The sequence below is a fragment of the Olea europaea genome, chromosome 13, assembly GCF_002742605.1.
Source record: "Olea europaea var. sylvestris chromosome 13, O_europaea_v1, whole genome shotgun sequence".
Classification (NCBI taxonomy): Eukaryota; Viridiplantae; Streptophyta; class Magnoliopsida; order Lamiales; family Oleaceae; genus Olea; species Olea europaea.
This window is the reverse complement of record NC_036249.1, coordinates 3631433-3701976: the sequence shown is the minus strand read 5'-3', so window position 1 is coordinate 3701976 and position 70544 is coordinate 3631433. Positions and strand designations below refer to the sequence as shown.

The 70544-nt window shown below is 37.0% G+C and overlaps 3 protein-coding genes across 3 annotated transcripts; 1 reads left to right on the top strand and 2 right to left on the bottom strand.

Annotated features, from left to right (window-relative positions):
- Window positions 1–35940: 35940 nt before the first annotated feature.
- LOC111407303 (protein argonaute 18-like) lies at window positions 35941–38144 on the bottom strand. The gene is made up of 2 exons (XM_023036714.1): window positions 37639–38144; window positions 35941–36452 (listed from the first exon to the last, which is right to left on the bottom strand). Exons 1-2 carry the CDS (start codon window positions 38033–38035, stop codon window positions 36292–36294), a joined length of 558 nt encoding a protein of 185 aa, XP_022892482.1. The 5' UTR covers window positions 38036–38144; the 3' UTR covers window positions 35941–36291.
- Window positions 38145–53610: 15466 nt separating this feature from the next.
- Window positions 53611–55106, bottom strand: LOC111408318 (O-acyltransferase WSD1-like). The gene is made up of 2 exons (XM_023038090.1): window positions 54524–55106; window positions 53611–53778 (listed from the first exon to the last, which is right to left on the bottom strand). The coding sequence occupies exons 1-2, from the start codon at window positions 55049–55051 to the stop codon at window positions 53611–53613; spliced, it is 696 nt and encodes a 231-aa protein (XP_022893858.1). The 5' UTR covers window positions 55052–55106.
- Window positions 55107–57147: 2041 nt separating this feature from the next.
- Window positions 57148–59732, top strand: LOC111408317. The gene is made up of 6 exons (XM_023038088.1): window positions 57148–57390; window positions 57475–58103; window positions 58182–58388; window positions 58541–58755; window positions 58853–59322; window positions 59661–59732. The coding sequence occupies exons 1-6, from the start codon at window positions 57148–57150 to the stop codon at window positions 59730–59732; spliced, it is 1836 nt and encodes a 611-aa protein (XP_022893856.1).
- The last annotated feature ends 10812 nt before the right edge of the window (window positions 59733–70544 follow it).

Below are 70544 nucleotides of genomic sequence, written 5' to 3'. Positions count from 1 at the left end.
CTAATGATAGGTGATAAGTGCATTTTTATACACTTATTTGGCTGCAAAATATGACTAATTGTTGATCAAAGCGTTTGAATTATGACTTAATTCCATGAGATTATGTTTTGTAGGACTATATTGATGAATGTGGTGGAATTCACCAAAAAAAGGGGGAAAATTCAAAGTATGAGGACTAAATTGCAACATTTCAATAATTGATTCGGACCACAAAATAAAGATTACAGGTGTTACGGGTTCAATTGGATGCAATTAAAAATCAAAGGGCTGAAAATGCAAGAGAAAGGACTTGAAAAAATCAAGAATCGACTTCGAGGGTTAAAATGCAACATTCGGGAGTTTTTTATAACTAAGCGACAGCCAGTTATTTTGAGTGGGCGATTGCCCGATGTCAAAAATTAATTACTAAGAAGAAAAAGTTAGCCTAGGCGACTGCTCGGGTTTTGCCTGAGCGAAAGCCCAGGCCAATCGTGGTGAAAAATTTCTGATTTCCTATTTTAATTGAAATTCTTATGGAAGCAAATCTTTGGAGGTATTTTACAACCATATGGCTGTCCCTAAATATACACCACGCATTATAACACATTCATAAGGATTTTTGGAGAGGAGAACAAGGTAAGATAGGAAGATTGACATCAAGAAGCAATGATTCAATTTAAGGTTTAAAGAGGTGATGTATTTTCTTTATTATTTTGTTTGTTTTCTTCTTCCCATCATGCTAGACTAGATTTTTATGTGCTAGGAGATCAATGAATCTGGTAATGTGATTCTTAATTCCTTGTTTCATATTTTTCACATTAAAACACGTTTGATTATTTTGAATGATTTATACGCATTTAATTTCTTCCGCAATTAAGGGCCCGTAATTGTGTAAGTTAGGGTGACTTATTTCTTGCATTCGAGAGAAGGAAAATAGCTTCGACGAGATATAAATTATCATGGACTCCGATAGGAGATAGAGATATACAGCTATGCTATACGTGAATTTTTAAGTGCTCACAAAACTATATGCATTCTTATATATTTGCACCCGTCATAGAAATATATGCTGGTGGTATATGAGAGTAGGTTTAACATTGCTCAAGAGAGAATGTTAAATAGATTTAGGAGCATTGATTTTTCAAAATTTCATCGCGTCTTCAATTTGTGAAATTAAGGTTAAATTGAACATTATTTGGGAATTTGTTATTCTAGTGCGCTATACAATCACTGAATACATTAAATTGCATTTTCAACATTTAATAGTATTTTAGTTCATTTAAACATCAATTTGCATTTTGTTTATTGCGTGCATAATTAGTTCAGGTTAGGGAGTAATTAAGTTATTGAATCACTTGTTAAAATTTAGTTTCGGTTAATGTCTAGATAAATAACATTGAACTAAATCAATCTTTATGAGACGATATTCGGACTCAAATTCTCTACTTTATTACTTGTTAACGAACCGTACACTTGCGGTGATTTAAATCGAAAGAATAATTTCGTGAACAAGTTTTTGGCGTCGTTATCAGGAATTGAGTTTAGTTTAATTTCATTTTTCTAGACACTAATATGAACATTAAATTTTTATTTTTATTATTTTTTATTTATTTTCTTTTAGGTTATTTTATTTTATTTTTATTATAGTTCTTCAAATCGTTTGAATCTGAGTGCTACTACTAGTTTTCTTGCAGAGTTGCATGCCAAGATCGCCTAGAGGAGCATTACTTCCAACTGATCCTGAAATTGAGCGTACTTTTCATCGACTGCAAATAAAAACTAGAGAAGCACCGTTGCAAATGGCTAACGAACCGAACAACCCTATTATCCCAGCCAATGAAGGAGAGGCAGTGGACGAAGGAAACAAGATTTTGGGAGATTTCTTGACTTCTCAAGTAATTCAAAGCAAGTCCAGCATAGTGTATCCACCGTTTGGGCAGCCTAATTTCCAATTGAAGACCAATGTGATACAGCTGTTCCAGAATGGACACCAATTTTATAGCAGAGCTGAAGAAAATCCACATACACACATATCTCGATTATTGGATATATGTCAACACTTTCAGGTATCAAGGAATTTCGGACGATGCTATTAGGCTAAGGTTGTTTCCACATACACTACGGGATAAGGCACTTGAATGATTGAATTCACTTCCTATTGCAAGCATCACAACTTGGAACAGCTGGCTCATAAAGTCTGCACGAAGTTCTTCTCACCAGCCAAGATAGCGAAATTGAGACATGAGATATCGATATTCAGTCAAGGAGAATCTGAATCATTTGACGAAGCCTGGAATGGATTTAAAAACATGCTCCGAAAGTGCCCTCAACATGGGTTCCACAAAAGACCCAAATCTGATTCTTCTATACTGGGTTACTCCCCTACTTCAAAAGCATCATGGACTCATCATCAGATCGCTCAATATCCACACGAACAATCAATTGAGCACTGGAGTTGTTTGAGAGAATGGCTACCACTTCGGCTATGTGGTCCTATGAGCGGGTGATTCAGAAGAAGCCTCTGGGTGTCCATGAGGTATATACATATTCAGCCTTATCAGCAAAGATTGACTCACTATTTCACAAGATGGAAAACATATCACAATCAACACAAGCTAAGAAGATCAGTTGTGAGGAGTGTAGAGCTGAGCATATAATAACAGAGTGACCAATTTTAATGCAAAGAATTGAGTAGGAAGACTTTGCACAATGGGGACAATGCCAACAGAACAATCTGTATGGGGAAACATACAATCCCAGTTGGAAGAAGCATCCTAACTTCTCTTGGAGCAACTAGAATCAGAATAGGCCACAAGGATAGTTTCAACAGTAAGAGAATAAGACTCAATTGGAAGAGATGTTAGGAAAATTCATGGAGAATGACGAAGCCACTCTTCAGAACAAAAATCCTGCCATAAAAAAATTGAAAACTCAGATGGGATAGATAGCCATTGCGTTGACTGGTAGAGCACCGAGTAATTTGCCAAGTAACACAGAAATCAACCCCAAGGAACACGCTAAGGCTATTATAACTCGAAGTGGGGTACAGCTACCTGAAATACATGTTAAGAGGTCGGGTGTGAATGGAGAGACAGCACCTCTTGCAGAGGAAGAAATTGTGGAGCAGGATGAACAACCAAAGGATTTAACTCCAAAGGAAAGTTCAGAGAAATCACGAGATAAGGCCACAGCTACAGTCAACCCATACGAGCCTCAAATTCCATTCTCTCAGAGATTGAAGAAATATAAGTTGGAGTAGCAATATAAGAAATTCCTCGAAGTCTTCAAAAAGCTCCACATAAACATTCTACTCGTCGATACACTATTCCAGATACCCAGTTATGCCAAGTTCCCGAAAGATATCTTAACGAATAAACGTAAGCTAGAAGAACATGAGATGGTGATGTTAACTGAAGAGTGCAGTGCCAGGATCCAGAAAATGCTCCCACCAAAACTGAAATATCCTAGGAGTTTCACCGTCCCTTACACAATTGGTGATTTTTATTTTAATAAAGCATTGTGTGATCTCGGTGCGAGTATTAACTTGATGCAACTCTCTATATTAAGGAAACTAGGATTATGAGAACCTAAGGCAACTACAGTAACATTACAGCTAGCTGATCGATCATTTACATATCCACGAGGGATTATTATATTGGTCAAAGTGGATAGACTAATATTCCCAGCCGACTTCTTGATTTTGGACATGGAAGAAGATAAGGACGTGCCTATCATATTGGGACGATCATTTTTTGCTATTGCAAGAGCCCTCACAGATGTGCAGCAAGGACAACTAACTCTGAGGTTGGGGGAGGAGCAAGTTTCTTTTAATGTTTTCGAGGCAACGAAATACCCTACCGAGCCTGAAGGCTGTTTCCATATTGAAGTGGTTGACATAGGAATCCCCTATAATTTTGAGTTGAAGAAACAATCAGACGTTCATGATGCCTGTATAGTGCACTCTCCATCTACTCTCACTGATTCAAAGGAGATTAAGGATTCGATGTGGGATTTCATACGGATGAAGAGAGAAACTCACCACTTGGAGAAGGATAGGGATGAAATTTGGAAGATAACTACATTGCAGAACAATACCATATTGAGCAAACTACGTAGGACCTCCCAAGCTATATTTAAAGTGCCATAAAACACATGTGCCAAAAGTCGAGCTATTGACTATAAACTAGCGCTAGGTGGGAGGCAATTTATTATATCCTTTTAAGTTATTTTACTTTTTGCATTAGTTTAGGAATCTTTAAATTTTGTGTTTGCATTGTTTATAGTTTAGGTCATCGTTCGTCCATGCAAATCAATAAATAGCCAAAGCACAATCCACACGAGTCCCTATGCATTGAGCACGAGTCATAAGGTTGAAGTCCTATTTTAGTCAGTCATGGGTCAAATTGAATAAAGTGTATATTTAAGAGCTAAGTTTCGTTGGTGATTCAAATTTTTGTGATATGAACTCTATATTAAGGCATAATTTATGCACATTGCACTCCAATAATATACACATGCACCTTGAAGCAAGTTTGAAGGATTTGATGCTGCCAAAAAGAATGTCACAAAGAAAGGAGAAGCACTGCGGGTCCTAATTTTCATTCACCACCTCCATATAGATCAGGAGAGTACTCGTATCCCATCTTGCGCTTTTAATTTATTATTGTCTTTCAATTATATCTGTTTAAACTTTTATTTCATTTCCACACTGAGGGAAATTTTATCAATAAGTTTGGGGGTGGCATAATTTTGGTTTCCATTTTTTCGTCAGATTGTTTATATTCATTAATAACTGTGTTTAATTTTTGTTTTTTGTGTGATTTTCGAGTGAAAAAAAATGAAAATGAGTGGAAAATTGGCATGTTTTGTCTATTTCTTTTATGAATTTGTGTGGGCTTGATAGTCTTGTCATCTATGATGTGACTATTGGAATAATATAATTAGAAACTATGGATATGGTACAGAAGTTAATTAACCTGTATTTGTTGATGTGATACTTGACAATTCTATGCGTACGCTATTCATGCCTCATATGTTAGGTTAGTGATTGAGTTTTTGAACAAAGTAGGAGAAATCAGGAAACCTCTATTGTATGACCCATAAGCCATTTTTTAAATAGTTTGAAGATGGTTGAACAATTATAGAGGAACTTTGAGATGAATGGGGGCTCCATGTATGAATTTTGATTGTGTGGATAGTGAGATAAAGATTAGGTGAAAGCCTTAAGTTGGGATGATTTTGGAAGCTAAATGTCTAGAAAAATAAAGAAGAGAAAAAAATTATATATATATATATATAACCTGTGTTAAAAACACTTCTCTTAAAGTCTTTATGACTCGAGCAAGTAAGCCAGCAAGGGTTTAAAATCTGGTACCCTAAAACCAACTGATTTGGAAGTCACCGACGCAAAGCTCGCTAAAGGGGTCATATAGAAAGCAAGAAGGGGAAAAGTTAATAAAAAGTCATTTGATTGAGCCCCTGTTTGGTACTCATTTTTGGAGCCAAAAATGCATTTTTTCCGTCACATCAGCACACAATTTTTGATTTCTACACTCTAATGGGGGACCCGCGATATGATGTTTAAAATGCATTTTCATCTAAAAAATGTGCACCAAACAGACTCTGAGTTTTTATAACTCGAGGGAATAAGCCTGCAAAAGTTTAAAACCTGGTGCCCTAAAGCTAACTGATTTGGAAGTCATCGATCCAAAGCTCATTACAAGGGTTATATAAAAAGCAAATGAGAAAATGGCATATAAAAACAAAACACAATAACATGAAGAAAGCCCTTGAACATTTGGTTGATGAAACTACATCTTTAATGTGAGGTTTGTAACTTAGTCCAATCTTAAGGGTCGAAGCAATCAAAACTAGGAGAGCCTTTACTTGTTGACATGTGAACATGTAGTAGTGAGATCTATCCAAATTAAGAGAGGGTAAGAACTACAGTTACCTAAACTCCTAACTTTAGGACACATCTCGAGATAAATGAGTGAAAATAATAAGTTTGGGAGGTGTATCTCTCGAGCGAAGAAATGATATATTTGACCACTATGGGCCGGGTGTAAACCAATCATGAGCTTGACATGTTGACATGAGTTCACACACACGTCGAGTTATGCATTTACAAGTGAGTGTTGATTTTATTTTTGCACTGTTGAAACTTATGTTGATTACTAAATTCCAATCCTGAGACACAGCAGGTTGTCAAGCCATGTTTTGTGTAGAATTAAGTCATTATCTTGTTTGAAGACAAACAATAGTTCAAGTTTGGGGATTTGATAAGTGCGCTTTTACACACTTATTTGGCCACAAAATATGACTAATTGTTGATTAAAGCGTTTGAATTATGACTTAATTCTATGTAATTATGTTTTGTAGGACTATATTGATGAATGTGGTGAAATTCAAGAGAAAATAAACGAAAAATGACCAAAAAGGGGGAAATTCAAAGTATGAGGACTAAATTGTAACGTTTCAATAATTGACTCGAACCACAAAATGAAGATTAAAGGTGTTAAGGGTTCAATTGGACTTTGAGGGGTGAAAATGCAAGAGAAAGGACTTGAAAAAATCAAGAATCGACTTCGGGGACTAAAATGCAACATTCGGAAGTTTTTTTATAACTGAGCGACAACCCAGTTATTTTGAGTAGGCGACTGCCCAATGTCAAAAATTAATTACCAAGAAGAAAAAATAGGCCTGGGTGACTGCCGGGTTTTGCTTGAGCGACAGCCTGGGCCAATCATGACGAAAAATTTCTAGTTTCCTATTTTGACTGAAATTCTTATGGAAACAAATCTTTGAAAGTATTTTACAACCCTAGGGCCGTCCCTAAACATACACCACACATTATAACACATTCATAAGGATTTTTAGAGAGGAGAACAAGGCAAGAACGGAAGATTAACATCAAGAAGCAAGGATTCAATTCAAGATTTAAAGAGGTGATGTCTTTTCTTTATTATTTAGTTTGCTTTCTTCTTCCCATCATGCTAGACTAGATTTTTATGTGCTAGGAGATCAATGAACCTTGTAATGTGATTCTTAATTCCTTGTTTCATAATTTTAATATTAAAACACGTTCGATTATTTTGAATGGTTTATATGCATTTAATTTCTTCCGCAATTAAGGGCCCGTAATTGTGTGAGTTTGGGTGACTTATTTCTTGTATTCGAGAGAAGGGAAATAGCTTTGACGATGTATAAATCATCGTAGAGTCCGTTATGGAATACATATATACTACTATGCTTTGTGTAAATCTTTAAGTGGTCACAAAACTACATGCATTTTTATATATTTGCACCCGTCATAAAAATATAGGCTAGTGGTATATGAGAGTAGATTTAACATTACTCGAGAGAGAATGTTAGATAAATTTAAGAGCATTGATTTTTCAAAATTTCATCGCGTTGTCAATTTGTAAAATTTATGTTAAATTGAACAGTACTTGGGAATTCGTGATCTTAGTGCGCTATACAATCACTGAATACATTAAATTGCATTTTCAACATTTAATAGCATTTTAATTCATTTAATCATCAATTTGCATTTTGTTTATTGTGTGCATAATTAGTTTAGGTTGGAGTAATTAGGTTATTGAATCACTTGTTAAAATTTAGTTTCGATTAATGTCTGGATAAATAACATTGAACTAAATCAATCTCTGTGAAATGATATTCAGACTCAAATTGTCTAGTTTATTACTTGTTAACGAACCATACACTTGCGATGGTTTAAATCGAAAGAATAATTTCGTGAACAATACGTAATGTAGTAAGTCCTCTCTAAGTTGTACTATTCACAATTAACTTAATATTTGTAGTCTGAAATTTCCATATAATCGTGAAGAATATAAGTGTTCTGATTGCCTTTACTTGATTTTGTAGTGTGGCATTAGGTAATACAAATATGGTTATGTCTCTTGCTAGAGTAAGGCTGATTTATTGATTGATTTATTTATTTATTATTATTATTATTATTATTATTATTATTTTTTTTTTTTTTAATGATGGGGAGTCCGCAACCACGACCATTTGGGTGTGTACTGGGTAAACCTTCAAGCTAGCGCAATAGCCTGCAAATCACGCCAACTAGGTAAACCGCACTAGGCAAGCCCGATGCGACATGCTCGACCAAGAAAGTATCGTTAGAAGGAATCAAACTCGTAACCAAAGGTCTCCGCGCTCATCTACTCGACCAACTCGACCACCCCATGAGGGACGAATAAGGCTAATTTGCTAGATGCAAGAAAGGTGGCAAAGGAGGCAAGTATACCCTATTTTCTTCTAGAAGCCGGATTTTTGTTTGATGCTATGTATTCACATTCATTTTTCATCTGGAAAAATCAATCTAAGAAAAGCAATCTCTGAGCATATTCCATATTTGATTGGTAAACAAATAGAAGTTGGAATGATTAGTATGTGTTCTTGGAGAATGCATTTCATCCACTCAGATCATTGATTTTCTTGGATATCATGTTCAAAACACCTTTTACTACTGACACACACTCTTTCTTTTTCTTTTTTTACTCAGAAAGCACAAGCATACGCACAGGAGAGCGGCCCTTTCTTCATGGAGACATCTGCAAAGACTACTACCAATATCAATGAATTATTTTATGAAACCTGTAGAGTTTTGCATGAAAAATATTCTGATACGTATTTTCTGGGCATGAACCAAATCGAAAATCAGTCATTCAGATGTCCCTTAAGAGCCCACAGAATTCTGCACAAAAATGAGGAGACTACAAATGTTCAGATATTGACTATTTGTATCTTTATAGATTTTTTCTCTTTGTACTAGGGCATCATTCATCAATCTTCAGTTGGGAAATGACAAAGGGCTTAATTTTAATACAGATATTACTACTTAAGACCATCTAACCCAAGGTTTATCCGGCCATATAAATAGAAACAAATATGTTAACCCAATAGCTCTCATTTTTGTGATTTTTCTCTCTTCTTTCTAATAAATGTGCAGATCCATCTGCAGCTAGGAGACTACCTGTTACACAGCCAGTTCCGAACCCGTCAGGCATGGTTCACCAAAGAATAGCGTACGTTTCAAGTTAAATGACGTCACATTAACTTGAGCATCTATTTTGTGTACCATTGTTTAAAATTGTACAGAAGAGTCCACAAATGTTCCATCTTCAAAAGTTTTAAGATTTGTGCATTGGGTTCTCATCTTATAGAAGATGAGCGGAAGATCTTATTTCCTCGTTTTGACGAGTGATATGAAGTTTTTAATCAATGGAAAAAAAATATTACAGTCGTAATTTGTTTGATCTACTGTTTTAGATTGCCTTTCATATAATCGTGCATCTTTTCTGCGAGATTTTTGCAGTGTTACATGATTAGAAAGAAAGGTATATTTTTGTTTAATATTTTGTTCATCTATGTCTGTCAATGATGCGAACTATCATACATGAAAGCCAATCCAAACTTAAAAAAATAAAATAAAAAATGAAAGCCAAAATAAGCTTAAAAAAACAAAAAATAAAATAAAATAATTCCTCTTCTTCTCATACAATAAGCAAAACTAAAACCAAAAATTCTCAAACTGCATGCTAATGCCTTGTACGCAACAATAATTACTTGGCAGTTTTAAGTTTTGTATAATTACATGCAACTGCTAAGCCCAAAATACGCAGCACAACATTGTTACCTATTGTTAAACTCCAAATTTAGCAAGACACATAGTCAACAGAATCTCGATCATCTCTTCAACCACCTAGACATCAACTTTACAATGAAATATATTGTTAGGGCTTAAAGGTCACCGATCAAGAAAAATATCCAATGACCATTTGTACACCGGTTGTCAAGTCAATAATTGAACAAAAGAGAATGAGTACAAAAGAAGTGAGGGAATTTAGAAAATATATTTTTCACTAAATCTATATAGGCCAAGTGGGGCTAACGACTCAAGCTCAAGCCCAAGCCCAAGATGATGTCACTTGATCCTATCGACTCAATCCAATGTGGGCTCTGCCATGCAACTAAAATCACTAAAATACACAGATAACAAAAATGTGCAAGGAATCGTTAGGAAAACGTGTGATGCTCAACCGATGAATGTAAAGTAAGAAAATGAGTGAGAGATGGCTGTATTACGTATTTGGTTATGTTGGTTATCATGTAACAAAGCATTGGCTTATCCATGGAGAGTTCAATTGGCAAATATTTTGTCCACGAAACGAAAATTAAAATTTAAGCACAGCATATTCACTGAATTGTTATTTAATTTCAATCATGTTAAGAATCAAGAATCACCATATAATAAATTAATAAAACGAATTCACACCTGCGGAAGCCATTATTTGTATGAATGATAGTTGTAATAGCAGTCAAGATCTTCCACTCCTTACTCCTCACAAAGTATTAGCTATTAATGGGGCAAGCTAATAAAACATATGGAGAGGAGAGGGGACCTAGCCTTTATATATAGGAAATAATTTGAGCCGTCCCATTACGACTAGAATTCTAATTAGGGTTTTATTTTCAGCCCACATACTTAAAATTACCATATCATATTAATTACAATCCGTAAGGTGTAAAAGGCTCAATTGATCACTTAATAAATTTAGTCCAATCACAAATATCATTATGAGTCATACATCTAACACGTAAAATTTGCAATCGAATGTGAAGCCCACATATAGAATTATTCCAATATTCTCCCACTTGGGGAAACATTTGACTGCTATAATAAAATTTTAACACTCGGGTTAGATTACATAGGTGGCCACAAAAGTATAACTCCAATGATAACACCTTACGTAACATGATTTGGTCCAACAAGAATATTAACATCGAACATGAAAGTCATTATATCAATTAAGCGATGTAAGACCATTCCACAGCTACAAATGTCAGCATCCTTATCGACATGGATCCCCATCCTCCAACCAATGTGATAGTATGTGGCATGAACTTGGCATAAAAAAACTGTGTTAATTCATATCGGTCCTCATAATGCTTTTGATCAAAATGAAGCCACATATTTTCAAAAGAGACTCATCTTATGTCTTTATATGTCATATCACAATAATATTATAATAAAAAGACATAAGTCAAATGCATGTTCAAAATAGTCCATAGATAGGGAAAAATATGTTATTTTATTGTCAGAAGGGCTGTATCCGAAAACATATGGGTTATCTATGTATCCCGTAAAGGAATCAAGCCCAAAACATAGTTCTCTTACATAAATAACTCCCACTAACCAAAAACATCAAATGTTTTCACAATGCCCATATTAGTTACATGTGTCTTAAAGACTTTTGGAGCGAGTCCCTTAGTCAAGGGATCTGCAATCATTGCCTCTGTATTGATATGCTCTATTTTCATTTGTCCTTCCTTCACTCTGTCTCTTACCTTCAAATATTTTATTTCAATATGTTTTGACCCACCAGAACTTTTATTAATTTTTGAAAAGAATACTGTTGCACTGTTATCACAGTAGATGGTGATCGATTTTGAGATTAAATCAACAACTTTCAAGCCAAAAATGAAATTTTTTAACCAAATGGCTTGGACTGTAGCCCCATAACATGCCACAAATTCAGCTTGCATAGTAGAAGATGCCACTAGAGTCTGTTTAGAACTTTTCCAAGAAATAGCACCACCAGCTAATGTAAAAATATAACCTGAGGTTGATTTCAAATCATCTTAACATCCAGCAAAATCAGAATCTGAATATCCTACCACCTCAAGATGATTTGAACGCTGCAATGTAAGCATACAGCTTTCAGTTTTCTTTAAGTGTCTCAAAACTTTCTTAGCTGCTTTCCAATGCTCTTGTCCTGGATTAGATTGAAATCTGCTAAGAACACTTACCGCGTAGGCTATGTCCGGTCTAGTGCAAACTTGAGCATACATTAAGCTCCCCACAACACTCGCATATGGGATCATCTTCATAGACTTCCTTTCCAACTCATTCCTTGGACATTGAATTTTGTTAAACTTATCTCCTTTTATGATAGGTACATTACCAGGTGTACAGTTCTGCATATTAAACCTTTCTAGAACACGCCGTATATATGATTTCTAAGAAAGTCCCAATAAGCCACGATTTCTATCACGATATATTTCAATACCAAGTACATAGGAAGCTTCTCCAAGATCTTTCATCTCAAAATTAGCAGATAACATTTTCTTTGTTTCATGAAACAGCCCTAAGTTACTGCTAGCAAGCAAAATGTCATAACATACAGTACAAGAAAAATAAAATTTCTTCTACTACTTTTGAGATAAATGCATTGATCGATAGTATTTTCAACAAAACCAAGAGAGGTCACAACCTCATCAAATTTCTAGTACCACTGTCGAGATGCTTGCTTGAGACCATATAAGGATTTATTTAACTTAGATATCAAGTTTTCTTTTCCTTCCATAACAAAACCTTCAGGTTGTTTCATATAAACCATTTCAGAAATATCTCCTAACTTGTGGCTCAAAAATCGCTTCAATCATTGTTTGAGGAATTGAAGGTTACTCAGTTCTTCATTAACAACTTCAATTGGTTGAGAACCAACTTTTTCCTGTATAATAGGAACTGAAACAACAACTTGATTAGGTTCAACAAGAATTTCTCTCAACGTTGAACTCCTACCATCTCCAAAATCATTCTCCAAAAACTTAGCAGCAATGAACTCCACAATTCTAGTGCCGCAATTTGGACAATAAAACTTATATCCTTTTGATCTATTCGGATACCCAATAAAGTAGCCACAAGTTGATTTAGGGTCAAATTTATTTTCAAATGGATTATAAATCCTAACCTCAGCTGAACATCCCCAAACTTTAAAGTGAACCAAACTTGGCTTACGTCATGTCCATAATTCAAAAGGTGTCTTTACAACAACTTTACTTGGAACTCTGTTCAAAATATACATAGTAGTTTTCAAAGCTTCACCCCACAAATATTCAGGCAAATTTGTTCTACTCATCATACTTCTAACCATATCTTTTAGGATTCCATTACGTCTTTCAGAAACATCATTCTGCTCAGGTGTCCCTAGCATGGTGTATTGGGATATTATTCCACACTCTTGTAAAAACTTTACAAAATCACCCATGTTTTGACCAGACTCATCATATTTGCCATAGTAATTACCACCACGGTCAGATCTTACAACCTTAATATCTTTTCTACATTGTTTCTCTACTTCTTGTTTGAAAATTTTGAATTTTTCAAGTGCATGTGATTTATCGTTAATCAAGTAAACATATTTATATCGTGAGAAATCAACAATAAAAGTTATGAAGTATTTGTTCCCACATATAGTGAAAGGCAAAGGTCCACTGATATCAATGTGCATCAAGTCCAAAATATCATTACTCCTAGTTGAACATTTCCTTATAGACTTCGTTAATTTTCTTCTTATACAATCCTCACAAGTGTTAAAGTCAGAAAAGTCTAGAGGGGAAAGTATCTAAGTTCTTACCAATCTTTCTATTCTATCCCTTGAAATGTGACCAACCATTTATGCCACAATGTAGATGACGATTCATGAATTAGAGTCATTTTCTTTGATACATTGGTAACACAAGAGACTTTACCTAAAGGAGCCGAAGACAATTTATATAAATCATCACATAAAAGTCCATTCCCAATCAAATGAGAATCGTAAAATAACTCAACATTTCCATTACCAAAGCGAAAAGAAAAACCATAAGCATCTAGTTTCGATATAGAAATTAAATTCCGTCTTATTTGCGGTACAAAAATTGAATTTTCCAAAACAAGATAAAAAGCAGACTCTAAAGTCAACTTCACTACTCATATAAACTCAACCTTCATTTGAACTCCATTTGCAACGCTCAACCTCATTTCATTCTCACTTGGCCTCCGTTTGTTTGTGAACCCCTGTAATGAATTTGCAATATGAATTCTAGTTCCCGAGTCTAACCACCAAGAATTCAAAGGCACATCTACTAAAGAAGACTCAAAACAAACTAAGGCCGAGGGAATTTTAAGAGCCTTTAGCTCAGATGATATATTTATAATGTGGTCTATAACACCACTTGTACGATCACATCTCATATTCATCAATTTATCCATCAAATCCCCAGTTTCGACTTTATCAGACTCAATAAATTTCTCTCCTGTGACATCCATAAAACTTTTAGCATTTTCCTTATCGGGGATGGCACATAAAATGGAACCAGATATCGAATGTTTAATGATTTTCAAACAGAGCTTGTTAACCCTTTCCCACTTTTCATACTCGGCTACATATTCAATAGTACTCTTATATGTGGGTTTCTCGAACTTTTTCTCCATTGAAAAATCCAAGCCCAAAAGACCAAATACTATTTCTACGTCACGTTTCCATCTCACATAGTTATTCCCAGTCAAAGTTTCAATAGCAGACAATTGATTCGAAAGAGATGAGGCATTATAAATTATGGAAACATAAAATATCACGCTTAATATCATCCAAACATAATGCATGCAATCAAATGGATAATGAAATATCTAACTAATTAACATGAATTATTAATTAGATAATCCGTAATTTAAATCAAAACTATATGAATTTTATTACAGTAAGAGCCTAGATGCATCATTATAAAGTCACCTTTGGGCCGACAATATAACATGATATAAGGTACTCTTAAAACACATCATAACTAGTTAACAAAATCATATTGGTTTTCAAAATACTAACACCTTTGGGCAGAAAGAAATTTTTTTAAACCAAAGTAAACTCGTTAACTGTTTTATGCCTTTTCCAAAACATCACATATAATAACACCTTTGGATAAGATATTATATGTAATAAATTAAAATTGTTGCGAAAAAGTGTGTTTTTGTGTGTGTGTCTATATATATATATATATATATATATATATATAAAGGAAAAAAAAATTCAATTCTAAATTTCTTCTACAACAGTACTTCTATTATAACAAGTAGGAATTGACTCGTGACTTGTTTAGTTTTATTATACGTCGGTGAAATTATAAGGTAATAAAAATGAGACGTAAATGAGTTAATAATAATTGTGAATTTTATGAAATGTGAATAAAATAAATTCCGACTTTAACATTTTAATTATAAAGAAATAATAATTGAGGGCAAAAAACTCAAATTTGATTTACAACCACATATTTGACACCACTACGAAATTGTTTATAAAATTATATTTTAATTAAAGAAAATTAATTGGGTCAAAATTAAAATTTTAGGGTCAAAGCTTTAAAAATTCAAATTAAAAGCCCCTTTTGAAAATCACATCTAAACCCTAAATTTAAAATTAAAACTAGGTTCTTCAATATTTAAAATTGCATGACAGATCCTTATTTTAAAAAAAATTACAATGTGACCCAATTTCTAATTGCACACAGGAGCCTCTCATCTCACAAATTACGTGAGAGGCCCCCGTCTCCAAAATAAAATGCACGGTTAAATTAGGGAAAAAATAAAACCCTCAAAATCCACCATCTATTTCTCCTACCACTGGCACCACAACCGGCCGAACAAAACACCCCACACCATGACCAGTTTCAACCAACACCCTCAAACCAGATTGGAAGTCAAAAATACAGAAATCAGCCACAACTTCTCTACATTCCGGTAATTGTCGCAGACACCAAATTAGTTCCAGCAACCCAGAAGATCAATTATCATTGTTGCGGATTGAGTGAGTGGCTTCTGTTGGATATTAAATTTCAAATAATATGGGTGATTTTGTAGGGGTTTTTTTTTATTCGGCGGTGACTTCCATGACAGATTATGGTTTCTTCAAAATAACATATTATGGGTTTCAAATGGCAAATTTTGGGTTTTACATGGCATTCAGATTATGGGTTTTGTTTTTATGGTTTTAATTTTATGGATTATCCAAGATGCTATTTACAGCCCAAGAAGGAATTGATGTGCAAGTGCATACAGTGTATATGCTTCTATGCGTGTATCCAGAATGAAGGCAATGGTGAGGAAGATAAGAACTCTGCTTTCTCAATTGTCAGAAAAAGAAATAACAATATAAAAAGCCACCCTTTTTATTATTCAGGCAGAAAAACGAGAAAACATATTGTTTTTATGGGGAATTATCAAAAATGACACTTTTTTGAAAATTGCTATAAAACTTTTGAGGTGCACTAAATTTTATAAAAAATGTCAATGTTTTGGTGGAAAATGTCCAAATTACCCTTAATCTCCCCTTTTTAGGAGTATTAAATGCTCATTAATCGTAGTCTCAAATCCAATCAATTGTAATGATTTCATTATTTAATTTGTATATTATAATGATTTGGTAAATGTATATTATATTATATAATATGAAATTACTAAAAAAAAAAGAGAGAAAAGACGTAAAAAATTCTCGGAAGCAAAAAAAAAAGATAAAAGAAGCAAAATAATCCTAGTTCACATCAAATACATCCCTTCTTCAAGAAACCCTCCATTTTCTTTCATCTTCTTTATTCCTTCATTAACAATATATTGCTACTAAATTCATCATCCATTTGGAGAGGTTAGTTATTATAAATTATTTATATTTTTATGTAATAGCTTATTATTTTTCACATATTAAAAGCAACATGATCATCAAAGTGATGAAAGCATTTAAAACCACTATTAATGATGATGATATTGTTTTTTCTTTTTCAAATCATTTTAAAGGGAAAATATACCAAAAATATTTTGGCAAATGTCAACTATTCCATATTTAATGAATCAGTCATTTGTTTATGGAGATCTGTAGAGCAATGGAATAATTGTTGTAGTTGAGAATTGATTATAACCATTAATATTTTGGAGAAAGTAACAAAAAAGAAGGCCTTAAACTTGTCGGCAGTCTCGACAGTTTATCTATCGATCTCGACGGTTATAAATGTCGATCTCGACATTTAGAAACTGTCAAGATCAACAAATAAACTGTCGGGATAGAGTTTTAAACTGTCAAAATCAACAGTTGAAAACTGTTGACACCCTTCATTTCACATTCTCCTATTGCATCGGTTTAAATATTCGAAAGTGCCACTTCGATACTACTACATATCGACATATTAACTGTTTATCATTCTTATTGTTGTAAACCCTTTATTTTAGGTATGAACACCCATTTGAGATTCATCGTGTCACATGGGGGAATGTTTATTCACGCGGATGACGAATGGAAGTGGACAGGGGACAAAACCACATCTATTTTAGTGCCGAGAAATATTACCCTAGTCGGACTTCTGTTACGGTTGAATGACAAACATGGCATTATTGATCCTCACACCGAAATGGAATTGAAGTTCAAAGTCCCGAACATGAATATACCGTCAGCTGAAATACGTGAAGATGAAGACCTCATGTGGTACATATCTGTTCATATAGAAACTGCTCTATGCGTTACTATTTTGGAAACAAATATGCGAACTGTTGACATGGGGAGGGATACGAATTTGCGTGACCATTTGTTTGCCGCAACAGATGTTCACCAGAACTTAGAACATGATGACATTAAACGGCGAATTTGGATGATGGGGCTGCACCTGTAGATGATATGTTGGACGACCCATTCAATGGTATAGATGCTGCTAGTATTGCAGACGTTGACGCCCAAATGTCACCACAACATATTCGTTCGGGTACAAACCAATGGATTACAACTGTGGATACATCCGATCTTGTTGAACGGCAAATATTCTTGAGCAAGAAAGAGCTGTACTCGAAAATTCGGGTACTTGCTTTGCAAGACAAGTTCGAATTTCATGTCAGCAGGTCAAGCAGCAAAATGTTAACAGTTGCATGCGTGGACCGTAATTGCAAGTGGATGTTACGTGCTTAGAGTGTGAAACAGACTTCTATATTCATGATCCGAAAATTCAACAATGTGCACACATGTTCGGTAGATATCCGTCGTAACGCACATCGACATGCCACTACTTCTGTAATTGCCGAGCACATTTTGGAAAAATTGGATAATCCATACCGGTCGTACGATCCTACCGCTATTGCACATGACATAGAACGCGAGTTTGATGTCAAAATAAGTTACCAAAAAACACATAAGGGGAAGGTGGCTGCTTTAAATATGCTACATAGTACACCGGGGGATAGTTTTCAAAAATTACCTTCCTATTGTCACGTTATAGGAGAGCGTAACCCGGGGACAGTAACCCACATCGAAGTTGATTCCCGTAACAGGTTTCATTACTTCTTCCTAGCTTTCGGTGCAAGCATTCGTGGCTACATGCGCTACTTGAGGCCCGTTCTTTGTGTTGACGGTAGTCAATTGAAAGGTCCATACAAAGGTACACTTTTGCTGGCAACCGGCCAAGATGCCAACAAACATATATATCTCTTGGCATGGGGGATCATTGATGTTGAAACAAATAGATCGTGGATATGGTTTATGTCCAACTTGAAAGAGCTTATAGGCAACTCTGCTGAATTGGTTTTTGTTTTCAACCGGAAGAATATCATTTCCAATGCCATTGCTCACCTATTTCCTCAGTCCCGTCATGGGTGCTGTATCTGGAATCTAGAAAAGAACTTAGTCCAGCGGTACAACAATGTAAGTGTAATATTTCTATTCAAACAAGCTGCACGAACTTCTCAGGTCGAAGAGTTTAAAAAACTTATGGGACAGATCCGTAGGGTAAGTGCAACAACCGTAGGGTAAGTGCAACAACGTACGAGTACTTAGAGCGAGCATGTTTCTCGTTTTGGTCACGAGCACTGTTTGTTGGTCAAAGGTACAACATTTTGACAAATAACAATGCCGAATCTTTGAACTCAATGTTGAGACATGCCCGTTCATTATCGATCACGTGCTTGGTCGAACACATTCGACAAACTATGCAGAAGTTGTTTTACGAACATCGAACCAGTGCAACCACATGTACTGGCATGCTGTCGTTGAGGATGGAGAACGAGTTACGGACAACGTTTGAAGCAGGTACAAGGCTTTGAGCTCATGGCTTGACAGAACAGTTAACACAGGTTGGAATATCCAATGACACGGACATCGTCGACTTGTTTGATAACAGCTGCACTTGTCGTGAGTTTCAAATTAATCATATGCCATGCGTTCATGCCACTTGAGCTACGTGCTTGTGAGGTATGTCATTGTACGACTTATGCTCACCGTATTACACATCGAAATACTGGAGAGGTGTCTATAGCGAAGCTATATATCCCGTTATGCGTGAAGTGGACTGGATAGTCCCAAACGAAATTACAGGTACTCCTATTAGGCCACCCAATGTACGTCGTCCTCCAGGTAGACCACCCACAAGACGTCAGCGATCCAGATTCGAGTCCGCCATACGACTCAGGAAATGTACTCGCTGTGGTTGACTAGGTCATAATCGGAGCACATGTTCTAACCCCATTGTACCACCGATCGTTTAAATAGGCGTTTGTAATAAATAGGCTTTTTTTCGAAAGTGGTTGAAGTTGTATGTGAACTGGCACCCCCATGTCGTTTGTAATGAAAGAATGTAAATGTTCTCATTTTCTTATCATTGTTGTTTATTTGCTGACATTAGTGTTTCTTATGATCGCAACTAGCTACAAGATATTGTAGTTGATATCCCTTCGGAAGATCTCGACAGTTAAACTGTCAGTCCCGATAGATGGTTACAGAGTATCTAATATGACTTGTCCAAAATATTTATGGCTGATGACTACACTGTTACCCATTAAACTCTCTACTTACACAGTTATTTTGAAGCATAACATTTTGATTACATTCCATTCTCGTTTCTTAACAGCGGACATCGTCTTCTAATTTAGCAACAAAAAAGATGGTATGTTTCAAGGACAATTTAGGGCTGACCTAATTAGTACTTTTTCCTTACAGACTGATTCATAAGACACCACGTACATATAGACACCTAACTCCACCTACAAGGAATTTTAAAAATAACTTATTTTTCGATGCTTCCAAGTTCATGTGTTAAGCTCGAACTAAATAACCCCGACCAACCTACATTGTCAATAAAGTGAACTTGTTCATTCCAGGGTATGTAAATTTTCAGTAAGAAAGGGAGAAATACAGGGGAACACAAGTTTCATACGTACACAAATGAACCTATGCTCTTACATCCCGACAATTAATCTATCGTTCCCGACAGTATACATGCCGTTTCCGACAAATTGTTTCTGTCCTTGTCCATAGCAGGTCCAATACCAAAATCTACCAAAATATGAAGAAAATAGTACGTAGACAATAGAGGTGCTCTTGGTCACCATTGCCGAACTATGTTACCAGATCCACCCCTGACAAAATACGAACTATACATTATTTCATACGCACCACATACCCATATTAGCCACTTCATTGATTGTCCACACTCGAACCATCTTGTTCCGAGTCATCGGAGCTGATCATAATGATCTCAGGAGATGGAACATGAGCTAACCATGCGTCATCGTCAGACTCAACTTCCTCTGGAACCATCAGTGGGACAACCTAATCAAGCACGGTCTTCGGACTCTAGGAAGCTTCACTTGCAACATCGTCGAGGTTCGAAAAAGGAACAACGGATGTGGCTCTAGTACCATGTTCAGAACTCGCTTCGTCATCGTCCGAAGCAATGATGATAGGATATAGTGGGGATGAACCGGGTGTTGGTAGTGGCTCCTCATGCTTCAATGATTCATTGCTCCCAGTCGACGACGCCATTGTTTTGATATGAAAATATTTACTGAACCTGTGGAGGACTAAACGTATAGACTGCAACATGAATTTTCAAGTGTGAATATTTCAGGTGTCAATGATAATGTGGACTTACCATGCTATATATAGTAGAGTTTTTGGAGAGATGCATTGAAGCTCATTTAGTGCCCCAACCACCAAGCCCCATACAATTAAGATTTGATAGACAACTGTGTGATGGATAATGGTCTAATTATACTTAAATCCCTAGGATATGTCCTTAAATGGTGGCTGGGGTTGGAAGATTAGTACTCATGTGAGTTATGATAGACATTCAAGTGAACGTTGATAAGTGTGTTTTTACGCACTTATTTAGCTCACAAACATGACTTAAACATGGACAAAGTAGTTTAATTATGACTTAATCTTGTTAAATTCATGCTATGTAGGTGTTTCTATGGAAAAGATGGAATTCAGAAGAAAAGAGCCGAAAAAGGACCAAAACGGAACAAAGCGATAGTTCGAGGACCAAGTTGCAAATAATCCATAGATAAGACGGGAAATGGAATGAAGATTCAAGAGTGTTAAAGATCAATCGGATGAGGAAAGGAGTCAAGAGGTGAAATATGGTCGAAGTATTATCAAGTATCAACTTTCAGGCGAAAAAGTTATGCTCATGATTTTGAGTCTCCACTTGAGATCCATTTTTGGCATAGTAAACATCAGAGTTTGAGAAAGCCTATTTCTATCAAAAGTGTATATATTTGAGTTTTCTTCCCAATGCACTTTGAATCACTTCAATCGGAGATCGAGAGAGAAAGTTATGACCAAAATACTGAAAGCTGTCCGAAGAAAATTTTTTATAACCATGCGGCCGCATGGTTATAATTCCTTACGGCCGCACAAGGTCTAGCAGGGTTTCAATTGAGCTGAAAAATTGAACCATGTGGTCGCATGGTTTAACACCATGCGGCCGCATGGCTTTAAATTCGATAAAAAAATCTGAACTTCCGTTTTTAATTGAAACTCTTTCGGGGCTCCGTGAGGACATGATATAAAAGTCAAAATTCATCAGAAGTAGGGCAGAACGTCCAGGGAGAAGAAGAATATAACTTTTGGAGGCAAGGAACACGAACTTGAAGCGGATTTCACAAGGATTCAAAGGGGTTTTCAAGGTTTTGTTCAAGATTTCAGATTTCAAGAACTTTCATACGGGTGTTATTCTTTCTATTCATTAATTTCGTTTTGTTTTCTGTAATTATGAATCTTCTAGACTAGGTTTTTAATTACTAGGTGATCGATGAACCGTTGTTTGTTATTTTAATTCTATATTTCATGAACTTGATATAAAGATTCCTTGGATAATTTGATTGATTTACATGCATTAATTTTCTTCCGCAATTAGTGGCCAATGATTATGTGAGTATTGATGACTTGTTTCTTGCATTCGAGAGAAGTGGAATAGGTTCAATAAGGTGTAAATTAACATAGGGTCCGATAGGGGATAGAGATATACCCCTATGCTTTATGTAATTCTTAAATTGTTTACAAAACTACATGCATTCTTGTACGTTTGCATCATCCATAGAGATATAGGCTGGTGGTGTGCAAGAATAGGTCTAACATATATCGAGAGAGTATATTGGATAGAATTAGGAACATTGAATTGGCAAATTTTCATCGAATCATTAATTTTATGAAATTAGGGTTTTTATAACTTCAATTGGGGATTCGTGATCCTAGTGACTTTAGTTTGATCCATTTTAATAAATTAGCCTTTAAACTTGCTTAATAACATTTACTTGAGTGTTTAAATCGTTTAATTAGAGAAATTTCGAAATTAGGGTTTCTAATTGAGAAATTAGGGTTTTCAATTGAAATTAGGATTTTTAGTTGAAATTAGGGTTTTTAATTGAAATTAGGGCTTTTTGCACTTAGATCACATTTTCACTCAATTAGATTCGGTTAAGGCTAGATTAAATAGAATTGAACTACTCAATCTCTGAAGAACGATATTCGGACTTTTAAAAATCCACTTTGTTACTTGTTACGAACCGTACACTTGCGGTAGTTTTAAATCGAAAGAATTATTTCGTGAACAAGTTTTTGGCGCCGTTGCCGGGGATTGAGAATTCGTTTAATTTTATTCAATTTAGCACTAATTCGAACTTTTTATTTTTAATTTATTTCAGTTCATTTTATTTTATTGTTATTTAGTTTTATTACATAAGTGCATATTTTAGTTAATTAAGTCTTTAAATTGAATCCTATTGCAGAAGTGCATGCCAAGATCTGCTAAAAGAGATCTACTCCCAGCCGACCCAGAGATCGAATGAAGCTTTAGAAGAAGGCAGAGAGAAAACAGAGCAGCGAGAAATCAGATGGAAAACGTACAACACAATCCTGTTGTACAAGCCAATGAAAGAGGGGAAGAAGACGAAAGAAACATGCTCGTTGGAGAGTTCATGACCCCTCAAATCATTCAAAACCAGTCCAGCATTGTGTATCCACCGTTCGGGCAGCCAAATTTCCAGTTGAAGACAAATGTGATACAACTGTTCCAGAACGGACATCAATTTTATGGAAGAGTTGAAGAGAACCAGCACACGCATTTCTCGCGCTTTTTAGAGATGTGCCAGCACTTCAGATATCAAGGAATCTCTGACGATGCCATAAGATTAAGACCGTTTCCACATATTTTGCGGGACAAGGCGATTGAATGGCTTGATTCTCAGCCGATAGCTAGCATTACTACCTAGAATGACCTAGCTCAGAAGTTCTGTACTAAGTTCTTCCCACCGGCCAAGATTGCAAAGCTAAAGCACGACATATCTATCTTCAGGCAAGGTGAATCTGAAAATTTTGATGAGGCATGGAACAGATTCAAAAATCTACTAAGGAAGTGTCCGCACCACGGGATTAGCAAGGGACTTCAGGTCCAATATTTCTATGTAGGGCTACTTCCAGCTTTCAAGAGCATGGTCGACTCTTCAACTAATGGGTTATTGTCCACAAAAACAATTGATGAAGCATTGAAGTTATATGAGACAATGGCTACAACCTCAGCAATGTGGACCATGGAACGAGCAGTACCAAAGAAAACACCAGGAGTTTATGAAGTGGATGTGTATTTAGCGTTATCTGCCAAGATTGACTCCTTATTTCACAAAGTGGAAAATATTAACCAGTCAACTAATGCAGCGCAGACAAAGAAGGCAAATTGTGAAGAATGTGGAGCTGAGCATGTGACAACAGAATGTCCAATTTTGACACAAGGAAAAGAGCAAGCAGATTTTGCTCAATGGGGACAACGTCAGCAGAATAATGTGTATGGAGAGACCTTCAACCCAAGCTGGAAAAAGCACCCCAACTTTTCTTGGAGCAACCAAAATCAGAACAGGCCACAAGGGCAATACCAACAGTAAGAGAAGAAGCCTCAATTGGAAGAAATGTTCGGCAAATTCATGGAATAGACCAACCAATATATGGAGGCGAACAACCAATTCATGAAGAAGACAGAAGCCACTCTTCAAGACCAGAATGCAGCCATTAAGAATTTGGAAACTCAGATGGGACAGATGGCAGTTGCATTAACGGGTAGAGCACCAGGCAGCCTGCCAAGTAACACAGAAGTTAATCCGAAAGAGCATGCAAAAGCTATAACAACGAGAAGTGGAGTGGAATTGCCTGAGAGAAGTGAATAATCCCATGGCAAACAGAGAAGAGGTGTCTCCTGAAGTAGAAGAGAATTTAGAACAAGAAGAATAGACAGAAGAGCCAACACCGAGAGCAAATAAAGGAAACTCAAGGGATAAAGAAACTGTAGCTATGAACCCCTATAAGCCACCCATACCGTTCCCACAGAGGCTGAAGAAGCAAAAGATGGAACAACAATACAAGAAGTTTCTCGAGGTCTTCAAAAAGCTCCATATCAACATCCCATTCGCTGAAGCACTAGTTCAGATGCCTAACTATGCAAAATTCCTGAAAGACATTCTATCAAACAAAAGGAAGCTAGGAGATCATGAGACAGTTATGCTAACAGAGGAGTGCAGTGCCAGGATTCAGAGAAAGTTCCCACCAAAATTGAAAGATCCAGGGAGTTTCATTGTCCCTTGTACCATTGGTAAATTTTATTTTAATAAAGTCTTATGTGATCTTGGTGCAAGTATTAACTTAATGTCATTGTCTGTTTTCAGGAAATTAGGATTGGGAGAAGCTAAAGCTACCACGGTGACCTTACAGCTGGCTGACAGATCATTAACACATCCACGAGGAATAATTGAAGACGTGTTGGTTAAAGTGGAGAAGTTTATATTCCCAGCAGACTTTCTGATTCTGGATATGGAAGAAGATAAAGATGTTCCTTTAATACTGGGCAGACCATTCTTAGCCACAGGCAGAGCTTTGATCGACGTTCAGAATGGGCAGTTGATACTGAGATTGGGAGAAGAACAGGTTTCATTCAATGTCTTCAAGGTCATGAAACTGCCAATAGAGACTGACAGATGTTTCGGGGTTGACATGATTGATAAAATGATTGAAGGATCATTTACACTGCAAAACCCATCAGATGCATTGGAGGCCTACATTGCATATTTTAAATCCACGAATTCTGATTCTGAAGACATAGAAATGTGTGCAAGATTTTTGGAGTCCAACCCACCTTACACGTGGAAACGATACTTTGAGGAGCTTGGGACAGGGCCAGAGAAATCACAGCCATCTATTCTGAAGCCACCAAAGTTGGAACTTAAGCAGCTACACTTCCAGTTATAATTTCAAACATGGTTAGTGAAGTGGAGGAGGAAAAACTTCTTAGGGTGCTTCGTGACAACAAGCAAGCAATTGGGTGGACCATAGCTGATATCAAAGGGATTAGCCCTTTCTTATGTATGCATAAAATTCTCATGGAGGAGAATTTTCGACCAACAGTTGAAAGTCAAAGAAGGCTAAACCCAAATCTGATACAAATTTGTGGATGGGAGAAGATTATAGAAAAGCCACACCTAGTTTATGAAAGTTTAGTCCGTGAATTTTATGCAAACTTCAATAGTGAAATTGAGACTCCGGATTCTGAACACTTACACCAAACATGGGTGCGAGGTAAGTGGATAATGTTCTCCCCAGCCGTCATTCATGACTTCTACAATCTTAATTTGGACAATGTGGTCCCGATTCCCGCTCAATTCAACTGGAATGAAGTGGCGGAGGTTCTCTTGGGAAGAGAGAATGCTTGGCCCCTACCCACTGCAGAGTGGCATCAAATTGAGCTTACTCCTTCCATAGCCATCCTTTGGGTCTTCATGTGCCATAACATCGAACCCACATCACATCGGACAACTTTCACGGATCAAACTGCTGGGTTCATATATCATTTAGTCTGAGGATGCAAAGTTGATTTGGCGACTCTTATTTTTTACCAGATACACAATTTGGGAACCTGGGGAGATAGGCGATCTTCGATGATTTTCCCTAATCTGATTAGCGGGATATGTCTTGCTGCCGGTGTTACAGTTGAGGCAGGGGAGATGCCTGAGAAATCAAGCCCATTGATAAAGCTCACAACATTTGAAGCTCAGGAACAAGCTAGGGTAAGGAAGAGAGAACAAGAAAGACTTTACCAGCAAAGACAAAATGCGCAAAAAGAAGGACAAGCTACTGAAGATTTACACTTACCACAAGCCCCGCCACAACCAGTTGAGATGGATTCGCAGCTACTTCGACAGATATTTGCCATAGCCACTGGAACTAGCAGAGACATACAAAACCTCCAGCAGAGGTTCGAGACAATGACCACCACTGTTGAAAAAGTGCAGAGAGACCTCTACTCCTCCCGAGACTACACAAGAGGTGCTTTGAAAACTGCGAGGAGGGAAGTAGAGACTATGAATGGTAGGTTGAACATGTACGCTGGGAGAATGGATGGCATACAGTGGCGTGGATGGCATACAGTGGCGTGTGAACGAGACTTGGGATCGCTTGGGAAATATGGAAAGTAGTCTTCAAGCCATTCAGGCCGAGCAAGCACAGCAGTCCGAGCTATTAAGACAAGTCCTATCTCGCCTCCCACCTCCTCCTGAAGATGATGCTGCGAGTCCCAGCTTCACACCACAGCCACCGAATTGATCAGGGGAGTTTTGTTAATCTCTTATTGCCAACTTGTGTCCATGTTTTAAATTCTGCCATTTCAACTTTACATTTTACATTGAGGACAATGTATTGTATAAGTTTGGGGGATGGTAGCATAATTTCAAACAAATATTCGGCATGTAATTATTTTGCATATTCACAATCCATCGTTAAGTTTGACAAGTTTTTGCATGATGCATGCTTGATGAGTGAATCTTTATGAACGCTTGCATGCTTGTGTGGGTTTGGTAGTCGTGCCGGCTATGATATGATTATTGGACATGTATAAGCTAGAAACTGTGGATTTAGTGCAGAATGTAATTTGCTAATACTTGTTGATGCATTGCTTGACACTCTTTTGCACGCCACTCATGTCACGTGTTAAGTTGTTGATTGGAATTTTAGAATAAATTAGGAGAAACCTAGAATAACCCTCTATAACATTAACATGTAATATCACTTTAAGATAGTTTGGAGACAGTTGAGCCATTGTAGGAAAACATGGAGATAAGTGGGGGCTCCGTGCATGAAATTATAATGTGTAGATTGTTTAAACCCGGAAGGTGAGAAATATGTTAAAACTTTAAGTGATGATGGTTTTAGAAGTCAAATGTCTAGAAAAATAAAGAAAGGGCATAAAGTAAAAACTGGAAAATTATCACTTCTCTCAAAAAGCCTTTATGACTTGAGCAAGTAAGTCTGTAAGGGTTTAAAACCTGATGGATTAACGCCAACTGGTTTGGGAGTCATCGGCCTAAAACTCATTATATGGGTCATATAGAAAGCAAGAAAAAAGGAGAGTTGATAAAAAATCATCTTGTCGAGCCTTTATAACTCGAGTGAATAAGACTGCAAGGGTTTAAAATCCGCTGCCCTAAAACCAACTGGTTTGGGAGTCATCGCCTAAAACTCGTTAAATGGGTTATATAGAAAGCAAATGAGAAGATGACACACAAAAAAATAAATTAATTAAAAAATTAAAAATAAAAGCCCTCGTTGGACATTTGATTGATAGAACTACAACCTCAATGCGAAGCAAGTAGCTTAGTTTAATCCTAAAGGTTGAAGCAATCAAAAATAAGGAGAGTCTCTACTTGTTGATATGTGAACTAGTAATGGTAAAATCTATCCAAACTAAGAGAGGGTAAGGATTAGAATTGTTTAAACTCCTAACCTTAGAATACACCCCGGAGAAATTGTGTGAAAAGAATACATTTGGGGATTGTGTATCTCTCGAATGACGTAAGGATAAATTTGACCACTATGGGTCTGGGATAAACTAATCATAAACTTGATATGTTGGCATGAGTTCACACACACACGTTGAGTATTGCATTTGATGAGTAAAGGATGATTCAATTCTCGCACTCTTGATATTGTTTCTATTATTATTACTAAGTTCAATCCTGAGACACGGCAAGCTATTAAGCCATGTTTGTTTAGCATTAAGTCACTACATTGTTTGAGGACAAACAATAGTTTAAGTTTGGGGGATTTGATAAATGTGTTTTTAAACACTTATTTAGCTCACAAACATGACTTAAACATGGACAAAGTAGTTTAATCATGACTTAATCTTGTTAAATTCATGCTATGTAGGTGTTTCTATGGAAAAGATGGAATTCAGAAGAAAAGAGCCGAAAAAGGACCAAAACGGAACAAAGCGATAGTTCGAGGACCAAGTTGCAAATAATCCATAGATGAGACGGGAAATGGAATGAAGATTCAAGAGTGCTAAAGGTCAATCGGATGAGGAAAGGAGTCAAGAGGTGAAATATGGTCGAAGTATTATCAAGTATCAACTTTTAGGCGAAAAAGTTATGCTCGTAATTTTGAGTCATTGAGATCCAGTTTTGGCATGGTAAACATCAGAATTTGAGGAAGCCTATTTCTATCAAAAGTGTATATCTTTGAGTTTTCTTCCCAATGCACTTTGAATCATTTCAATCAGAGATCGGGAGAAAAAGTTATGACCAAAATACTGAAAGCTACCCGAAGGAAAATTTTTATAACCATGCGGCCGCATGGTTATAATTCCTTGTGGCCGCATAGGGTCTAGCAGGGTTTCAATTGAGCTGAAAAATTGAATCATGCGGCCGCATGGCTTTAATTTCTATAAAAATTCTGAACTTTCGTTTTTAATTGAAACTTTCGGGGCTCCGTGAAGACATGATATAAAAGTCAAAATTCATCAGAAGTAGGACAGAACTTCCAGGGAGAAAAAGAATATAACTTTTGGAGGCAAGGAACACGAACTTGAAGCGGATTTCACAAGGATTCAAAGGAGTTTTCAAGGTTTTGTTCAAAATTTCAGATTTCAAGAACTTTCATACGGGTGTTATTCTTTCTATTCATTAATTTCGTTTTGTTTTCTGTAATTATGAATCTTCTAGGCTAGGTTTTTAATTACTAGGTGATCGATGAACCGTTGTTTGTTATTTTAATTCTATATTTCATGAACTTGATATAAAGATTCCTTGGATAATTTGATTGATTTACATACATTAATTTTCTTCCGCAATTAGTGGCCAATGATTGTGTGAGTATTGATGACTTGTTTCTTACATTTGAGAGAAGTGGAATATGTTCGATAAGGTGTAAATTAACATAGGGTCCGATAGGGGGATAGAGATATACCCCTATACTTTATGTAATTCTTAAATTGTTCACAAAACTACATGCATTCTTGTACGTTTACATCATCCATAGAGATATAGGCTGGTGGTGTGCAAGAATAAGTCTAATATATATCGAGAGAGTATATTGGATAGAATTAGGAACATTGATTTGGCAAATTTTCATCGAATCATTAATTTTATGAAATTAGGATTTTTATAACTTCAATTGGGAATTCGTGATCCTAGTGACTTTAGTTTGATCCATTTTAATAAATTAGCTTTTAAACTTGCTTAATTTCATTTACTTGAGTGTTTAAGTCGTTTAATTAGAGAAATTTCGAAATTAGGGTTTCTAATTGAGAAATTAGGGTTTTCAATTGAAATTAGGATTTTTAGTTGAAATTAGGGTTTTTAATTGAAATTAGGGCTTTTTGCACTTAGATCACATTTTCATTCAATTAAATTCGGTTAAGGCTAGATTAAATAGAATTGAGCTACTCAATCTCTGAGGGACGATATTCGGACTTTTAAAAATCCACTTTATTACTTGTTACGAACCGTACACTTGCGGTAGTTTTAAATCAAAAGAATTATTTCGTGAACAAACGTGACAAAATTCAACAATAATATCTTTGAGTTGCATGTGATATGAACATTATGGAGAATATTCGTATACTATTCGACATGCTCTTTTAGAATAACATAAACGTACGACTACGCATACACGAAGTCCACACAAACTTGCAATCATGTAAATGTTTCGCCAAAAATACCTTATTTCTTCACTCTCTTCGCCCTCCCCCTAGTGTACGGAGTCTTTGTAGATACAGCAGGGCGTCGGACGCGTGTTGATCGTCGCCTCTTTGTCGTGGGTGGGTAATTGCATTGCATGGGTATGCTGGCTTCCCCCGGCATGTTCGTCGCATCGCCTACAAAACAATTCGACAATAATTAGCACTTCATCCATTTGCATCACGAATTTGGGTTAGGGTGACATCATCAGTTCTCCACCGCAATCTACTTACCATCCACCTCCGCTACGCCACTAGCGGACGCAATAGGTTTGTCCAGGCGGTTCCCCGAACCACTAAAAGGTACTTCATCATCGTGACTATTCTTTTCTGGTTCGGAATCCATGCCGCATCCACCTAGTATGAAATTAACATGCGACGAAATATTAGTAACATTGTATACTTCAAACAGTCGAGAATACATACTTGTGCATGAGGTCATACGTAAGTAAACGATCCAAGTATTACGCATTACTGTACGCAGTGAAATGAAAGTATTCCACCGTAGTGTACTTACCGTCCACCTCCGCTACGCCAGTAGGGGACGCAACACACTAGTCCTCACGTTTCCCCGAACCACTGGAAGCTACGTCGTCGTCGTCATCGTCACCGTTCAATGCTGGTTCGGATACCATGCCGGCTCCACCTAGGCATGAGTACCAACATACCCAATATTAGAAACCGCGTCGTTTAGGGATTACAGTATACACACTTCAAAATGAGGTGAGACCTAAGTACAAAATCAAATATTATGCGTTACTTAACACACGTACTGTTCCGCTCTTGCATTTCCTTGTCCATATCTTCGTCATGATCGACCAGCAACAGGGAGAAGCCTCTTCTATGCACTACAAAACAACATTTGCAAAGACGTAAGGGGGTTAATTATTTGCTAGTATCAAATATTAAAGATGACATGAAAATGAATCCATCGTAATTGATGCACATACCTTGCGGTTCCGCACATTTCGAGACAGGGTCGGTCCCGCCTCCATTTCCATCTAAGTCACAAATCCCATGTGTACTCAATGTCAGCAAACATAAGTAACATATAGTAGATCAAAAATTAAATGTAGTACACATACCATGCAGTGAAGTACCAAAAACTGTGGGCTCGTTTGCCGCCTGAGCCGTAGGTGGAGTACTTCTAAAGGGAGCTGGGGGGGCGAGGGTAGACATGAAGTGCCTGACCTTCACAAATTCATCGGTCACGTGCTGCATGATCTCAAGCTTGACTGTGCGGAGGCGAATTTCGATGAGCGTTCTTTGATCCAGCAATAGTTCCTCCATCTCAGCTCTCGTGAGGCTCGCTCCAGAGGTTTGATCTTATCGTACATAAGATCTGGAGGGTGCATGAAGGGGAGAAGTACGTCTGTGCATGGGGGGAGTGGAATATGTCCCAGTATGCAGTGTACAAGTGTGCCCATCCTCACTGTCCTCCTCGTCCGAGGCCTCTCCATTGCTGTCTCCACTCTTATCACCTCCAATCTCCTCACCGACTCCCTCGTCGTCACTGTTGCCCGATTCATCATCATCCTCGGAGCCTCCTCCACTGGAAACCAATGCGCACTCCCCCCTCGAGTTTCCAACATTTCCCCCACTGGCCAAAGGCTCTGGGCGAAGCTGTGAAGGGATAATGTCCTTTGCAACGTCGTCCAACGCAAGTACACTACGGTCTTCAAACAGCAGGAGGGTGGAGATATATGGTTGCCCAAGCTCGGCTTCGGTGGGACTAAGCGTCGCGGACACATGCAGCTGCAATATAAAGGAACTGTGTGTCACCACAAATCTAACGACTAACGACACATGCAGATCGCATGCATGAAATGCAATCCAATACCTTAATGTTCTTGAAGAATGCATCATATGTCCGTTGCTACGGCTGTTTGGTACACGTCCAACTCAAAAGCCGTGGGGATTGATGTCCCAATCGCCGAGCAAACCGATCCCCAATGTCTGGGATTGCCTCAAATGCCCAAATCTGTTACAGCAGATAGTAAGTGTGGGTTGAACATTAAAGGAACCAATGACAATACATTTCTGATGAAATAATGAATACGTTGTACAAAATTTGTGTGTAGTACCTGCATGGCAATGGGAAAGCCGTGAACTGTCTAAGTAACCGCCTTCTCCTTCTTATTTGTGGCATTTACAAATTTTCATCCCAGACTGCGTCGGAAGCCCCTTATTAGACGAATGTACGATACTCTACCCCAAGCGTAGGAATAGAACATGTCCAGATCGTCCACGATCGACAGCATGGGAAGTTCAATACCGGCATGGCTATTCGGAGCATTGAACACTCCTTCGATGATTAGAGCAAGCCCGAGCTTGTACCGATCTGCCCGGGGCGTCGACGGTCGAAGAAATGCCTTCTCAAGTTCGCCACATGAAATCCTATCCGTTGATTTGAAGTATTTATCCTTCAATCTCCTCTTTCGCAGAACTCAGTCCATCGCGGCGTCGTCTGGAAGAGGACTACACATTAAACCCGTGACGAGAGCATACTCTTGCAGGCCAAACCTGGCTAAGTGGCCTTGCACTTTGAACCATATTTCGCAGGCCTTTTCAGTTCGTATGCAGCGGAAAACGAGCTGCTGGATTAGTTGGACTGAGAATTGGAGATCTCGAACCTCGGATAAGAACCCTAGGCATGAGTTACGGAAGTCCGTACGCTGCCGGTCATCGAAATGCTCGAGGACTGTCTTCACGTACCGTAGATTGCTTCGCCGTGAGATGTGGGCCCTCAGCCACGCATTCTTTGGAACTAGTTATTCAAAATCCATGCACCCTCCTGTAGTTTAACATAAATTTAATACATCATATCGTAGCATTTGAAGACACACGACACGTCGGGATGGAAAAAATTGAACCACATTTGAACAAACAAGGTGCAATGACGAATCAATCAACAAATGTCCGGATCATAGCATTGCAATGATGTTAATGCAAAAGCACACATGCAATGTTGGAACCAATAAACAAATCGTGAAATCATACATTTCAGTAATAGTAATGGGAAACACACGTACGATGTTGCAACGACGGATCAATGAACAAAACCATGACATCATAGCAGAACAGTATTTTTAATGCGCAACATACGTGCAATGTCGGAACCAAATTTCAACTTACAAAACTATAGAACAAAGGAACTACCATTCCCGACAGTTCATCGGTGGACAGGCTCATTTGTCGAGAATTACTGAGGCTAACTGTCGGGATCGATAGTTCATCTGTCGAGATTTTCTGTTGCGAACTGTCATGAACGACACTTCCGTAGTAAGTGATTTAAGAGGAAATGCAGGTAGGAAAGTTAACACTTCATGTCGAAGGACAGATATGGAGAGTGATAATGGAAGAAGCTTGAACGTAAATGCAAATATGAGAGGTTACAAAAAGGTTGAAACCATAAATGGGAAGAAGCTGAATGGGATTCATGTTGACGAGAAGCCATTTTTATGCCAAACGAACACTTACAAAATTAAAGACAGCAGCATAGAAGAGCCAAATCATGAATACCTTGTTGGCTTTATCATACCGACATGGTTTAGTTTTTAGCAGATTTCCCAATATAAGATCCCCAGTTCCTTCTAAAATAAACATGTTTTTTGTCTTTCTATAATTGTATCTAGTTTTCCTGATTCATGAATGCTTCGAAGAGCATCATCTCTCCTACTAAATATAATATTACTTCAGAAACCAAAAGTTACTAAAAATAAGTTGTTGCTAATTAATTTGAGCACAAGCTTCTTTCATTTATGAAGTTACAAATTTTACATTAATGAACGTACAAGTCGGCCAGTTCCATAAACGATACTGCAAGAAAGAACAAAGTTTTACAAAAACCAAAAACATTAAGAACGATTTTAGACATCGATACATGAAATTAGAACAACTAAGTTCGACATCCCCTTCTTCTAAAAGGACTTCTAGGAGGACAAAAATAATTTCAATTAGCTTATTAAATTTCATTGTATACGGACATTAGAGTGTAGATGAATGTACTATTAGAAGAAACAAATAATAATCTACCTTTGTGTCATCTGCAACAATCTATTGTCGTTGTAGGGGTGAAGTATTATCTACACTAAATTCAAGCATAACCCAAGAGCTTGGGACACCGTTTGGTAATTTTCCCTTTTCTCAAAGAGACTTTCGAAACCCAATAACTGGAGGATTTTCTATTCTACTTAATCAACACATAAAATTATTTCTCCAAAGATATGCAAGAGAACAAGCAAACATAGCGAAAACTAAAAGTTTAAATTATTTCTCCAAAGATGCATCAGCATTTATTTGCAAAATAGAAAGAGCCTTCTTTTATTTACCCATAATTTTATACACCCATGGAACTCTTTACAACCAAAAATCAAAAGTTTAAAATCAGTAACAGTGCCCCAGAAACGAAAAGGGGCTCATATAGATTTCAGATACACAACAATGAGGGTGTTGACTAGCTTGAAATTACAGTCAAAGATCCAAACCTAAATGAACAATAACAATACGTAGACCAAAAACACACACATCTACCCATACTACATATATACATACCGTATTTACGAAGGCGGCTGGAGATGGTCTTTTTGTGGATGGCGAAGAGAGGGTTCTTCTTCGGGTCGACAAGCCGATGATGCAGTTGGTTTCATTCCCTCCCCTACAGAAATCTGTAGTAGATACCTCAAATCTCTGAAAAATAATCGTCGGCGGTGGACGTCACGGTGGTCGTCGCCGGGTGGGAGGGGGGCAATTCTAGTGAGAGAGGAGAGTGCGTGAGAGAAAAGGAGTGCGTGAGAGTCGGTTTATTTCTTCTCGTTTCACCTCCTCCTTTTTTTCATTTTATGTTTTCAACATTGAATAAACCCCAAACCCTTACATGTCACAGGTTTTTCTACAATTTTTAATGGACTAGTCATATCACATTTAATGAAGGATATATAAAGTATTAAAATTATTCAAAGGGGCAAAACAGTCCGAATATGACATTTTTGATATGGTTTTAAAAAGGTGACATTTTTGATAATGCAAAGTGAAATTTTGACACCCAATGTAATTTCCTCTTGTTTTATTAGGGATTTTAATCTCAATAGGAAGGCTCTGATACCAATTGTGAATATTTAATTTCAATCATACTAAAAATCAAGAATCACCATATAATAAATTAAAAAAACGAATCCATACTTGCAGAAGCCATTACTGGTACGAATGATAGTTGTAATAGCAGCCAAAATCTTCCCCCTCCTTACTCCTCAAAAAATATTAGCTATCAATGAGATAAGCTAATAAAACATATGGAATGGAGAGAGAACCTAACGTTTATATATAAGAAATAATTTAAACCGTCCCATTACAACTAGAATTCTAATTAGGGTTTTATTTACGATCCACATACTTAAAATTACCACATCATATTAATTACAACTCGTAAAATGTAAAAGGCACAATTGATCACTTAATAAATTTGACTCAATCACAAATATCATTATGAGTCATACATCCAACCCGTAAAATTTGCAATCAAATGTGAAGCCCACATATGAAATTATTTCTACACAAACATCAAGGATCGACGGTAAAAGAGAGTGATGAAATGATCGTAGAGACTGATTTGTTTTTAAATTTCTAGTTTTAAGACGCTGAGCTTTCTTATTTAGAATGTTCATTCTTGTATACCTTGAAAAAAAAAAGGTAGAGAACAAAGTACTCATGTAAACAGCTCAATGAATCACAGTAGAAGGATCTACTTATTAATCATGACAATAACCCGACATAAACCATATTACAATTGCATAACAGGAACTTGAGAAATTAATGAACACCGGAAACTAATATATATGATAAATATTATCAAGAAACAAGTTCAATCATCATCACTATTCGAAGATAAACTTTTTATTACAAACAACAACTGCAACACACATAAAACGTACTTAAATCTCTCAAAGAAACACACATAAAATCAAGACACGATGCACCACAAGAAGCTATATCACACATAGGACTATCGTAATAAAAGAAGTGGCTGTTCCATGAGCCAATGCACATAGCTCGAAAGGAACAAACACGTGGGTGAGTGAAGACCCATTAGATTCACGCACAAACTCCTTTGCTACTAGTTTAGCAGAGGAGATAGGACATGATAAGCAGGCATTTCTGCACTTACTTCCGTATCCCAGCTAAGCTTAGTAGCCACGAAATAAACTCTGTTAGGAGATTGCTTAACGAGGAGATTAAAATGGACTGGACAGCATGTGTCACAATGCTTCTTTTCTCCTCACTCTCTGGCGGAGATGCAGGTTGTTCTGAAATTTCAAGATCGTCTGCAAGGGGGAAAAAAAATTATAATAATAATGATAGATTGAAGAGTTTCCTGCTCTTATAACCCTACCATGTAATAGGTAAATGGACACAATCAAATACCAAAAAGCTGTCCTTATCAACAAGAACATATTAACTAACCCCTTAAGAGTCCAATCAGCCAGGAAAATTTTGGAGAAGGGGAATAGAACTGAGATAAAATTGGAAAAATGGGTTAAGAGTTCGGAACCTTCTGCAAATTGGAATGAGAACCAAGTGAAGTCTTAGGTCGACGCAACTTCAATATGGCATGGAAGACTAGGTAAAAAGTATTATTGGTGGATTGATTGAAAAATCGAATCCGTGCCTGGTTGTCATGTTGATCCTTGACTTGGTCCTGGTCTTGGTCTTGGTCTTGGTCATAAAGAGAGGATGCAACAAAATTTGATACAACAATCATTCGGTACTTGAGCTATTAGCTTCATTAAAGAATTACCAACTCAACAAGACAATAAACAGCCCAAAATTCAAATGGTTAAAGTGAAGAGTGAAAAGCAAATCCCAAATCCGTTTTGGCCATTTTCCTCTCACACCCTTTAATCAACGAAGAACAGTCAAACAAAGAAGAAAATAAACTATGCCATAAGTCTTTGTTCATTACTCTAAAATGGTACAATCTACATCGTAACATTGCCATTTTATTGGTGTTGATTGTCCACTTGTTAATTATTGGTTCGTGATTTTTTTTGTTCTGGAACAGTAAGTTTTTGTTGGACACAAAAACTGATAAGCGATTACAGCCAATTTATATTACATTAAGTTCGAGATGCAGTTTTAGGCTTTGCTTGAACTTTTATTAATCACGACATGTAAAAACATAAACAAATATTTAAATGTCATTTTTGCAATGAAATAATAAATATATTTTTTAATAACATGAACGGCACACCATTTTAAAATATCGCAAAGGTCACACAAAATCTGGCACCGTCCACGGACCGATTTGAAGGTGGCAATTGCACAAGATTTTAGAATGGAAGCTCTACCTTCCTACTAAAGAATAAGAGATCCAGCCCATGATACTTCAGAAACTGAGGAATATACTGACATCCCAAAGTAATAAATTCATGCAGTCTCCTTCAAGTAGCGAGTGGAAAGTGACCAAAAACGATAGAAATACTACACAAAGTAAGAGAAAAAAATTAATACCAGTAGATTGAGCTCGTTGAGACGGAACAGAAAGTGGAAGACGCGTTGGACCCCATGGTCTCAGGTTCCCTATTCCTCCCCTTCCACTTGAGGGCCCTGCTTCTTCCTGTTTAGGACCATAACTCTGTCCCTGAACTGAAAGCTGGAAACCATAACTCTTTCCCTGAACTGAAAGCTGGAAACCACGAACAGCACCGAAATTTCCCTGAAACGGTGGCCAAGTCCTCCGTTGCTGATGTTGGGGAAGACCCGAGTGACTCCCAGCTCTCACTCTCCCTCTTCCACCGCCTCGACCCGGACCCTGTTGTTGATTTTGATAATTACCACCTCCACCGCGACTGCGACCACCGTCACGGTCACGGCTATCGATGTTTTTGCCACTATCCCGTGTATCCATTCTCTCAGTAATGCACTCGAACTCTCAACTTGACTTCAGTAGACCAACCAGAGAAAATGAGTCAATATGTCTTTATAGAAAAGTTTGTAAGGTTTTTACGAGATGACGAAATTAACCTAGGGCAACTCTAGAAGGATCGGCTAAAGCAGGGAAAGTGGGAGCGGGAGTGGGTCCTCCAATGGAGAAAATTATGGCAAAACTTGCCGTCTAAGTTTGCTTTTTGGGAGATATTTTATGGATTAAAGCTGATGTACAGGAGGGGGTTGTCTAGAATGCTCACATGGCGGTGGATTCCAAGTAATTAAAATAGAGAGAATTATTAAAATAGTTAATTTTTGACTTTATTTTTGTAAAAATGTCACTTTTTTTTTTATATTATAAGAATGTCAATTTTAGACATATTTGATCTTAAAGTTAATTTCAAATACTCTACATATCCTAATTAAATAAGATTTGACCAATCAAACAAATTGTACAAAATTCTACAAGATCGTCGGTGGAAATTGAATTATTCAAGAAAAAATGCAGAGGAAAAACGAAAATGTATGCTCCAATCCCTCATTCGAAGAACAAAAATGCCATGAAGGAAAGGAAGAGAAAATGAAATCCCTAAAACTCAATCTTCTCTGTGATGAAATCGACCACCGTCGGCGAACCCAAAATGCTGTGAAGGAAAGGAAGAGAAAACTAAATCCCTAAAACTCACCCCTCTTTGTGACGAAATTGACCACCGTCGGCGAACTCTCCCTCACCTAAAACGAAATCCCGAAAACTCTAAAACACACTCCTCAAACGACGTCACAAGTACAAAGCGCGATCTTCACACTGATCTGGTCTCTAGGTGTCGGCCGCCCACTGCCCAACACTATCCCTATGTACGTTAATCTGATTTCTGTGGTTGCGTTTGTTGTTTTTGCCTTTTGTGAAAAGGATTTATGGGGTTTTCTTTTTGGTGTTTATTTGTGTGTGTTTTTAGATGTGTTTGTTTATGGGTGTATTGTTTTTTGTGGATTGTAGGTGGAGATAAAAATTGAAATTGATTGCAATCGACGTCCATCGTCAATCACTCCACTGCCAAGCAAGACTGTCAGTAATATGTTCAGGTTAATGTTTTCTTTGTCTTTTGCATATTGTTTTTTGGAAAAAAGAGGAAGTTCTTCTACATTGTTGAGTTAGGAACGTAAATTGATGTTTTCGGAAGAAACATGGCTATTGAGACTGATTTTTTACCTATGTTCACTGCCGTAGAAGGTGATTATAACAGTGATGATAATATGGCTGCTGCTAAGAAAGATGGTATACATGAGTTGAGTAAATCCTCGAATGGTAAACCTGCAACAAATATATGTGTTGTACGGCATCACAAGCGCTACAACACTAGTCTCACCATTTGATTTGGTAAGTGAACTATGTTCATCAATGAAGCTTCAATCTTGTATGGTTCTATTAATCAAGTTTGAAGTTGCCGGTTTACTAGTATGTAGTTTTTTTATTATTGTTATGTAATTGTCGTTCCAGTTCTTATTTTAGTACGATGTGTGAGTTCCAATACTTGATTTTAAATTATGAAGTGAATCAATTGAAATTATAACATTTAGTTGCAAAGATAGATGAAGGACGTTTTTTTAAATTTGTATTCCACTTGTGAATGCTAAAAGAATATGCTACAATGATGAATGAATTAATTGCAGATCTGGGTGAATATTCATGTGATTGTGCATGTGTTCGTAACTTCTATGATCCTCCATTCTGGAAATTATCCTCTTATACAAAAGCAAAGCTTTCCTTTTAGCAATAGCTACTTTAGTTGCATATTTTATAATTACGGATGCCAGCTGTTTATGTATATTGTTAAAGACTTAATCACCCACTGGACTTTATCGTGTTGTATTTGGGTTTCTTGCAATGTTGACATGTTCTATTTGAGTTCTTGTTGAATCTATTTTAAATGCACCACGATTGACTATCAACCACAAAATATAGAGCATGTTTACAATTCAGTTTACATGCTAAGTTTGACTGTTGTCAAAAGAAGAAGAAAAAGAATATACGTACAACATATATTAATTCTCTACAAAAGTTAATTTTTTTAACTTACAATATTTATATATGCCTACTTTCGATAAAGTTCCACGTATGATGTTAAAAACTTACCTAATGAAGTCAACTGCTTATTTTTTAATACATTATTAACTTATTAAAGTTAAAGTTCAAGAGAAATGAATATGATTGATACCCAATTCTAAACCTATTGCCATGACTAAATAATATGATTAATGACATCAGCAATTTAAAATTGTTTAATAAAATAAATTTGAAATATGTTTTTGTTCCTTAATCTATACGGCAAAAAGACTTCCACTCCACAAAGTTATTAAGAAGATTAATGGTAATCCGTGTGATCACAAAGTGGACGGTTAATTCTAGTATGTACACAATTGTCGCGTCTAGACCAAAACAATAATTCTACTTTTCTTCATTGTATTTTCATTTTGGAGATGTCCGACTTACCCCAGTAGATTTAAATTGAGTGGTTTTAAATCCATTACACGTAATTTAATTATAACTAGAGAAGACTAAATCGTTTTCAAACGAGCTTACAATCTTTATCTACAAATTTCTAGGTGAACTTTGGGATAATAAGGATATTTGGACCTTTTCTATGTGTAGTAGTGTTATTCGTTAGAGGTATTATAGCACTAAAGAAAACCAAAAAAAAAAATGAAAGAAAAATTAAAATTACAAGTAGATCGATTCTAACATTTTTAAGGAGTAAGAGATTTGAACGCACTTCCTGTAATAGAACATTCCAACCACAAAATGCACCAAGATTGTTTGAGTTCTTATTAAGTGTGTTTTACATGCACCACGACTCGCTATCAACCACGTTTAAGAGGATAGCTATCTTCGAAATTGTCTGAGCATTCGAACTTCAAAAGTTCATGAGAAATCAAGTGCTCTCTATGTTAATCTTGTTTTCGAATTCTAGTATGGAATTAGAGTTTATATACACTACTCATGTCCTAGCTAATGTTTCTGTACATATTGGCTAGGATTATCATCTTGGGGTAATAGAAATCAAATGTAATTGTATGCCATTTGCGTTTGTTAGTCACTAATACATTTAGTTATTGTACGTAACTTGATTATTTTCTGTATCACTGTTCAATCTCTTCTGTCTTCATTTGCTTGCATCAAGCAAGAAGAGAAAGTAAAACAATATTAACAGTGGGATAATTCTAATTATTTTGTTGTAGGTTTTGAAAATGATATAACTTTCACTTCATATGACACGTCTATTTGCAGTTGCACTTATTTTATGGCTCCTTTCGAATGCCAAGCTTAAATATTGTCATGGTGCTATTTCGTCAGCTATGGTTGAATTTTAGTTTGATTTATTAGAAAAAAATTGGGGATTGAACAGGATAAGGGATTTAACCATTATAAATTAGCTTTAATATTACTTTTGGTTATACTTGATATACACTTTCAGTTTATAATGCTTAGTAATTAAAATATTTGGAGATTGGTATTGAAGAAATGTGGCAATTTGAACGTATGCTCCTCTTCAATACGTTTTTTATGCGCAACATTTCTTTCTCTTGTTGCAGAACCAAACTTTGCAGAGTGTCGAGGAAGAAAAGAGACTTATCTGTCCATAGCACTTTGCAAATCTACAACTAGACGTGGTGAAAGTACTTTCTTTTCTCTTGTTTTTGTGATGTACAAATATGTATTGAACTTAGCACGCAAAAGAAATTGACAAAACAACTTGCTGCTTTGCATATCTCTTAGATTGCTCGGTAAGCAGTCGCATCATTTGATGTTTTCGATGTAGTTATAAAGGGAAAACTATTCTTGTTTGCTTGCCTTCTACGCTAACGGTCATTTTTTACTCGGTTGTTTCGATGCGTTTACATTTGTACTTTTTTGCTCGGCGATACTGATGACATTGTAGAATTAACATCTACGTTTTCACCGTCATTGTGATTTTTGGGATGACTGGATTTTGGCATATTCTACATTTTGATATAGGGCACCATGCATATGTAACACATATTTATGATCACATTGTAGCATTAACATCTAAATTTTCAAGTGTTTTGTGATTTTTTGGAAGACTAGTTTTCGGCTGTTATGTACCAAGTTTGTGTGTTGGGGTATCATGCATACGTATCACATGTTTCTGTTGAAAACTGTCGTTCCCGACATTTGACTGCAGTATTTCTCGACAGTTGCGTGAATCCTGACAGATGAACTGTCGTTCCCGATAGTTAGCTGCAGGAATTCTCGACGGATGACAGATGCCACTATCCTGCCAGACGAGTGCAGTCATCTGTCGACACAGGTTTCGGTGACAGTGTCTCAACACATAACTGTGGACACTGACGACATTGCACGTGCGTTTAGAAATAACATGTCTGTCCAACATTCATATCTCATTAAAGCACGTATTTTCGCACATTCAAAATATTTTTAGTAACAATTTTTTTGAGTTGAAGATTGCATGCACAATTCGCCAAAACATGTTTGTACAGTTTAGGTAGATGGTCTGTTCTTATATGTTTCTCGTATTACTTGTTCCGATTAAAGTGGTTGTATGCTCTTCGAAAGTCCGCTTGTTCTTTGAAATATTCATTTGCTGTTGATTTATGGTATGACCATTATCGTTTCATCTGCAGAATAGATGGAATTTCAATTTTGGTTGCCCGAGAATGTACGGTTGTCCGGGCGCATCTCGCAACGGAGCAACCTAAAGTACATTAAAACAGTGATCGATCACTTGGACGACAGACTGCAAGCTGACTTTCGCAACTCCTGCCTTGGGTTTCTTGTTGACGTTCCGAAAATCTAGTTTTCATCTCAACTAATCCAGGCACTTGTGTGTCAAGTGATCCGTTGCGATAAGTCCCACGAGTTATGGTTCAACGTCCAAGGCCACCTTACTCGATTTAGACTGCAAGAGTATGCTATCGTCACTGGACTGCATGCTGACTCGTTTCCGGAGGGCGATCGGTACACAAAAGCATTGGAGAAGAGAAGGATGAAGGAAAAGTATTTCAAATCGCTGGAGAAGATTTCATGTGCCCAGTTGGAGAAGACCTTCGTCTGCGCGTTGACACCCTGGGCAAATAGATACAAGCTCAGGCTTGCTCTGATTGTGGAAGGAGTTATCACTGCTCCGGATAATAATGTCGGCATTGATGAGGACACGCTTTCCCTCGTCGACGACTTGTAGCTGATTTTTTCCTACCCCTAGGCCAAAGTGGGGTATAGGTGTTTGTTGAAGGGGTTCTGGGGTACTTGGGCACGTAAAATAAGCGAAGCAAAGATGAAGAACGAGAAGGACGTCAATTACACAATTTACGAATTTTCGATCGCCATGTAAGTAAGAACAGCATTATGTTTATTTTTTTTGTTCTTAAGTATTCGAACAGTTTTCTTCATTTTTTGGATGGATATTTATGTGACAAATTTTTTCTTTCTGTCCAGACAGATTTGGGCATATGAGGCCATGCCCGAACTCAGCAAATGCTTCGGTCAGCGGGTGGATGAAAGATCGTAGCAGCTTCTGTGCTAGACCTCTACTAAACAACTGTAGCAGCGTACGTACGATGTGTTCTTCAGGGACGTACAGGTCATGGACATTTTTAATTTGGCTTTCAATTATTTTATTTTTTTGGGAATACTATGCAATATATTTTAACTACTCGTTCTCCCCTATTTCTACAGCTGCACGTGCATGCCACACTGCATCCCACGGAGGCCGAGCGTGATCTCCCATAAATCACCAATTTGGTGTCGTTCCCTAACCGTCCGGTGTAATTTTTGGATGACCTCGCTAGGAGTGTTGTCGGGCCACAGTTCCATGAGGGGGCACCGGCTAGTGGAGGACATGACGGTGGCGCTGTGGGTGACGGCCATGACGATGAGTCCGGTGCAGGGGTCGAGGACGACAAAACATTCACAAGCGATGATCGTCAGACACGAGAAGGCAGCGACGATGACGGGTCTAAGGCTGATGAGAGTGGAGATAGCAGTCGCGACATTTTTTTGCGAGACCGGTGCTGGTGACACGGAGGACGACTAGGATACCTCAAGACGGCATTCGGGTGCATTACTCACTCCAATGGGTGCCCCATCCACATCTGAGCTGTAAGGTACGCTTGGTGGACCGACTGTCACGAGGGAAGACGACAATCATGCAGAGGAGGGTGAAATGCATGAGGTGAACGGTACGTGCATAATTTTTGTCAACTTCTATGATTTGGGTTCTATTACTAATCACTTCCCCCATTAAGCAAATGATAATTCATATGTTGTGTTCGTCCATTTTACCTAATTTTCTTTCAACTGGACCCAGGACAGATTGTCACCACGCTCCCCAGTGACGACAACGAGGAAATCCCATCGACCCATGACGTCACAGAGGTGGACGGTACGTGCCTATTTTAAACGGGTCCATCTTATTCCACGACTATGTGGCCTCCTTTACACATAACTGTTTCAATAAAATTCTGCAATTTTTTATATAGGTGCTGCCACAGAGTTGTCGGCACAGCTTACCGTACCAAAAAAAGGAGGCAATGTGGACAACACAAATAGGCCGCGATTGACTCGTGTTCGACGTCCTACACTACCTACCCGGACTCTATACAGGAGGAGAAGGGCAAAGAGAGTAAAGAAATAAGTGAGTTCAAGTAGTGCGGTAAGGTGTGTTGTAGTACTCGATACGTTGTTCGTAACAATGACATGCTTTTTATTTGGTTAGTTTTATGGACGGATAGGTTTGCTCTGCCATATGCTACACGTTAAACTGTCTTATGTAGAGTACATATCGTTTCGCGATAATAAATGTTTAGTGGAAGTATGTGATGGTATTGCCGATAAATTTTGTGTGTATACGTTAACAAAATAATGCATGTATTGTTCATGATATGTGAAAGGGTTGATCAACATTAGAACTAAAATGAATATATCATCATTCTTACACATCCTAGTCATATGATTTTCCAAGACAAAGTTATGGTTTTTCTAGTCAGAGTCTTCACAAAAATCTGCATGCCTTCCCTCAACCTCAGCACCAAGTGCAGAGTTGACTCCTTCTGAACGATATAGTCTGCCAATGTTCAGCCGTCCTGAAGCTATTTGCCAGCAAAGATCAGCCTCTGCTGGTTTGGTGGGATTCCCTCATTGTCCGGAATTTTAACTTTAACATTATCAATGGTGTCGGAGCTTTCACCTTCAAGGGTTATTGTATTACCAGTAAGGGTTTTGACAAAAATCTGCACGCTACCACGAAGCCTCAACACCAAGTGGAGTGTGGAGTCCTTCTGAATGTTATAGTTAGCCAAACTACGGCCATCCTCAAGCTGTTTACCAGCGAAAATGAGCCTCTGTTGGTCTAGTGGGATACCTTCCTTGTCTTATATCTTGGCTTTAACATTATATTTATGGCATGTATTGTTTATGGTATGTTTTATTTATGATATGTGAAAGGGTTGTTCATTTTTTGGTGATTAGATTGCATGCACGTTTCCTATTCCATGGGTGAGTAAATTTTTTGGTTTGTAAGTTGGTTGGATGGATAGTTACGAACATTCTGTGCTGTGTCATTTTACTTTAGCACACACGTGATGCAGGTAGGCAGCAGACTCATTCGGAGGGTTGATTTTTGAGTTGATCATGTGCGTTGATCGAGGTGTGATGAGGAATTTCTGCAGAATGATCAAGAGTACAGTCAAAATGAAGGTTGAGGCTAAATCAAGAGGTGTAGTAATTAGCACCAAAAAACAGCCAAAGGGACCCGCACCTGGGAGACTATTACTCCTATTCCATATGATGTGGTTAATGATGTCAAGGGGGGTTATTAGATTACTTCAATTCCATATTGTGATATGGTTAAGTGGAACGGACATTGAGACTGGACATTTCTTTGTACTCTAATTAAATTAATGTCCATGCTACTTGGTGAAGTAGTAGTATTTTGTACTTTAATTTTGTTGGAGTTGAAGGTGTTATAGTTGTACAAATGATTCATCGTATCTAATGATTTTGTGTGTAATGGAGCGTGGTCGAAGGATCGAGGACAATGATTATTTTAAAATTCGCATCACAGTAGTACGAATAATTCGTTGTTATCTTTGCTACGTTGACCCCAACATTACAACTGATGTATGTTTATTTCAACATGCATTTTAGTATAAATTAGCTTGTTCGTACAAATTATAATTTATTTGAACAATAGCTTGTTGTGTCACCCAATGTTCATCTTCATTGACAGGGACATTAATTTTATCAATTTTTAATACAATTCAAATTATTTAGAATTTAAAAACTGTATTCAATTATGACCAAGGACTACAAAAATTCAGTAAAGTAATTTAAATTCCAAATTGATTGTCAATCCAGCTGCAGAAATGTTGTCATTGCTGGTCTTGCACATGGATACAATTTACTCATAATTCTCACCATTTATGGAGAGAGCCTAGGGGTAAAAGTACACTTACACCGTAATCCACCACACTAAACCATCACACCAATAGTCAATCAAGTGTGAAGTAGAAATGAAATGGTAGTTGGTTGCTAAATTGCTTTTAATGTCCTCAAATATCTATAGTATATAGCATGGCTTACACTCTTGAAGTGGGATACATGAAACTTTTTGTGAGGCATCTTGTAGCAGGAACGTATCTCAATATTTTCAGCCTATTTCTTCATATCAAAATAATGGCATCGTCCACGAGAAGCAATTCACCGCTGCCAGTTCAGGAGCCTTTGCCAACACTCGGTTCAACCCCACTATGTCCCATCGTAATTTTTTCGGACGATGAGGAAGTGAGTTCAAATGGTGGTAGGAGAGCCATCACTGTCGTTCCCTTCCCGAACCTGGACGAAGTTGCAAGTGATGCAGGTGAATCTCCGAAAAATGTGCTTGAATGGGTCATCCCATTTATGGATGCAGACGAAGTTGAACGTCACGAGGATGAAGGGTAGGGTCGCATTCCATTGCCCGAGGTAATTGTCATCAGCTCGGATGATTCGGATGATGACGGTGGGGAAGAAGTTTCAAGTGTTAGCTCCGAGTGAAAAGTCTGGCTTTGTTGCGTGTGTGGGTTTTTACGTATGTATGTATAGCATTTTTTGTAAAGAATGGATTTTGTTACTATATACCAATTCTGTAGCATGTAAGAAACTCTCATTGGCATGTTATGTGTATTTTTTATTTTGTTAAGCAGACCGTCGAACAACTGTCGAGAATGACAGGCACCATCCGTCGGGAACGACGGATGAACTATCGAGGTTTACTGGCAAATTTTCTGTGTCCGTAATATGCATATGAATTATAACATGTATTTTGGGTGAACTAACACAACCTCATGTATACATTCAACGTACTTTGTAAACAATGCAAATCGTGTTATGCGCTAAAAATGATGTGTTCATAATATGCATATAAAAGGAAACATGTATTTTTGTTGAACGTTTTCTATTCCGTACATTCAATTTACATTTGTCAACAATGGCAACAATGTTATGCACAACAAAATTGAATTTTGGTTCGAAGGTGTTATGCAGTACGTTGTACCTATTTCCGTTCTGTAATTGTAAATATAAGAAAAAATATTGTTTATGCGTAAGAGAATGAAAACAGTAATACAATATTTACATTGTCATATACAAACTACATCGAAGGAACACATAACTTACAACTTCAACCACTCACGTACAAAATGCTGCTTATATCGGACGTGGTACAGTGGGGTTCGAACATGTGGTCCGGTTATGACCAAGTCCACCGCAGCGAGTGCATTTCTTGAGTCATGTGGTACACTTGTGTCTGGATTGCTTACGTCGTATGGGTGGTCTACCTGGAGGACGACGTACGCTGGGGGCATAATAGGAGTACCTGTAATTTCGGTTGGAACGATCCAGTCCACTTCATGCAAAACAGGATATATAGCTTCTCTTAGGCACCCTTCCAATACTTGGATGTGTAATACGGTGAGCATAGATTGTACAATGACTTACCTCTCAAGTAAGCAACACGGGTTGCATGAACGCACGACATACGATTCAATTGGAACTCACGAGAAGTGCACGTGTTTTCGGAGAAGTCTACGATATCCGTGTCGTTGGATATTCCAACTTGTGTTAAGTTACCTATCAAGTCATGCGCTCGCAGCCTAGTACCTGCTGCGAACATCGTCTGTAACTCATTCTCCATCATTGGTGAAGTACGGTACTGCATGTGGTTTCACTATCTCGACGTTCATAAAACCACTTCTGCATAGTATGCCGAATGTGTTCCGCTAAGCACGTGATCGGTAACGAACGGGCATGTCTCAACATTGAGTTCAAAGATTCTGCGTTATTGTTGGTCAAAATTTTATACCGTTGGCCAACAAATAGTGTCCGTGACCAAAATGGGAAACCTGCTTGCTCCGAGTACCCGTACGCTCTTGCACTTACCCTACAAAGCTGTCCCATAAGTCTTTCAAACTCTTCGGTCCGTTAAGTTCTTGCGACTCTTTTGAATAGAAATATTGAACTTGTGTTGGTGTACCGCTGGATTAAATTCTTTTCCATATACCAGACACAGCACCCGTGGTGAGTCCGAGGAAATAGGTGGGCAATGGCATTTTTAATACTATTTTTCCTGTCGGAAACAAACACCAATTCGTCCGAGTCACCTATAAGATCTTTCAAATTTGATAAAAACCACATCCACGATCTATTCGTTTCGGCATCAACGATCTCCCATGTTAATGAATAAATCATTTTGTTGGCGTCTTAGGCAGTTGTCAGTAGAAGGATACCTTTGTATGGACCTTTCAAGTGACTGCCGTCAACACAAATAACAGGCCTCAGGTAGTGCATGTAACCCTGAATGCTTGCATCTCTCTCCTAGGACGTGACAGTAGGAAGAAAGTTTTTGAAAACTATCACCCGGTGTACCATATAGCATATGTAAAGTAGCGACCTTTCCCCTACGTGCTTGATAGTAACTAATTTTCACACCAAACTTACGTTCCATGTCACGTGCAATAGCGGTAGGATCATACGATCTATACATATTATCCAATTTCCCCATAATCTGCTTGGCAATAACGGAACTAGTGGCATATCGATGTACATTACGACAATAATCTATGGAACATGTGTGCACATTGTTGAATTTGCGGATCATGAAGATGGCGGACTGTTTAACACTCGAAGCACGTAACATCCACTTGCAATTATCGTCCGCGCATACAACGGTTAACATTTTTAGGCTTTACCTACTAACTTGAAATTGAAACTTCTCTCGCAAAGCAAGTAGACGAATTCTCGAGTATAACTCTTTTTTGGTAAAAAATATTTGCCTTTCGGTAAGATCTGACGTATTCACAGTGAAAATTCAGTCGCATGTATCTGGACTTTTGGAATGTGATAATAATTCTCCGTCAACGTCAGTAATATTACCAGCATTTGTACCATGTAAGGGGTCGTCGAACATCTCATCTAATGGTGCAGTCCTAACATCGAAAATTGAAGTATCCGCTGCATTATTGATTGGGATACTGTGCAGATGATTGAGCTCGTCGTCCTGTACGGGATGGTGATCTTCCGCTGAGGCGAACAATTGTTGGCTATAATTTGTATCCCTCTCCATTTCAACACTTGGCAGGCCGGTTTCCAAAGTCGCAATGCAGAGGGCAGTTTCCTTACGAGCTGATATATACCAATTTACGTCTTCATCTTCGGGTATTTCGACCGGCGGTATATTCATGTTCGGAACTTTGAATTTCAATTCCATTTTTGTGCACGGATCGAGAACATCAAGTTTCTCGTTCAACTCTAACAATAGCCCCGGTAGTGCTTGACACTAAAATAGAAGTGGTTTTGTCCCCAATCCACTTCCATTCGTCATTCACGTAAACGAACTTTTCCCCGTGCGACACGATGAAACTCAAATTATTGTTCATATCTAAAATGTTGGGATTGCAACAATAAGATTTATGCGCAATCAATATGTCGATTATATAATAGCATGAAAGTGACACGTTCGAATATTTAAACATATGCAATAGTATAAGGTCAAATGAAGGGTGTCAAGAATTTTCAGCTGTCCAATAAGACAATTTAGTTATCTATCCCCGACAGTTTATAAATGTCGGGTTTGATAGTTCAAATGTCGATCCCGACAGTTTCGAAATGTCGAGTGTGACAGTTCAACTGTCGGAACTGTCGAGAAACTTCAAATGTGTTTGGTAGTATTAATGGTTATAATCATTTCTCGACTACAACAACGACAACATCACAACCTATTTTCAGAAATAAATGACTAAATGCTTCATTAAATATGAAATACTTCACATTTTCTTAAATATTTTTGATATATTTTTCCGTCAAAAATATTAAAAAAAAGACCATGATGATTAAAAGTAGTGATTATCATGTTATTTTTAACATTTTAAAAAGAGTAAGTTATTACATAAAAACATAAACAATTCGTAATAACTGACCTTTCAAGATAGATGAAGTAATATCTTTTTGATCAAGAAGAAAATGGATGAAGAAGATGAATGAAATAAGGGTTTATTTAACAAGAATTTTTTTTTTTTTATGTTAACTAGGGTTTTGAAGGATTTTATATTTATTTTTTATTAACTAAATTCATATTTTATAATATAATATTCATATATTCAATGATTATAATATACAAATTAAACAATCAAATCACAACATTAATTGTTTTAAAAAACAATCATGAAGGAGCATTAAGTGCTCCAAAGAAGGTCAAATTAAGGGTAATTTAGACATTTCACAACAAGAAAGTGATATTTTCGTACAAATTATGTGCACATCAAAGTATTTTGTGCATTTTCAAAAAAAAGTAACATTTTGGTAAATTTCCCAATAAAATATTATAAGAAAATATCATCCACCTCAGTATTCTGGGACCCCTACCCCAGTCAAAACCCAGGACTTAACTTTGCCATACGTTACTGGGTCCCAGATTTCTTCAACTGATTTACGTGCACCACTAGATCAGGAATCTCCAATTGCAAAGTTAAGTGAAAAGAGGTATTTCGTTTGAATTAAAATCTAATTTTAATTTGAGTCAAAGTTAAATAATTAATATTAATCACATTTTTTATGGGTCTCACAATTTTTCAACCACAAATTTCAAAAAATTCTATCACAATCTACCAAAATTTTTAATTTTAATACTCATCAAACACCCTCTAAATTCCAGTGGATTCAAAATCAAATAATATAACCTTTAAATAACATATGAGATAGTTTGGCAAAGCTTAAATTTTTAAAACGATCGAGTATACTTTTAACTCATAGTTCATTTACACTACTTAGAATTCACAACTTATAAATAGCACTATAAAAAATTATACATGTGATTGCACGAGCTTGATTTAATAATAAAGCGAGCACAACCGACGCGAACTTCTTAGTATGTAAAATAAAGTTGTGAAGGTGTTCTCATGGAATCCGGAGAGAATACACATGAACGGGTTATAAATCTGAAATTTCCATATAATCGTGAAGAGTATAAGTGTTCTAATTGCCTTTACTTGATTCTGTGGTGTGGCATAAGGTAATCCAAATATGGTTTATGTCTCTTGTTGGGAGTAAGGCTGATTTGTTAGATGCAAGAAAGGTGGCAAAGGAGGCAAGTATACCCTATTTTCTTCTAGAAGCCGGATTAATTTTGTTTGATGCTATGTATTCACATTCATTTTTCATCTGGAAAAATCAATCTAAGAAAAGCTATCTCTGAGCATATTCCATAATTGATTGATAAACAAATAGAAGTTGGAATGATTAGTATGTGTCTCTGGAGAATGCATTTCATCCACTCGGATCATTGATTTTCGCACACATCATGTTCAAAACACCTTTTACTACTCACACGCACTCTTTCGTTTCCTTTTCTTTCCCCCAGAAAGCACAAGCATACGCACAGGGAATTATGCTAAAAGTACACAACTGTGTACCTAAGGGTGTACCTAATGTACACCCCGACGCCTCGGTATTGGTCGAGGCGCTTGTGGGCCCGACAAGGCAGGCGCCTCGACCAATGTCGAGGTGCCGGGTGTCAATTAGGTACACCCTTAAGTACATGGTTGTGTACACTAGCAAGATTGACGAACAGGAGAGCAGCCTTTTCTTCATGGAGACATCTGCAAAGACTGCTACCATTATCGATGAATTATTTTATGAAACAGGTAGAGTTTTGCATGAAAAATATTTGGATACGTATTTTCTGGGCATGAACCAAACCTGAAATCAGTCATTCAAATGTCCCTTAAGAGCCCATAGAATTCTGCACAAAAATGAGGAGACCACGAATGTTTAGATATTGAGTATTTGTATCTTTATAGATTTTTTCTCTCTGTACTAGGGCATCATTCATCAATCTTCAGTTGGGAAGTGACATAGGGCTTAATTTTAATACAGATATTACTCCTTAAGACCATCTAACCCAAGGTTTATCCTGCCATAAAACTAGAAAAAATATGTTAACCCTATAGCTCATATTTTTGTGATTTTTCTCTCTTATCTTTCTAATAAATGTGTAGATCCACCTGCAGCCAGGAGACCTGCCTCGCTACATAGCCAGTTCCTAACTTGTCAGGCATTGTTCACCAAAGAATAGCGTATGTTTTAAGTTAAATCACGTCGCATTAACTTGAGCATCTATTTTGTGTACCATCGTTTAAATTTGTACACAAAAGTCAACAAATGTTCTAGCTTCAAAAGTTTTAAGATTTGTGCATTGGGTTCTCATCTGATAAAAGGTGAGCGGAAGATCTTATTTCCTTGTTTTGACGAGTGATATGAAGTTTTTAATCAATGGAAAAAAAAATATTACAGTCATAATTTCACTACAAGAAAAATGGCCTTTTACAACATTTAAATGGCAACATTCACCAATTATATGTTATTAAAAGAGGTTTATTGTAACATTCAGCAAATGCATGTTGTCATTGGTAAAGAAAATTAAGATTTAGCAACGTTCTTTGAGTGGTTGTTGCTAATACCCCCTTTCGCAACGTTCAAAGACCGTTGTTGGTTTTTTTTTTTTTTGGTAACGTGCATTGACTGTTGCTGTAAATGTTTTAGCAACGTTTAAAGAACTTTGCCGTTAATTAGTTTTAGCAATGGACAATACACGTTGCTGTTACATGTTTTAGCGACGCTCACCCGAACGTTGCTGTTAATCAATTTTAGCAACGTTCGGTAAATGTTGTTGTTAAAAGGTTTTTGCAATGGGCGATGCACGTTGCTGTATATGTTTTAGCAACGTTCATTTAACGTTGCCGTTGATTAGTTTTGGCAATGTTTAATGAACGTTTTCATTGATTAGTGTCACTGAACTTTTGGGCTCCAATAGGCCCAAATTTATTTATTTTTTTAAAGCCCGGTTCAATCTAACCCAGATGGAAGCCCAATTGCACAGCCCTTAACCCGTTTACTGGCCCGGACCCGGAATGTTGATCCAATTAAACCAGGTTTCATTGAAATTAAAACCAAACAATTGCAATGTATCACGTCTCTCGACTCTCGCCCTACTTCTCTCGCAATCGTCGGCTTCTAGTTCCAGTCCACCGGCAGCCGACTTCTCCTAGATTAGGGGCTCTAATCTCCGACCTAGTAAGTGTATACCCAATGTCCAAACCCCAATCTTCTCCCACCACAACTTTAACATCGAACCACCGTCTCCTGCCAGCTGTCGCCTGCCAGCCCAACGAAAGAAGAAGAACTGAAGAAGCAGAAGAACGAAGAAGGTGATTTTGATTTCAATTTCAGCCTCCAATTTCAATTTTTTCAGCATACTGATTTTAATTTTTGTCGAGCTCCTGGTTTTGTCATGGATTGCATTGTAGTGGAAAAGAAAAGTGAATTGGGCGTGAACTAGAATGCAAGAAAATTTGTTCATTCCTCTTTTGGTAATTAAGGTTTTTTTCTTCTTCTTCTTTGGATCAGTGTTATGAAGAGTTGGCTAATTGGATTGTATTTACTGTTCTTTGTTCATGTTAATGAAGTGATTGGCTCTATGAACTGAATTTGGTTAGTTTCTTTTGTTTATTTTACTTCGAATATCTTTGATAGTGTCTAGGTGTTTGAAACATGTTAGACTCGATGACATTACTGTAAGTTATCTGGTTTTTTGTGAGCCATCTATTTGATTCTTTCAAGGGACTTGAAGTAAGCATTTGTTAAAACATTTGAAAACAACTTTTTATATATAGTATTTGACATCAATGATATGGAATAGCATTATTCTTAAGTTATTATCGGTACGTGCAAAAATAAATTATAAATTGTCGGACTTCATTTTCAAGTATTATCAAGAATATACATCGAATGTATATCAATCATAAATCAAAGAATGCTCAAGGATAATTAAGTTTCGAGGAAGGGTAAGAAACTTGTTTTTCTCTAGAGTGCATTTAACCTATGGTTACTTGATAAAAAGACAAAAAAAAAGTATAGTCTTACCACTTCAAGAATTTCCTTCATTTTCTTAATTTGATTGAGAGAGAAAGTCATGGTGGTAATGGTGATTGGCCGAAACTCGACTCTAACATCACCGGACCTTATTGGGGACTTATCGTCTTCAATAACACTGCTCTTCAATAGGCTCCATCCGAAATCTGATACAGTGTTAAAAATACTAGTCACATTCTTGAAAATGCCCTTGTGATCATCATCAATATTCATATTCTCATTCATCAGTGCAGTAAATGTTAAGGGCAGTTGATGATTTTCTACTCTTTGCAAGCAAGAAAGAAGAGCTCCCATTAGAGAAAAACCATCTCCCAATGCATGTTGCAGCTTAAAAACAATATTTCCAGCTGAATTTTTTGTAGGGTATTTGATTATGTGAATTTCCCATAATGGCCTGCTTTTTGGAAGCTGATCCATTGCTAACTTCGATAAATATTGATTAAAAAAATTATCATAGAATTCTACAGATTTCCCTTCTGGAAAAATAGGTTTGTACATATGGTCTTTGATATTCACTTCTACCTTCTTCCATTGTTTCACTCATCTTTAGTCTATCACCTGATAACAAAAAAATCAATATGTAGCACAAGTTAATTATTTCTTGATTTAAATTCTTTTATGTTTGATAAGGTAGATTAAATAGTATTTTGCTGTATCAAATTTTATAAAAAAAAAAAAGAAAAGAAAAAGAAAAGAAACTTAAAATGTTATCTATTAAATGGTCTCGTAAAAATAATATTTGGATTAAATTAATTCAGCTTACTTATCCTTCCTTAGTCTTTTAGAATTTAAATCATCCTTAATGAGATAGGTATGGACTTAAATTTTCAATAAATAAGGTGATTTTACTCGTATCAAATGAATCTCTCTTATTATATATAAATTTTAGTCGTACATTAAACTTTTAAAATTTTTAACCCACCGTAACAATAATTCTTGGCTCTGCCCCTGATTTTCGCAGACGTGCTTGACATCCTGCTTTGTAGAGTAAAATTACAGCTTGCTTCCAACAATCTTATTCATTAGACTGCGTTCTCGTCGAAGCAGAGTACCAGGTATAACATTCAGGAGACTTACTCTAATCTACTTTCCTTTCAATATGAATATTATGCTCTCACACATTTGCTTATGTTGAAAATTACCAAGTTTAGTTCACAATTTGAATTGTTGTTGTTCAATGTTTGATAGTATCATAATGGACAAAAAATGACTGCAATTATCAAGGTCACTGTCTGAAATAAAATCTTATAAATCTAGTTTCAAAATTTAAACAATAATATAAAATTCTTAATAGTATTGTTGTTGTAGATTTTCAGAACAATACAGAGATGGAGCACGAAAGTTTGTAGAACTAGCTCGTGAAACTCTAAAGTCAGAAATGATAGTATGTCCTTTTATCAAGTGTAGGAATCTAAAGCATCACAATTATGAAATAGTGTATGAACATTAAATTATTAAGGGTATGGATCCTACATACACTGATTGGATATTTCATGGAGAAATGCCAAGTAAATCAAATTTGGTCAACGTGGAAATGCCCGAGTCATGTAGGATGTTTAGGGACTTTTATACGCAACATGATGTAGATTCTGAAAATCCTCATGATGGAATAGAAGAAGACATTCAACGTTTAGTTAGCAATGCGGAAACCCCTTTGTATCCTGGTTGTATGGCGTTTACGAAGATATTAGCTTCAGTTGCTATGTTTAAACATAAAGCTACACATGGTTTATCAGATAATGGTTTCGATGAACTCATAAATCTTGTGCGGGACATGCTACCACAAAATAATACACTTCCTAACTCATTTATAAGATCAAAAAACTTGTGAATACATTTAATCTTGGTTAAGAAATGATACACGCTTGCTTGAATGATTTTTATCTATATAGGAAGGAGCTTGAACATGCTGAATTATATCCAAAATGTGGTTGCTCAAGATGGAAAGTTAACCAACAAACTAAAAAATTTAGAAAAAACATTCCAGCAAAAGTCTTGCGTTATTTCCCTATCATACCAAGACTTAAGAGGATGTTTGGAATAGAAAAGATGGCAAAACAACTTAGATGACACTCAAATAATAAGAGTTCAAATGGTAAAATGAGGCATCCAGTTGATTCATTGGGGTGGGAAATGATAAACAGAAAGTATCCACATTTTGTGTCATATCCTCGAAATATTAGATTAGGTCTTGCCACCGATGGATTCAATCCTTTCAAAGATCTTAGCTCTAAATATAGTTGTTGGCCAGTTATTTTAACTATATACAACTTGCCTCCATCATCATGCATGTCGAATGAAAGTTTGATGTTGAATTTATTAATCCCGGGACCAAAGCAGCCAGGTAATGACATAGATGTTTATTTGGCACCACTTATAGACGATTTAATATTGTTATGGAGTGATGGGGTTGAGATGTATGATGCAGTTGTGAAGTCTACATTTAACTATAAGCTATTTTGATGTGGACAATACATGACTTCCCTGCATACGGAAATGTATCTGGATGGCCCGTCAAAGGAAAAAATGCATGTCCTATTTGTCGTGAACATACATGTTCAGTATGGTTGTCACATTGTAGGAAGTTAGCATACATGGGACATAGAAGATTTCTTGCATTGAGTCATCTATTTCGCATGAAAAGAAGCTGGTTTGATGGACATATTGAAAATGGCATTTCGCCAAAGATAAAAACTGGTGAAGAAAATTCCAGTGAAGTTGATAAAATTGTAAATGATTGGAGCAAAAGTGGTAAGCGAAAGAGAAAGAAGAATACGACTCAATCCAATGTAACGTGGAAGAAAAAGTCAATATTTTGCAGGCTACCATATTGGAAGGTAACTCTAGTTATGTCATTTCCTTTTTTTAATACATCTAATTGCGTGTAGTATCTCATGACACAAGTGATGTTTGATTTGCAGACTTTGCTTATACGTCATAATTTGGATGTGATGCACGTGGAAAAGAATATTTGTGAGAGCATCATTAATACACTTTTGAATGTGAAAGGAAAATCGAAAGATAGCATTAACTATCATAAGGACTTAAAAGCTATGAATATTAGGCATGATCTACATTCTGAGAGTAGAGAAAATAAATTTTACTTACCTGTAGCTCCTCACACTTTATCAAAAGCAGAAAAACAAATGTTTTGCAAAAGGCTTGCTACCTTGAGATTACCTAATAGTTATGGTTCAAATATGGCAAATTGCATTTCAGTGGAAGAATGTAAGATAGTTAGACTGAAATCTCATTATTGTCACCTTTTAATGCAACAATTACTATCAGTTGCATTGAGAGGACTTCTTCCTAAAGGACCAAGGAACTTCATTTTTAAATTGTGTTCATTTTTTAATGAAATATGTCAAGGAGTTATAGATAGGAATAAGGTTGAAATTTTAGAAGAGGATGTTTCTGAAACTTTGTGCATGTTGGAAAGGTATTTTCCGCCTTCCTTTTTCAATATAATGGTTCATTTAAAAATTCATATTGGAAGAGAAGTTCGTCTATGTGGACCAGTTCAATATCGTTGGATGTACCCATTTGAGAGGTAGTACTTCTTATTCCCAGAAATTAAATCCAGTATCAAATTGATTTCTATTTTATTACGTTTTTGGAAAATGTGTAGGTATATGAAAGTGTTGAAAGAATATGTTATGAATCGTGCAAGACCTAAAGGGTCCATAGCTGAACGATATATTTTTGAAGAAAATGCGATGTTTTGTAGCAAATACATAAAACAAACATCTGAAATCGGCTCTCGGACTGCACGCAATGAAGAGTATGAAAGTGACTTCTTAGTTGCAGGCGTCCAATTTCTAAAGGGAAGCCACTTGTACTATCTGATGAGATGTTGAACGTTGCCCATCGCTATGTATTGCTAAATAATGTAGAAGTGGCTCCATACGTACAGTATGTTCGTGAAGTATATATCTTTTGAGATTTTAAGTTCTTTGGGATTTCTTGATATATTGTTTTTTTACTTAGGATGCATATGGATGAACTCAAGAGTTCTGACAAACGACTTGGAATAAATGAGAATTTGTTGCATAAGAAACATGTTGACACGTTTGCTACCTGGTTGCACAATAAGCTCGAAGTACATATATCGACAAGATTAGTGTTTAATTCTGTTATTCATTCTCTCATTCCTAACGTGTTTATAATAATAACAGATTGCAGGCCAATTGTTGCTGGACAATGTTTGGAATACTTTAAAGTGACTTGCACATGGCCCTAGATGTCAGTCCATGACATATTCCAGTTTTGTAATAATTGAATTTCGATTTCACACTAAAGATGCTGAAAACTCTCGCCAAAACAGTGGCATCTTAGTTGAAGCAACAACTATATGTAGATCTAGTGCAAAAGATAATGCACATGTTGTTGATAAAGTTCTTTATTATGGAGTTTTGCGCGATATTATAGTGCTTGACTACAATACATTTCATATTCCAATATTCTGGTGTGATTGGGCAAATATTGTGAATGGAATAAAGAAGGAAGATGGATTCACTTTGGTTAACCTTCATCAAGGACAGGGTCAATTTGAAAATGATCCTTTTATTTTGGCATCCCAGGCGAAACAAGTTTTTTATTCTAGGGAGGAGAATGAAACATCTAATTGGTATGTTGTTTTGCAAGCATCACCAAGAGACTTTCACGTGTTACATATGGAAGAAGATACTTCTTATGGGGCAACTATTCCATTGGATGTAACACAACTTGAAGACAATCATGAGAAGGATGAGAATTTTGCAAGGATAGATGTTTTTTTTTTTTTTTTTTTTGGTAAAGACATCCACACATCCTTAGTGACTTTTTAGGGTCCACCAAGGAAGGTCGATGGGGGTTAAGGGTTCCCCAACCATATTTATTTCATAAAAATCAAGAATACACGGAAGGAGGGGGGCATGAACCTGACCTCCAAAAAGCAGTGATGCAACAAATGAATATAATAAATGAAAGCAATAAATGAGGAAGTACTACTTCCCTATACAATAAAGAATAGCCTAAATTACAAACCTCTGAAACTGGGCAATCCATGTCTGTCGATCCGCACTATCGCCCTAATATGTCGAGGCAATTCTAGTGGTCCATACTCTAGATAGCGCCGATGATTCCAGCCTTCTGTAGCAAGAGAATCAGCAACCTGGTTGCCTTCTCTGTAGATGTGTGAAACTGTGTCTCTATCGAAGTAGATGAGATCTCTGATCTGTCTAAGAATACCTTGAATCGACCATGGTCCTCCACCTTTGGTAATGCAGTGAATAGCCAATGTTGAATCTGCCTCGAGCCAGTTAGCTGAAATCCCAAGTCCTCTGGCCAATAGAAGCCCATCTAGTATGGCTCTGAGTTCAGCCTCAAAAATGAAACATGGGCCATATGATGCTGAGAATGCCCTGATACAGTATCCTGCGTGGTCCCTAATGATGCCTCCACCACTTGCAAATCCATATTTGACGCATCCATCAGTGTTGATCTTATAGGATCCAACTGGCGGAGTGCGCCAAACAACCATAATAGGTGGTGGTGGGAGAAGACGGGTCAAAGAAATGCCAAAAAAAGGTGCAAGTGTCACATCTCCTCGCCAATGCTCAACTCGGAATAGTCCTCCCATATAAAGAAAGGAGATCATGCGGTAGACCCTCTAAATAATACGTCTGGCCACCATACGAATACCTCTATGCTTCGCATCATTCCTCTCAGTCCATAGAAACCAAAATATCAGTAAAGGAATGATAATACGAATGTGTCCACGGTAAACGTGCTGTCCAGAATACCGCCATCCCTGGAACCTCTGTCTGACCCCCTCTCCTGAAGTCATAGGTATCTGAAAAATGTCTCCAAAGTGATGCCATACTTGGTCGGAGATGCTGCTGCTCGTGAAAATATGATTGATGGTCTCAATCTCGGAACAACACTGACAACGAGAAGCCAACTGACATCCAATTCTCCTCTGAATAACAAGATCTACTGGAATGAGATCCTGCCACAGTCTCCAGCAGAAGAATGAAATAGTGGCAGGCAAGATAGAGCTCCACAGCAGTCGATATGAGTCCTGAGGCTGGCAAACCGAACGGACTAGTTGCCATGCTGATTTGGTGGTAAAGTCACCATCCGAAGTAATTTTCCAAACAATTCGGTCCGTGGCATCTGCACATAAAGGTATCGCCCCTACCTGTTCCGCCATGTGAGAAGGAAGGGCCTGTAATAACCGTCCAAAATCCCACCCAGTGTCGTCAAAAAAATCCTGTACCCTCGCAGATGTGTGCTGTCTGTGGGGGAATAGGGATGCCAAGGTGGACTCGCTCATCCAACAATCATGCCAGAAGAAAATCTGACCGGTTCCAAGGTGGCAAGCAATGTGTGGATCCGTCCGTGGTCCAACTGATTTCAGCCTCTTCCAGGTAGGGGAAGCTGAACTGGGAATTGCTACAAGTAAAGGATGCGTCCCCTTACAATACTTGCCCAGTAAAAACTGAGCCCAAAGTGACCTCTGAGATCGGAACAGCCACCAGAGCTTCATGGAGAAGGTGTCCACCACATCCTGTAATCTCCTAAAGCCTAGGCCTCCCTCATCAGTAGGAAGGCAAATCGCCTTCCAACTCCTCCAATGTAGACGTCGTGCTTGATCCTTAGAATCCCATAGAAATCGGGCAAAGATGCTCTCAAGTTTCTTCAGCACTGCCTTGGGCGGCTGCATAATCTGAAGAAGATGTAAAGGTATGGAAGAAAGTACTGACCTCAGTAATGTAATACGACCCCCAGGCGATAGTAATCGTGAGACCCAACCTGATATCCTATTCCTTATCTTCTGGATAAGGTCATCATAAAGGAAGCTCCTCTTAGTCCCCTTGAATAAGGGGACACCCAAGTAAGTGAAAGGCTGCTGCTGATGTCTGAAGCCAGTCAAAATCTCTAGTCGTCTGATCTGACTAGTGGATGCCCGTCTGGATAGTATAATACCGCTCTTGTCTCTAGTCACCAATTGGCCAGAAACTCCTTCATAGTGCTCCAAGCAATCTAAGACCCTTCTGATAGACTGTTTCTGACCGTTGACAAAGATGATCATATCATCAGCAAATGAGAGATGTGAGACAAGAGCACTACCTCCATGTCGATAACACATACTGGGATACTGCTGAAACCTCTGAGTGAGCAAGCGTGAGAAGTAGTCTGCTGCAATGATGAACAAGGATGGGGAGATAGGATCACCCTGTCTGAGTCCTCGTGAGGAGGGAAAGAAACCACATGGGCGGCCATTTAGGAGTACAGAGAAACGACACTCTGAAACGCACCGCCTGATTCTGTCAATCCAGATCTGATCAAATCCAAATGCCTCCAATACAGAATAAATGAAGGCATACATTGAAGGCATATTATGTGATATATAAATTGATTAGTTTGGTAAATGTCTTTATACATATAATTGTTTAAATTACAAGTAGTAGAACTTTGAATCTCATTCTCTCTCTCTTATTTTTTGCATATTCGTACTTTCTCAAGTAGATTTTTTTTGGAACCAGGTGACATTATTAAATATACGCATGATGGATAAAGTTAAGGTGAGTGCATTTCAATACACTTTTTAAGATGGTAACTTTCGAAAATAATTAACGTTATGCCATGTTTTCATGTTGCATTCTTGAAGTCAAATAAGCAAGTTTCCAAGAGTTCTGAAAGACTAAGCGTTGCAATTGTTGTTGCAATTCGGGAGACAAATAAGAGATTACGACCTTCTAGTGAACCTACATATACCTTGTCTACTCCAATTACTGGTGATCAAAACATGGCTTCAAGAAGTGTAGATGCTACAAAAAAAAAGAAAAAAAAAAAAAAAAAAAAAATTCCCAACCTTTTTAAAACAAAAAAAAAAAAAGATGTCCAACTCATTTGAAAATGGTTGCTGAAAATAACTATCAGAAGATGGAGCTTGAATTCAATGAATTCGGGCAAGTAGTTGGCCGTAACTCTGTTAAATCTGTCAGCATTGTCGGAGCCATAGTACGAGAATATGTGCCCGTTTTTATTAAAAATTGACCTTTGGTGGATGACAAGATAAAAATCAAACTTTGGAATTTTATATAGGTACATTTATTTAATATGAAACGTACATATATTATTCGTTATACATGTTTTGTTCAAAGCTTCACTGCCATTTTTGTTCAAAGCTTGACACCATTTTTTATATTTGTGATAAATATAGCAAAGATTCAATGTCAGTGACTGCCATCAAAAATGACATTTCAATGTATGAGAACATATTGGAGGACATTCAAATCGAGATTGAGAAAAGAAATCAAACGTCAAGTACCATTCGCCATGAATAGAAAACGCGCTATTGCTCTTGTTAGACCGAAAAATATAAACTTTGAAGAAGAATGGGAAAAGTTTGTAGAAGATACTCTTTCTATTGATTTTCAAGTAAGTTATATTTTCATATTGACTTTAAACTTTGTAGTCAATTATTGTTGGTTTATATTTTTTTCCTTAATAGGAAAGAAGTTCTAAATTCAGCAAATGAGAAATAATCAGAAGCTTCTCCATACTATAGGTCGAAAGGGTTATTCACGCATGGCTCACGATTTGGTACAATTACTAACTATTTATATTTTTTTTATGTATCTTTATTGATTTTTTATACGTGTCTGTGATTGGGAAAATATTGTTATTGTAGAAAAGAAAGAATCCAAATATAAAAGGATTGAGAACGAGAGTATGGACTCATGGACATCTTCGAAAGGATGGAAAGCCAATAAATGAAGTGGTTGCCAAAACTTTGGTATGTGTGTGGGTGGGGGGGGGGGGGGTTTGTGTGTGTATCTGCTTCTAGTGTAATATTTAAGTTTCATAAGTGCAGAGGAAGATAGAAGATTATGTAGAGTCAATTTCTGATACACCAGCCGAAAATTCTATTCGAGATGATGTTGTTGCTCGAATTTTAGGTCCCGAGCGTCGTGGGCGAGTAAAGGGACTTGGACTTGGGGTTACACCATCAAAAGTAGATAGAAATGCACAAAGCAATGAGAAAGTGAGAGAACTTGAGAGCAAATTACAAACTAAGTCAGTAAAGATGGAAGCACTCGAAGAAAAGGTTGAAGCACTTCTGAATTTATCTCAGGTTATACTTTTCTATTACATATAATATGACATTGTGCGTAGCTTAATATATCTTAACATTTTAATAAGTTTTAAATTTTTGTATTATTTTATAGAATGAAAATAAGAATGTGGACAACATGAGTTCACGTGCTTTTACTCCACAGGTTTTTGTATCGTATATTATTTATTATTTTTTCAATATAAATTCAGATTATATCATACTAAATTTAAAAATATTTTTATTTTATTGCGAATTTCTAGTCCCAATAAGGAAGTGGTATGGAAGGAGGTATTGCACCAGTGGAAAATGCAAAGTGTCAACTATTGCACTGGTATATGTTTGAGGAGGAGGAAATTGTAGGAGAAGAGAAGATTGCATCAATAGACCCAAGTGTAAAGGTGCATCACATGCCATTAGGACGAGATTGTTGGAAGGTTTGGGATGAGGAGGTGTACATGAGTCAATTGCCCTTATATAGACCAACAGATGAATTTCGAGTTCTTAGTGAAGCCATGGAAAGTACTGTTGCTTGGCCAAAGAGCTGTGTTAGACTTATTTGACGAAGGTACTTTATAAATATCTACATTTTTTCATTCACACGAAATTGATCTTATTTTTAAAAATCGATCAAGTTTTAATTATGAGTTTGTATTCTTGTGTATGATTCAATTTGTGCTTTAAATGACATTAATCTGCTGTTATATACATTGAATGAGTATAGTTGAATTTAAAACGTTGAATGAGTATAGTTGTGTTTCGAACAGCTTTAAAGAACAATGTATTGTTTTTTAATTGTTTGCCCTTTTTGATTAATTTGTTGCTATATTCTTTCTTTCTTGCAGTTACATGGAGCCGAACTGAGTTCTAAAGCAAAGTTCTTTTGTGTGTCTTCTTGGATCTCGTCTATGTAAAAGGAATGGGTTGGGACTCATTTGAAGCTTTGGTTATATTGTTTACACAACATTTGGATATTTTTCATAGCTCTTTGGTTAGATGGTATGTATTTTTAAGTTGGAGTATTTATTGTGTTTTGATGAAGTAATAGTGTACATGGGATCATGTTACTTAAATGAAGTACTTTGAATTTTTTGTTGTCAAGTACTTGTGCGTATATACATAGTAAATAGGTTTTGAATTCACAAGTTTGCAATGAAAGAAAAAATGTAAAATAATTGATTAAAAAAAATAAAAATAAAAATGGCATTTGCTGTCAAACCCTCCTTTTACAACGTTCACTGCACATTGCTGAAGCCCTCTTTTTGCAACGTGCAATGAACGTTACCAAAAGAAGGCTTTGGCAACGTGCAAAGAACGTTGCCAAAAGAGGGCTTTGGCAACGTTTATTACACGTTGCAAAAATAGGGCTTCGGCAATGTGCAATGAACGATGCCAAAAGAAGGCTTTGGCAACGTTCATTGTACGTTGCAAAAAGAATACTTTGGCAATGTTCTATGATCGTTTCCAAAATAGAGCTTTGGCAATATTCATTACACGTTGCAAAAAGAGGACTTTGGCAACGTTCATTACATGTTGCAAAAAGAGGGCTTTGACAACGTGCGGTGAACGTTGCAAAAAGAGGCTTCGGCAACGTTCTTTGCACGTTTTCAAAGCTCTCTTTTTGCAACGTGCAATGAACGTTGCCAAAACTCTTCGCTCTACAGCAACGTTGACCCACAACAGACTCCCAAACGTTGCTAAAGGTCTACAGCAACATTTTCTACCCGTTGCAAAAAGTGATTTTTGGTGTAGTGTTTGCTTGATCTACTGTTTTAGATTGCCTTTCATATAATTGTGCTTCTTTTCTGCGAGATTTTTGCAGTGTTACGTGATTAGAAAGAAAGGCATATTTTTGTTTAATATTTTGTTCATCTATGTCTGTCAATGAAGCGAACTATCATACATGAAAGCCAATCCAAGCTTTTAAAAAAAAAAAAAATGGTGAAAGCCAAAATAAGCTTAAAAAAATAAAAAATAAAATAATCCCTCCTCTTCTCATACAATAAGCAAAACTAAAACCAAAAATTCTCAAACTGCATGCTAATGCCTTGTACGCAACAATAATTACTCGACAGTTTTAAGTTTTTATAATTACATGCAATTGCTAAGCCCAAATATACAGCTCAACACGGTTATCTATTGTTAATCTCAGAATTCGGCAAGACACATGGTCAACAGAATATCGATCCTCTTCAACCACCTAGACATCAACTTTACAATGAAATATATTGTTAGGGCACAAAGGTCACCGATCAAGAAAAATATCCAATGACCATTTGTACACCGGTTGTCAAGTCAATGATTGAACAAAAGAGAATGAGTACAAAAGAAGTGAGGGAATTTAGAAAATATATTTTTCACTATATCTATATAGGCCAAGTGGGGCTAATGACTCAAACTCAAGCTCAAGCCCAAGATGATGTTACTCGGTCCTATCGACTCAATCCAATGTGGGCTCTGCCATGCTACTAAAATCACTAAAATACACAGATAACAAAAATGTGCAAGGAACCGTTAGGAAAACGTGTGATGCTCACCGATGAATGTAAAGTAAGAAAATGCGTGAGAGATGGCTGTATTACGTATTTGGTTATGTTGGTTATCATGGAACAAAGCATTGGCTTACCCATGGAGAGTTCAATTGGCAAATATTTTGTCCACGAAAAGAACATTAAAATTTAAGCACAGCATATTCACCTAACATCAAGGGTCGAGAGTGAAAGAGTTTGATGAAATGATCGTAGAGACTGATTTGTTTTTAATTTTCTAGTTTTAAGACGCTGAGCTTTCTTATTGCGAATGTTCATTCTTGTATACCTTGAAAAAAAAAAGTGCACAAAGTACTCATGTTAACAGCTTAATGAATCACAGTAGAAGGATCTCCTTATTAACCATGACAATAACCCGACATAAACCATATTACAATTGCATAACAGGAACTTGAGAAATTAATGAACATCGGAAACTAATATATATGATAAATATTATCAAGACACAAGTTCAATCATCATCACTATTCGAAGATACACGTTTTATTACAAACAACAACTGCGACACACATAAGACGTACTTAAATCTCTCGAAGAAACACACATAAAATCAAGACACAATGGACCACAAGAAGCCATCTCACACAAAGGACTATAGTAATAAAAGAAGTGGCTGTTCCATGAGCCAATGCACATAGCTCGAAGGAACAAACACGTGGGGTGAGTGAAGACCCATTAGATTCACGCACAAACTCCTTTGCTACTAGTTTAGCAGAGGAGATAGGACATGGTAAGTGGGCATTTCTGCACTTATTTCCGTATCCCAGCTAAACTTAGTAGCCACGGAATAAACACTTTTAGGAGATCGACTAACGAGGAGATTAAAATGGACTGGAGATCATGTGTCCATCCTCCATCAGGTCCATAACTCTGTCCATGAACTGAAAGCCGGAAACCATGAACAGCACCGAAATTTCCCTGAAACGGTGGCCAAGTCCTCCGTTGCTGCTGTTGGGGAAGACCCGATTGACTCCCAGCTCTCCCTCTCCCTCTTCCACCGCCTCGACCCGGACCCTGTTGTTGATTTTGATAATTACCACCTCGACCGCGACCGCGACTGCTACCGCTACCACGGCCACGGCCACGGCCACGGCCACGGCTATAGATGTTTTTGCCACTATCCTGTCTATCCATTCTCTCAGTAATGCACTCGAACCCTCAACTTGACTTCAGTCGACCAAGCAAAAAAAATGAGTCGGTGTGTCTTTATAGAAACGTTTGCAACTTGCAAGGTTTTAGGAGATGACGAAATTAACAAAGGGCAACTCTAGAAGGATCGGCTAAAGCAGGGAAAGTGTGAGTGGGTCCTCCAATGGAGAAAATTATGGCAAAACTTGCCGTCTAAGTTTGCTTTTTGGGAGATATTTTATAGATTAAAGCTGATGTACAGGAAGGGTTGTCCAGAATACTCGCATGGCGGTGGATTTATGTAAATAAAATATTATAAAAAAATATCATCCATTTCAGTATTCTGGACCCCTACCCCAATCAAAACCCAGGACTTAGCTTCATCATACGTTACTGGGTCCCGAATTTCTTCAACTGATTTACGTGCACCACTAGATCAGGAATCTCCAATTGCAAAGTTAAGTGAAAAGCGATATTTCTTTCGAATTAAAACTTGATTTTAATTTGAGTCATGATTAAATAATTAACATTAATCGGATTTTTTATAGATCTCACAATTTTTCAATCACAAATTTCAAAAAATTTTATCACAATTTACCAAAAAATTTAATTTTAATTCCCATCAAGCACTCTTTAAATTTCGGTGGATTGAAAATCAAATAATATAACCTTTAAATAACATATGAGATAGTTTGGCAAACCTTAAATTTTTAAATCAATCGAGTATACTTTTAACTCATAGTTCGTTTACACTACTTAGAATTCACAACTTATAAATAGCACTATCTAAAATTATTGATGAGTTTGTTTCACTCATGGTTTTCGCACATTTTTAGCTTGATTAAATACTAGATTTTATGAGTGTAGAACGTTTTTGATGTGTTTGTTAGTGTTGTTTTGAAGATAAGGAGAAGCAATGAGAAAAGAAGTATTAAAGTGGATGAAGAGGCCAAAAACACGGAATTGGGGCAGAAAGATGGCGCTTAGGCGCTACACTTATAGCGCCTAGGCGCTACGAAACGAAGAAAAGATGAAAATTGGAGGCGCTACAACCATAGCGCCCAGGCGCTACAGCCAGCGCCTAGGCGCTGTCTTGTAGCGCCTAGGCGCTGCGATTGGCAATTTAGGGCGCGTTTTTTTTTTGGCCGTTTTTAAAGCCATAGAAACCCTACTTCAAGAGAAAAACGTGGAGGCACATATAAATACATCCTCCTCATACTTTTGAAGGGTTCTGGACATATTGGAGAGAAAAACAACAAGAAGGGAGATTCAAGGGAGAAATTTAAGAAGATTAACACCAAGAATTGAAGATTGAAAGCACTCATTGGAAGAGGAAGGAGATCTTGGTGCAAGAATTCCATTTTTTCTTCCACATCTTTATTTCAAACTCGGTGATGTATTCTAAGACAATCTCATATTTTTCTTCCATTATTATGAGTAGTTAAATTTCATGTTAGGGCGAACAATGTAATCTTTTGGAACCCTTTATTTCATGCAATTGAGATTCTAGTACTTTTTTATTTCATGTGTTGATTTTAATATTGTTCTTAATACATTTAATTACTTGATCACTAATTAGATGATTTGTGAACATTGATTGCGTAGAGATGCGGATTATTTGTTTAGACCACATGTTAAAATTCGGTAAATTGATATAATGTGTAGAGATACCTATATTGATTGCTGCGGTCGGGTGTGAATTCTTAGAACCAATGTTTCGTTTAATTAAATTTAATTTGCATAGAGATATGGAATTAAACTAATTAAGTAGGCTCAATGAGAACTCGAGGGGGGTAAGTTAAATACAATAGAAGAATTCGACCGAACACTACCTTAGGTTTTATGAATCTTGATTTATGAAGTAAAGGTGACCAATAGGTGAAATTGTTCCGCCCTAACGTCCATTTATTGTTTGAATTCTCAATCACTTTTCATTGAATCCAATCACATTTTAAGTCTTTAGAGTAAAAATCACATTTAATCATTGTTTTTTATTTACATTCGTCAAATAGTAGTTAAAGAAAGATTAAATTAAGTGCTACAAAATAGTCCTCGTGGGATCGATAACCGGACTCTTAGGTCCACTATTACTTGTTACAGATCGTACACTTGCGAAACAAAATTTTACAACACAAACCAAAAACAAAATTGAACATTCACGAAACAAGAAAATATAACAAAATAGAAATTCTCGTTAATGAAAAGGAAAGCTACAAGACAAGTGATACTGGTGAACTATATCCATTACACAGCCAAAGGGTGTATTATGCGAAGTGAAAATTACTAGTTACAAGGTATCTTATGCAAAGTAAAAACTATTACGGGGTAGAAAGGCATGTTCCACGAATTAAGTCAACCTGCATAACCATTGCTCCCACAAAGAATCTTGGAGTCAGAAGATGAGGGAGAGATGGAGAATATTCAGCCGATTGGGCAAATGGCCGCAAGAGTGGTGGCACCACCGGAACAACAGCATGAACGAAGGGAAATAAATGAAGGGGATTTGCCAGTATCAATGTTCCTGACACCTATAGCAGCACCCATGCGCTCCAGTATCGTGTATCCAGATTTTGGGGTGAATAACTTTCAGATCAGGCCAGATTGGATTAATTTGATGAGCAACACCTTGCAATTCTACGGGCTACCTCAAGAGAATCCAAACACGCATATTTCTAGATTTCTCAGAAACTGTCAGAACTTTCATGCTCCGGGAGTCAATGAAGATGCTATTAAACTACGACTATTCCCATTTATATTGAGAGATGCTGCATTGGAGTGGTTAGATGCGGAGCCTCATGCCAGTATTACTACTTGGGAAGAACTGATCAGGAAATTCTGCAACAAATTCTTCCCACCAGCAAAAGTAGCTAAAATCAGATTGAAAATTCAAACTTTTCGACAAAGAGAGTGAGAAAGCTATCACGAGGCATGAAATAGATTTAATGAGTTGATGGAATGTGTTCAAACCATTAAATCACTATAGGAAACCAAGTGCGGTACTTGTACACCGGATTTACACCACTGTCAAAATCTCAAGTGGATGCCTCTTCTGGTGGATCAATCATAGGAAAATCAATGTAACAAACCATGGATTTGTTTGAGTTAATTGCTATCACACATTCAATGTTCTCATAAAAAAGAGTGGTACCACCAAAGGCAACTGGAATGTATAAATTAGACAGCACAACATCTACCAATGCACAGATAGCAG

What these genes read in the sequence shown, in the direction of transcription:
- LOC111407303 (XM_023036714.1), bottom strand. Translation starts at nt 38,035, where the DNA reads ATGGATACACGGGATAGTGGCAAAAACATCGATAGCCGTGACCGTGAC. An exon ending in TCAACGAGCTCAATCTACTG is followed by an intron (nt 36,453 to 37,638) that starts GTATTAATTTTT and finishes TCCCCCTTGCAG; the next exon opens with ACGATCTTGAAATTTCAGAA.
- LOC111408318 (XM_023038090.1), bottom strand. Translation starts at nt 55,051, where the DNA reads ATGTACAAACCTATTTTTCCAGAAGGGAAATCTGTAGAATTCTATGAT. An exon ending in TAAGACTATACTTTTTTTTT is followed by an intron (nt 53,779 to 54,523) that starts GTCTTTTTATCA and finishes TTGGGCTGGCAG; the next exon opens with GCGACAGCTGGCAGGAGACG.
- LOC111408317 (XM_023038088.1), top strand. Translation starts at nt 57,148, where the DNA reads ATGGGACATAGAAGATTTCTTGCATTGAGTCATCTATTTCGCATGAAA. An exon ending in GCAGGCTACCATATTGGAAG is followed by an intron (nt 57,391 to 57,474) that starts GTAACTCTAGTT and finishes TTTGATTTGCAG; the next exon opens with ACTTTGCTTATACGTCATAA. An exon ending in AGAATTTTGCAAGGATAGAT is followed by an intron (nt 59,323 to 59,660) that starts GTTTTTTTTTTT and finishes TCCATACTCTAG; the next exon opens with ATAGCGCCGATGATTCCAGC.